The sequence below is a fragment of the Gymnodraco acuticeps genome, unplaced genomic scaffold (assembly GCF_902827175.1).
Source record: "Gymnodraco acuticeps unplaced genomic scaffold, fGymAcu1.1, whole genome shotgun sequence".
Taxonomy (NCBI): Eukaryota; Metazoa; Chordata; class Actinopteri; order Perciformes; family Bathydraconidae; genus Gymnodraco; species Gymnodraco acuticeps.
The window spans coordinates 74,051-144,699 of NW_022990889.1; the positions used below are offsets into that span (position 1 = coordinate 74,051).

Genomic DNA, 70,649 nt, shown 5'->3' on the forward strand with positions numbered 1-70,649 from the left:
CTTCACAACCCCAGCCGGCACTGCGCATGCGCATGACGGTGGTGCCTTTAAAGCCCCAGCCGGCACTGCGCATGCGCGTGACGGTGGTGCCTTCACAGACCCGCCTGTAATCCGCCTTTTGAGAGATGCCGTAGCTGCTCTCAGAAGGGGAACAGTTGACGGGCTGTTTATTGGTTTTATTGTTTTTCTTATCATTTTTTTGAGCTGCGCCCTCGGCCTGAAACCTGGATGCGTCAGCGGCAAATGTTTTATGACAGAAAAATCAACAAATGTGTGACATGTGTTTGTGCGGACTTGAGGATGGTGTTGAGGCATCTCTCGAGGCGTCGGGAACACATTTAGAGCTGGGGAACCGTGGACTTCCAGCTCTGTCACGGAGGGGAGAAGGAGGGGCTGTCACGCCGCTCGCTTCTTCTTCCTCGACTGCTGGCCGAAATTCTGGGTTGGCTGCGCCTGAGCTGCAGCCGGAACCGGAGATTTTCTAGGCCAGCTCGCCCTCGTCTCCAGCCTGGGCTGGGGACTTGGGGCGGGCTGTGACCTCTGCGTTTTCGGTGTTTTAAACCGAGCAGGGTTCGAGGCAGCTTGGGCGAAGGACTGCTGCTGCGAAGGCAGCGGCTGGACCCTTCGAGGGAGGCAGAGGTGGAGTGCCTCGTCCTCCTTCTTTTTCGACTCACACCTCCTTTGCATGGAAGCAAGAGCGGAGCCGAAAATTCCCTCGGGAACGATGGGCATATCCAGCACATCCTCCTTTTCCCAGTCTGGGAGGTTGGTGAGGTTGAGCCATCTCGCTCTTTCCTGCACCACCATGAACCCCATTGCCTTGCCCGTGGCCTGGACGGCGCAGCGTTGGACACGAAGACAAATGTCCGTGACCGCTGCCATCTCGTCCAGAGTGGCTGCCCCCGGGTTACCCGACAGGTCCTCGCAGAGCTCCGCTTGGTAAGCGGTTAGCAGCGAGGACACATTCAGGGCCCTGGCGGACAACGCTGCGGCTTTGTAGGACCGTTCAGTCATTGTCAACTGAAATCGGTCCGACTTTGCCGGCAGCGTGGGGTTCCTGCTTGGTGACGGGCCCATCCTCGGTAGGAGGTGGGCCGCTACCAGTGGTTCCATGGGCGGTATGCGGAGCAGGCCGAGCTTCTCCATTCTGTCACAGTCTAGGGAGGAGGCACCCTGGATTGGGACCTTGTTGCTGAAGGGCCGGTCTCTCCACGAAACCGACACCTCATCCAACATCTCCGGGAAGACCGGAAGGAGTTGCCTCTTTGTCCGCGCTGCTTGGGGAAAATGTTTCCCTTCGTAGCGGGACCCGGAGGTCTCCTTGGCCATTTCAGGCCACGGGATGTTGAGTCTGGCCGCGGCGCGTTTACACACGGCCTGCAGGTCCATGCTCAGACAGGGCGAAGCTGGTGTGCTATCGCCCGGGAGAGCAGCCCTCGCTCCAGGCTTTGCAGCCTGAGCCGATGACATGAAGATGTCCTCTTCATGTTCATCCGACTCGGACAGGAGGAACACCGAGGCGTCCTCTTCGTCCTCATCGTAGTCCAGCTCGAGGACATCCTCCGCGGGTGAGACCATGGTGAGGTCTAACCGGGAGCCCCAGCTCGGTAAAGCGTGGGGTCCCGTTCCTGCGTGTCTTGCCGTCACCGGGTCCCGGACTGCCAGGGCGCGGGATTCCGGTTCTGCAGCCATCGCAGATAATGAGCCCCAGACCGACACGGAGAGGGGTTCACTCTCTGCGGCGGACGCCCCCGCGTCTTGACTGCCGGCCGGCAGGTCAGTGGACATGGGGGGGTCCTGCTCCGATAGGCTAGCTTGGCGTGCTAGCCGTCGGCGGAGGCTCTTCACAGTGAAGCGGACACAATGTCCGCACGAGCCGTGTTCCAGCCCGAGCAGACCTGGTGTGTGTCTGTGCCCGAGATCTTCAACCCGCAGCCACAGAGTCGAGCCACCGAGTCCCTGACTCCTCTGGTGTGAGGGAGAGAGGCGTCCATCTTGTTCGCCTTGTGGCGTGGAGAGGACCCGCTCTCAACAGGTAGGTTGGGAGAAAAAAAGGTGTTACCACCCTGTCCTTAATCCGGAGAAAAGGACGGTGTGGGTCTTTTATTCCCGGAGAATACTGACTGGTGTGACAGTATGCTCCTTTAATCCTTTCCTCCTCCATGGGGAAGAGAAAAGAAAGAGCTTCCTCGCTACCGTGTCGATAGTGAGGGAGCGAGCTAACGCTAGCTTGAAAAAAATCAGACCTACCTTACTTTCCGGGGAAAGAGAACGGCGAGGTCGATTTCAATACTAACTAGCGTTAGTATTACCGTCTTCCTGCGAAGCAGAAGGAGTAGCCGGCGAGCGCCCGTCGACCGAAATGGTTATTTGGGTTCAGTCTGTGGACTGTTAAGCTTGTCCGGCTACTATAGAGATGTGCTCTGAAGCGAGAAGAGGTGTTTGAATGACGCATGCGTCGTGGTGCAAGCTACTTATAGGGGGTGAATTCCCTGACGCTGACGTCAAGATCAATTACCAATCAGGATTGGCATAATGAGATTGATGCTTCTGTTTGCTCCGCGATGAGGCGCATCCCATAGTGAGACATCGAACGGAGTGTTATGAATGAGAACTGGTTTCTCCACAGTGCCAGAACTGAATTATAATAACAACTCATTTCACAGTGTGCCTGGAAAAATACTGGAGCGAAGCCTGTTTCTGTTTACTAATAGGCTTCCTGCTTGTATCCACCCTTTACTCACTGAGTTCAACACATTTCATTTAGGAGGCCAAGGTCAGAACAGTTTCCTCCGTGGCTGCTGTTAATGTTACAGCATGCAAAACTTACTGTATGGTTCTCCCAGTCACCATGATTGGTGAGTTTGAGCCACTTGGTATCAGCAGACTGATCCATCTCCTGACACTGGTCATTCTGGATCTAAACACACACAAATCATCAGTGTCCATCAGCTGATCCTCTCAACTACAATATTCATTATGGAGATTCATGCACTCATTACAACATAGGGAAGTACTGACGTGACTTTTTGTCTCCTGGCAGGATTGAGTGTTGTTGTGGAAGCATTTTTATTGAACAATAAAATGTGCAAAATAAATAAAACTCCTCAGTTCAATACAGATAACCAAAATGTGTTTGTTGTTACTGCTATGACTTATCCCGCCAAGAAAAGGCATATTAACACATTGCTGAGAACAGAGATGTAGGTCTCATATAATACTGTATGTTGTCTGATTGATAGCTCAAATTAGAGTGATGACAATCTAGGCTATATTTTACCAATATAAATCATTTTTCCCATTAAAATTATAACTGTGCCCATTACATCTCTAGGGCAATCATGATGAGTGACTTAAAAAATAAGAAATTGTACTACTCTACAGGGCATACAGGGAGAGAATATGACTGGCAAGTATACCAAAAAAAACACACAGACTTCACAGTTATAATTTTCCAGAAGCAAAAAGATAATTAAAATCTTTAAAACTCACAAAGAACTCAAACAGCAGGTTGCTGTCTGGATACTGGTAATCAAAGCTGATAGAGCCCTGTTTCTTCAGATGAACAGCATAGATGAGAGAGACTGTGCATTCATCCCTGTTGGACTCCAGGTAGTTTCCTTGAGGCACCCATGAAGAACTGCAAGGCAAAAAAGGTGAATAATTTACTATACAAATACAATTAGATATTCAGTTTTTCTTGTGTCCTAATCACACACCTGTTGCAGGTGAGCTTCTCATCTCCGGGGGGACTGTTTTCCAGTGAGGTTGCCAGGCTACTGAAACCAGCAGGCATGGCATCCCATTGGTCGAAGCGGATGCCGCTGCCGAGGGAGTAGCTTCCTGCTGCACACTGCGTACACTCCTGAGACAACATCTCAAGAAACTCCCCAGCCTTGCATGAGAAGGCTGGAGGACACAGAGAGAGATGGAAACAAGTGTTTTTTCCAACCATCTTTGCATTATGCAATAAACAGACCATTTAGACTAACAAAGAAACTCAACATGATAAAAGCATTATCTTGCAAATCACTGCAGCATTCAGTACAATGTAGCCCCTGTGATAAGGGGACATAAACCATACTTGACCTTTAACTTTTCCCTGTTGAGTCATCAAGCCTGTTTTCACCCTGAGTTGTTCCTCATACCTGAGCTGGTGGAGTGCCAATGTGAGGCTTCTTTATGCTTCAAATAAACCAATGCAACATGTGTGCGGTTAGAGAATTTGTTTAGCACACTGTGAGGGTAAGTAGTTTGTTTTAATGAGTGCAGCAGGTAGTGCTTCTGGTGTGATTTGATTTATAGATAGATTAATTAATTGGGGACATTAGCTGTGCACCGTGCAATGTAATATGGGGCAATCACAATATCCTGTGCAGGATAGTTTTTCAAATGACTACAAGGAAACGAGTGTCTGGGGTTATTACAGTGAAATCTAAACAGGAAAAAGGCACAAGGAAACATGTCAAAATAACAAAAGGTGTTAAGAGTTTTACCTTTACAAAGATATGCCACATGAAGATGACAATGGCTTCATGCATGTGGAATGAACCAAGTCAGGACAATGATCCATTGTTATCATGAGAATAGTGTACATTTCATACAGTTAGACATGCAATATATCCATGTAAAAAAAACATGAACTGTCCATTATAATAATAATAATAATAGATTTAATTTGTTAGCGCTTTTACAGGTGCTCAAAGATGCTTTACAGATATAGTGAAGAGAAAAGAAAAGAAAGGAACAACAAATACATATATTATTAAAGTTAAAGTCAAATAATACAAAAACAATCACACATTAAAAGCCAGATTGAAGAGGTGAGTTTTTGTAAGTCTTTTGAAGGTGGTGAGGTCAGTGCAGTCTCTGATGGGTTGTGGGAGTGAGTTCCAGAGGGAGGGGGGCAGCGACGGAGAAGGCTCTGTCCCCCCCAGGTCCGGTGATTGATGTGGGTGGGGATGGATAGGAGGTTGGCTTCTGATGAGCGGAGGCAGCGGGAAGGGGTGTGGTGGTGCAGCAGGTCTGTGACCATTGACATACTGTGAGTGACTTATCTTAACATCGTACACACAGAATTCCCTTATTATTATTATCTGAACCTAGCCATAAGTGAACTGGTGGTATGACATCGCAGGGAAAACCTGTTTGAGGGAGATCTGACAAAGAACACACTTGTATGACCACCTTGTTGATCAATGATCATTAGTGTGCTTTAACACAACTTCCTGCCTTCCTTGATCTATCATATGGCACCTTTCCCCACTATTAAAATGTCTGTTAGCACCCCTCTCTCAACAAAGACACACTCCCTGTGACTCACGTTTTACTTGGTTATCTGTTTCCATGGCAAACAAATTAGCTACGACAAATACTCTAATAATTACATGGGCCTCTGAACAACTATGCCCATGCAATGGTGTTGAAGGAACACCAACATCTGTCATAAGTTTCTGTGTCTTATATTAGACGCATAATATGATTGTGTGTGACACCATGGCTCATTACCAATTGTGTGAAAGGCAGTTATGTGACAGAGTTTACCGGAAGGTAGGTGGTTCGATCCACAGCCCCTGCAATCAAAATGTCGATGTGTTCTAGGGCAAGATAATTAACCCGAAATTGCTCCCAATTGCATGGCCAGCGGTGTGTGAATGTTACTTTTGGCATCGTATGGCAGCCTGTGTCTCTGTATGAATGTGAATGAATGTGTGTGAGAGTTCGCAAAGACTGGAAAAAGTGCAGTCCGTTGGCCTATGTCTTTTCTCTGCGCTTTGTTGTGGGATAACAGGGTCAGTCATGATGTAGTGACAGAAATACCAGGCTACTGATAAGAAGCTAAGATGCACACATCAACTTTTAGTACCACACACACAAACCAAACAAATACTTACTGCACTCTGTGCCGCGTACAGGCTCTGGTAGTCCTGTGCAGGCCCCGGGGCTCTGAGGGATGGCCACTCTCCAGCGAGATCCTGTGCTGTCACACTCTGTGTACTCATAGTAGTAATCATTCTGCCAATCATACACAAAACGCCTGCATAAGAAATCAGTCGCCACAACAGTCTAGGAACCAAACAATAGGCAAATGTAGGCCAGTCAGGTCAGTAAACATCACACCGCATGAGGCCTCCACCCACCAGAGCCCTGAGTCATCTCACTCTGGGTGAGAATGCATCAGTGCTGAATAACTAGCTGGTGTTGTTGCATTAGAAATGAACGTCCGTATCCAGCTGCTCAAAGCTTTTAAAACATGACTGCCCGCTATGTGGTATCTCTCAAGCCACAACTCTTCTGTCCTGGATACACAACATACCATCTCCTTGGTGATGGGAGCAGTGGGGATGGCAGCTGGTGGAGGAGATTTATCAACAGCTTTTCACATTTTAAGGAAGCACACTTAAGACATTTGATAATAAAATGTTTAATCTGTGGTCAAGAGTAAAAACCATTAGCTTGATGTTCTGGCCTCAACATGGGATGTGTCGTCCACAGGGGACGGTGGCCTAATTTCCTACAGTTTACATAATGTTGCATCTTGAGACAAACCAGATGTTGACACTGAAGCACATGCAGGCTGTTGTGTGTGAAAATATGTTCACTGGTGTCTGTGGGTCTGGAGAAAGAGCTCAGTCACACTGATGATGAAGAGAAAGAGGCCAAATCGAGCAGAGTTGTCAACAAAACTCAACATTTTGATAACTTAGCGATTAGAGACACAAGAACATATTCTAAAAACGATATATGCTCATCTCTGTTGCAGTATTATCTCCTGTTATTCATACGAGAGCTGTGGTCAATCACTGATATGGCAGACTTTCAAGATTTCCTCTAACACCACATTTCATGAGCTTTATACCAAGATATAGGCTGACAGTGTCATCCAATAACTTTTAGCACCAGGTAGCCCTTCACTGGAGAGCTGCAGAAATCTCTAAATCAGTGTGAAAAGAGAGAATGAGATAATAATTTAAAGGAATGTTGCTCCTCTATCTGGGGACTGTTGGCTGTGTGACTAAGGAGGTGTTGAGCTGAGCCAGACCAGAGGGAAGGAAAGGCCACCCCATGCAGGAAACTGATAACAGGCTGAACAGGACTGAGTAGTGAAGTTCAACATACACCAGACCTCATGAGATTCATGCTCACTATGTTGTACGGACTTACTGTATTTACAAAGAGACCAATGACTAAGGTGCATTTGTCTTCCAACCTGCTGTACAATGATGATTTTAAAAACATCATACCATAAATCTTCCCGGAAACGTGTCATCAATTTCTAATCGTATTTGATGTGGTTACTGGATTACCAACTCACTGTCAGTGTTCAACCAAAGCAGCCTGATCTGTGCGTTTTTGTAATGTCTAGATTTAACAATAAGCAGTGAAACCGGATGTAAGCCTTATTGATCGATCGGAGCATCTCTCACCTCACTACACTGCCGCTGTCCTTTGGCCCCGTCAATCAACCGGAGCGTGCAGATGATGAGAGCGCATTTGGCGACAAACCAAGCCGAGGAACGCATTCTGGATCATCGAGGGGGAGAAAAACAAAGCAGCGTCGATCCAGGACAGATGACTATAGCAGAAACCTGAGCCAGATTAAATCGCTGGGTAAAATACTAGTCAACACCTGCTTCTCTAGCTTCTAGTCGGCAGATTCTAACCATTACCACCTACGATTATCCTCAGACTGTGCGCTCCAGGGCTGCCTCACCACATGAAGCTGGGCAGAATACAACTCTACTTCCGGTTGATGTTTTCAAAGTAACAGTCGTGACGCATGTTTTGGGGAATACTTGCTCACTTGTTCATTTTGTCATGCTTGGTTTCTTTTCGATACATTTTATATATTTGTATCTGTATGCACTAAGTGTGTGTTGACTCAGTTTTCCCTTCACATGAACCATATTGTCACTTTATTTTGAAGGCAAAATTGTAATAGGCCTATGTCTGGTACATTTCTGGCTACAAATGCTCACTTGATGAAGCTGTATGTGTGTGCGACAACCACCGGCTATGACGCTACAATGACGTAGCTTGGGGGGGGAATTCATATTGTGTCTTGTATATGGGACATACAAATAAAGAAGTGATGCTCAATAGAATTGGTAGCCACAATAAGATGAATCTGGGTTATGGGAAATATTATAAAAAGATCAGCGAACAGTCTCTTTTCGATGTCTTTTTTTTTTAGCTCTAGGTTAATGTCTATAGGCTATAAGGTTATTATGGAAGATGTTTTAAAAGGGGTGAGCTGCATTTGTCCTTATCTTGAAAACAGCTCTGGTTGGGATGCAGTATATTGTTCTAAAACCCGAATTACTGCAGTCCATATCACTGACCACCAGAAGGAAGCAGAGCTCTTTAACCCTTCATCATTACTTCAAGATGTAAATAGACTGTTTCTTTTTTATCTGCCTATAATCTAGGCCCAGATAGATACAAAGTCCTGGACCGGGTGATGTGGGAAAACTAGAAACTTTGCCTAAGAAGAGACATTTTTGTTTAAATCAGGTGAGGGTGAAAACAGCATGGGTCTAAAACTTGGTATTACTATTTATTTTTCTACCCAGATTTCCTGTAAAAAAGGAGCTAATCAAACACCCTGTTTTTTGGTGGGATACAGCTAAGGAATCACTTTCTTTCTTTAAAGAAATGTTATTAGATCCTGTTCAGGACGGAAATATGTCTGTCTTTAAGATTCACTGGTATACGATAAGTAGCTGATCTTTGATTCGTTAATGGTGCTGTCTGTCACAAATGGAAAATATTATCCAGCTTTCTCTCTCAACAATGTTCTACCCTTTTCCACACTGCAAATTCCCTCAAAGTATTCTATCCATCAAATGTAAACGGTTGCAAAAATGTATTCAAAACATTTTTGAAAGTTATCACATGCTTTTTATGAAAAACACTTGCTACTATATCCCTTCTAAGTTCCTAAATGGTTGCTGACACTATATCTCTGTTTACGTCCTCAGACAATAGAGCTCATGCATGTTTCATCATTGCACCCTGTTTCAATTTGTAAGGGGGACATTCTTCAAATGTGTCTTCCCTGTAAGACACCCGTTCCAGATCGATGTCTTTCGCCTTTCCTTTGTTCCCTAAACGTGACCAAATCGTTTTGCTGCTTGTAGGTGATTTATTGCCCATACTTAACCAAGTCAATGTGTTGCCTAAACCTAAACAAGACATAATACTGAATATAGATTAGAATCTGCACTTTGAACACAAACATGTAGGGCATATTACTACAAAGTTCCAGGTCAAGATGTCAAATACAACAGCCCTAAAGTAAACTTACTTCATGATAGCTTTATTGTTTAAATTATTTTTAAATAAATATAATGTATAATTAAACAGTGAGGGGTTTCTAACCGCTGTCCAAGGTGCTGATCCTGGGACGGCCAGGTTTGCAGAAACATTCAATGTGTCTTTCTTTTGTTGATACGTCAACATGCAGGATTCTTCAAAAATCAGGTGGCACTATTTTAACTGACCTGACATGAGTTTTCCCTTTTACAAACTGATTTTCAGCGCCAATAGTACTTTGCTTAAATCTCAATCATATCTGGACCATGGTCACAATGCAGCATCATTATTTGAACTATCAGTTGGACCAAAACTGCACCTGTAATTCAAACCAATTGCATGTGTAATTACATTTCATTATAAGTATAGATTTTACCCTTTTATTTAGTTATAATGCAGGTTGCAAGTCTTTTCCAAAATGTGTTGCCCACTTATATTCTATATGGCCAAGGCCTACTGTGTAACTTCATATTGGTCATCCTGGGCAAGTTTAATGGTAGAATATCTAACCCCTGATGAAGCTTCGAAGATGGATCTGTCTTTGAAACTGATAATACCACACATACTCTCAGTTGTATTGGCATATATAATTGTGTTTTCAAAACATTTTTACCTAAAAAGTTGAGCCTGCATTCAAACAGTGGTTGTTGTACTGGTTAGATAACCAATCCAGATGCCTGAAACCAATCACAAACTGCATAGATTACTTGCATGTTTGTCATAATGCTACGCTTCATGTTTTTACCTGCAGACCAGCCTGGATCAACTATTGATGAAAGTTTGCTTTATGCGATTGTATGAATATTTAAGAAGCCGGGACCCAGCACCCAAGGGCAGCTCTCTCTCTCTGTCTCCCTGCCTCTCTCTCTCTTTCTCTCTCTCTCTCTCCCCTCCTTTCTCTTTCTCATCTGAGGCCTATCGCTTATGGTGTTTGCCTGTAACTTGACCTCTTATATTCAACCATCTGTAACACCCCAGTAACCTTTACACTTTAGGCCACTGCTCTGTGATCAGATGAGTTCATTAATTAATAGCAAGGATGTTTAGTGCATGTTTGTGTAACTGACCCTGAATCAGATGGTAACCAGAGTCCCTATTGCCCATCCCCTGCCTCCAAACTCACAACAGACGAGGGACTACCTGGTCAAGTAATGAGACACCACGCACTTACATACTGCTGCTCGCGCACACACAAACCCTCAGACTATCACACACACACATCAGGAAGGCAGACATGGGACTATGAAGGGCTATCAAGAGAGTTACAGTGAGCTGTAAAGAGTGGCTGAAGCCATTGAGAAGCATCCTGTAGGCTGGGAATCTCTTTTCTGTGAGAGAAAGAAAGAATAATGTGATGGCAGATTGACCTACTGACCGAGAGAAGCTGCCACAGTCTGGACTTTTAAGGTTAAGTCTGGGATAAACGGATGATCCAGTGGGATAGCCGCTGCTGGATAATGCTGCTATGACAAGAAAAGAAGACATGCTGAAACACCACTGAGGATATTTGTTGGCATGGATTGAACAGAAGGATTTCCCTGGATAAAGAAATATTTATTTCATATGTCGCTTCAAAAGTGTGGACCTGAAGATTAGCCTTTTTTTCCCCTCAAAGGAAAGGATGTACATTCCTTATTGGTTATTTCATAACTTGCTCAAGTATTTAATAATGTACAAGAAGCGACTTCTGACTAACTATCTAATGTTGCCCCACACACTGGGAAGCACCGGGTCCACCTGATGTCAGTGAACTTAGGTTTTATTTTACTGTCTGTTTTGGTGATTTCTGAATTCCCCAGCATGCATGGACTACCTTGTTCCTCCCTAGGTCACTGTTTTGGTAATCCGTCTGATGCTAACAATGATCCAGCACCTGCTCAGGAGCCAAATAACTCTAGACGAAGCAGAAATAACAACGGACTTCCAGCAGCAGACCCAGTTCTGTGCCAGCCAGAAGCCCTGCCATGCAGCCTACAAGAGCAGCAGCACAGACAGCCTCACAGGACTGTCAGCTGCATCTCAGACCACTCCAGCCGGACCATCACAGTAAATGGTACCAACTCAAACTCAATCTCAATCTGCCACCTGCAAGGCGCAGATGAAGAACTTTACTTTGAGTCCCCTCCGGCCTGCCGTAGCCTCTCCCAGAGCTCAGAGGATGATGAGCTGGAGGGAGAGTTTAGTCCGGAGCTGGAGTTGAAATATCCTCAAATTCCCAGACCCTCCATTATTATTAGACAAGCTGAGGTAAGGCTGCTGTTGTCATCATGTTTTTAAAGGATATATCAATATAGTAATTCAATATGACAGCAATGATTTAGTCAGGAATCAAAACTATCATAGATTAAAATCTACCCATCTGAAGTTGATTGTATATCAGATGTAATGCATTATATCACCACAAGGTGGGTACAGAACCCAAATCAAGTTATTATGCAAAGTATGATGTGTAGACCCTGATCTCCCTCTGTCAGGAATGTATTAATTAGCTTCTCATCAGAATGCTACAAAGTCTTCTTATCAATTAGTTGAAAAGCTCCGAAACACACATGCACACTCACAAACCCACTTTGCGGTCAGAGTGCTCAGAGACTGTAGATTGGATGTCATGTTCAACATGATCTGTGCCTCCTGATCTCTCTAAACGTGTGTGTGTGTGTGTGTGTGTGTGTGTGTGTGTGTGTGTGTGTGTGTGCTTGCAGTCTTTCAGCTCAAGATTGTCCACCCTGTTCCAAGAAAAGGGTGACACATTCTGTAGGCCATGGCTCTAATCAATAATGCTGATCAGCAGTGGAAACTGCAGCATAATGAGAGGGCAGGATGGGTGGGTTTTATCCAGGAATTTACACTGTTGATTACTTCATTCAAGGGGAGAATTCTCATCAGCCGAGGTTTAGAAATCTGTGGTGTTGATTGTTTTTCTAGGCCAGAGGATTGTCACTTTGGATAAGGTATGGGTTAGGGAATGTGCCGTGAAAGTATAGAAACATGGTTTATTTATTGTGACAATTGGATTCAAGCTTCATATGATAATTCCTTGTCGAACAAAAAAAAACATTGAGCCAACTGTAACCATTACGTGTTAAAGACACCCTTTCGTGTACCAGCCTGCAAATAAAACTGCAGCCAAGCTGCTCATAAGCCAACAGCACAATACATGTTTGTAGTGGACACCTCCCAGGATAATGAGACTGAGAATGTCTACAGCTGAAGCCCTCCCCCAACATAGCTACTGTATTATATTTATGTATCAGTGATGCAAAACAGTGTTATTAGCATAGGGTTATTATTAGGCATATCATTGTAACTTCCTGTGAAAACAGGAAAGAGGTTTCACAATGTTTGCTTGAAAATGCAATTATTAAACAAGTGTAACACCAAGGATTGCTTCCTCTTTGAATCAATCTATTGATCCAGTGGAGCACAGGCATGATCTGAGCATGTGCATTATCCCTTGTTGCGCTCCACCTCCTTGACAGCTGACCTCTCACAAATCACAGCCAAAAGTAATTCCTGCCCTGGAGGCGCTCATTTATGCCCCTCTGTTAAAGAGCTCAAGGGACTGAATGTAGAAATACTGTCAATTAACAGCAGGCATATTGTGAAACGTCTGTACATATGTCCAGAAAGAGAAATGAACAGAAGTGTGAGAATGACTAACATGACTTTCGGTGCAGCATGCCAAACAAGGGTGTGCCATTCCTGTGCCTTAATCATTACTTTGTTAAGATATCTAGCACAGCAACAGATGTTGCTTTCATCTCCTGTGTGTGTGTGTGTGTGTGTGTGTGTGTGTGTGTGTGTGTGTGTGTGTGTGTGTGTGTGTGTGTGTGTGTGTGTGTGTGTGTGTGTGTGTGTGTGTGTGTGTGTGTGTGTGTGTGTGTGTGTGTGTGTGTGTGTGTGTGTGTGTGTGTGTGTGTGTGTGTGTGTGTGTGTGTGTGTGTGTGTGTGTGTGTGTGTGTGTGTGTGAGTGTGTCCATATCAGTGTGAGACAATACTGGTGTTGCATTTATCTCTGACTCCTCCCTTAAAGCTGGACGTGTTTATGGGACACTTTCAATATCTATATCAGAAACAGCTGTCCTATCTAAGTTTTCACTACAGTACACAGACACATGGGAACAATGATTTTATGATTCATGAATGAATGTTCAATAAACAATCATACAAATACTTTAGCCACACACAGAAGTTAAAGATTACTGTTATTATGAAAATGAGTGAGTGGTTTGAACAGGACCAAAGAACTTGAACACTGGCTTCTCACTGACTAATCTACCACTGGCCTCTGACTGTATCTGTAATTTTGTTTTGTGTTGCATACGACATTTAGTGAGAGATAAAAGGGTGACAATCCCCGAGATGTCCCTGGGTTGGTGGTTTCCTTGACCATCTATGGCTTTATTAAGACACCATTTGCATGTTAAAAAAACACCCCATGTGGACAATATGCGTGACGAATGTAGTTTAAAATGAGTCATTGTGTTTAGATCCTTGGTTTTAGCCTTTTTAGCTCCATAATTACACCTCTCTTTTGTCAGGCTCATACAGGCCTGTTTGTGTGCCTGGTCATGTGCAATACATTTAATGTGTTTCTTATTCAGCAATGGCCTTACAGTGACTGACAGTATCCCTTTGTGTTTCCTTTGCACACACTCCCCTCAGGAATCAGAATTCCAGGAAACGGTGTCTGACAGGTCGGACGGTAGGGAGACAGAGGATGGAGGGTTATCAGGTACGGAAAACAAAACGAGCTTCCTCTTCTCTGTCCGCTCCCTTCTCCTCCTCCAGCTCTTGCAAGCGGGAGTTGTTGGGGACAGATTTAACAATGGAAAAAAGTTCTGGCTGGAGGTGTCCTGTGCTGATGGAAAAACAACTTAGATACATGTGCAGAGAAACATATTTCAGAAAATAATTGCTCTGCATGTGAAGAAATTATTGGGTTGACAGAGCTCTGCCCCAAATGTGTCACATGTCTTTGTTCCATAACTTGTCTGTTCTTGAGTGATTAGGGAGAGTACATTATCTGTCTGTCGCAAATAGTGATCCAGAGGACAGGACAGGACGGACGTGTGTGTGTGTGTGTGTGTGTGTGTGTGTGTGTGTGTGTGTGTGTGTGTGTGTGTGTGTGTGTGTGTGTGTGTGTGTGTGTCTGTCTGTCTGTCTGTCTGTCTGTCTGTCTGTCTGTCTGTCTGTCTGTCTGTCTGTCTGTCTGTCTGTCTGTCTGTCTGTCTGTCTGTCTGTCTGTCTGTCTGTCTGTCTGTCTCTCTGTCTGTCTCTCTGTCTGTCTGTCTGTCTGTCTGTCTGCCTGCCTGTCTGTCTGTCTGTCTGTCTGTCTGTCTGTCTGTCTGTCTGTCTGTCTGTCTGTCTGCCTGTCTGTCTGTCTGTCTGTCTGTCTGTCTGTCTGTCTGTGTGTCTTGGGGCAAAGCACTGGGAGGGGTGGAGGGCTACAAATGGGTAACAGGATGGAGTTGAGTGGCTGATTAATAATGGGATTGAGCGTGTACTTTGGGTTTCTACAAATGTGGCTAAAGTGTGCATTTGAGTGTAGCAGTGTATGTGTCAGTAGACTGCAGGAGAGGGAATGTAACAAAGCCTTGGCATGCCTCAACCAAGGCTGCCGCATCTGCAGTCAAACTCTCTGTCTTTTTGTTTTAGGAGACAATCGGGCACAACACAAAAGTATATTGGAAGTTTTAAAAACACTCTATGCTTTTCATCACCTAAAGGTCCCCTACACATTTATGGTTAAAAACAAGGAAGGAGCTCCTCTCCTGAATGCAGGGTGGAACAGCAGGAATAATAAGTTAAACAAACTGCACAGCCATTAATGCTTTACTAACCCTGTCCAGTGTTTCAGTGCTTTTAAAGGATTAACATCTTCAACTATAAGCATCACAAACACATGCACTGACACTAAAAATGAAAACAAGAGAAAATCTGCTAGATGAGGCTCTCTCGGTTTGGTGGATAAGGGGCATTAAGAGTTATAATATTTAAACAAAGAGCACAGTAAGCCTACAACTCGGGTCTCTTTATTCCAATATAAGATATTTAAACAATACAAGCACACTGTTGTCCCCCCTTGCACCGAGGACAAAATGGGAGAGATTATGATGCACCAGGGGGTAATGTAAGTACAGGACCTCCTCTGTCTCTCTCTCTCTGACACACACACACATGCACACAATTGTTACACTGACCTTGATTTCCTGCAGTGTGTGTGCATGTTGTTGGAAGGGCCTTCCTGCTCTCTGTGTTTGAAATCCTGCTTATTCAGCTTATTCTCACAAACACCCGGAAAGACAGACACTCATCCACACAGACAGAACCACAGACACACAGAGACACAGAGGCGACATGAAGACAGACATAAAGACACACAGACAGACAGATAGACAGACACGCAGTTGGGCACAGAGTGTCTTGTTTTGACACAGTTTATCATTAACTTGTATGAATGGCATACAAAGATCTTTAAACCTGTGAGCTTAAGTCAGTGCTTTGAGGGACTACTTGAGTTTGTTTGTACTGTATGTGTGCACATTCCCAGGAATAAAAGGCTTTCTATGCCTGTATTTTTGAAATTGCACAAAGAGTAATGAATACAAAGTTATTGTTCCTATTAGTTTGAACATAGAGACCCAGAACACACTGTGTCTGCGGTCTGAGTGATAAAATAGACATGGCAACTATTGGGCACTTTTGTTCAGGTCCGTGAATATTTCACCCTCACTGCACCCGAGCCATCTGCTCTCATTCCTGGTGGCAGCCAGTCATTAGGCTAAGTGGAAAGGCTCTGTACAGTAAAGCTCAATAAATCTGGGTGGCTTGTCCGATTAATAACAGTCTCTGTGACAACATAGGACTGCAGTTAAATGTCCGTATCTTGATCTTTTTTAATGTGCTCACATGCATGACATTCAAACACATGCAAACACAGACACACGCAGGCATGCAAATGCAGGTCCTTTCCTCTGCTGCTATGCTTAAGTGAAACATTTTGTATTTGAATAAATGGTGTTTGTTTTCAAATTCAACATATAGGCTATGGCTGGTAGAAATTAGATAACAACATAAGATAAGAGCATACTCTCTGTAAATAATGAGTTAGAATAGATATTAGCTACAAAAACACGTTTAATGCAATGTTTAATCAAGTTAAAACACAATAAACAACAGAGAGGTAGCCCTGAAAAAGTGTTAATGTTTGATAACAATTACCTTTATTTAATTATTATTGCTTGAATCTGCATTATATGTCTGCCTTTCTATATATTTATAACTAGAGACATTTCTGGGTTGGTATCAAAAAGAGAAATCAAGAAACAGAGAATGCAGTAAAAAAAAAAGAAAAGGTGAATGACAAAGAACATCAATAATAAAAATAAAGAATAAATATGACGGTGCATTAGCTGATGTAAACAGAGACAGGGAGAGTGGGTAATGAAGCTAGGGAACAAGAGATTGTCTCATAAGTGTGCTGAGAGGCTGACGCAGCACAAACCTCACAAACCTCATCTAGCCAGGCATGGTGTGTGTGAGTGTGTGTGTGTGTGTGTGTGTGTGTGTGTGTGTGTGTGTGTGTGGTGTGTGTGTGTGTGTGTGTGTGTGTGTGTGTGTGTGTGTGTGTGTGTGTGTGTGGGTGTGTGTGTGTGTGTGTGTGTGTGTGTGTGTGTGTGTGTGTGTGTGTGTGTGTGTGTGTGTTCATCTGTGCAGAAAGGGACACTGTGGTGTGAGTCATCCAGCTGCGATTGAATTAGCTGAACTTTGGCTAAACACTAACAGGGAAGAGAGGGACAGGCAGGGAAAACAGAGCGCTTTACGTAAACACATCTCAGAGAAAGACAGGCTGACAGCGAGAGTATTATCCAGATTTTATTAATTATTAGCCAGCTTTATTAAAGCTGCACAAACAGCCTGCACACACCCTCTTTGTGGGCACATATATACTGTACACAACACATAAAGTCTCTTACAGTGACCTACTTGGCAAATTCTTCTAAAAGCAAGCCAATGTTGTAAATCTGGAATATGACTTCAGAGTTTTATCTTGTGGTTTCTTCCCCAGTGCACTGGGATTATATGCACAACTGTCAGTGGGTCAGACATGAGGGAGAAAAAAGAGTGGAAAGAATGCATTATGTCTGTATGAGACGAGGTAGTGAAAAGAGAGACGATTGTGGTTTCATGACAAAAAAGAAAAAAACAAAGAAGGATTTAAGAATGCATCTTAAATGTCACCTAAGGGCTCTTAAACAAGCACTGCTTGAGCATATGGTGGGCGTACTGATAGTACACCCCCAGTACCCATGGAGAAGTAGGTCACACACACGTGCTGTTTATGTGCACTATAATTACATGCAATTATTTACCATCTACTCCTTTCCTGTCCTAGTGTGATGATAAGTCAGGCTTCTTCACAAAAGCAATGAATACAATATGTCTTTCTTCAGTTTACCCTACCATTGTCCATCTTTATCTCAGGTTAACATCTTGCATGAAACAGAAAAAAAAAATCTAACCTCTGCCAAAAGAAAATCACTATTATCAGTTTAAAGACATCCCCTCTCCTACAGGAAACTCTCTGTCACCATGGTTTTCAGATAACAGCAATATCCTGTTTAAAGTGGAGGCCCTTGGAAGCCTGACAAAGAGAAAACAAGGGGCCTCACATGCAAACTAACATACACATGTGCACACTCAAGAACTGTGGGAAACCCTATGACGATAACAGAAACATCTGTCCCAGAAATCAGACTGCAGATACCTGCAGTGTGAGATAGCGAGGAGGCGGCAGTGAGGCTGTCCATTTCTACACAGCAACTGTGATCAAGGAAACCCCCCCCCCCCCATTACTGTACACACAGGAAGAGGGAACAACATGACCTTCAGTGTCCAAACCTGTGCAGTTAACCCAATCATCCTTTATTTACGGGAAAAGGATGCATTCAGCACTTTGGACTTTGTCTATTTGTTGACATGTGTCCACACAGGTAAGTAAAGGTGCACATTGACTTTTTAAACCGGTATCTCATTGTGTTAATGCATAACAGAAAATGTATGTATTGAGGGTAAAGAGCACAGTGTTTTTAAGGGGAATTTTGTATATTTTCTAGAGCAGAGGAACAGGGTTTTCAAACCACTATTTGGGCGTGTCTCAGCAATGTAACTCTCCCGCTCAATCTGTTCACCTCAGTTGTGGTTTATCGGAAGTCGAAATATGAAACTTCAACAGAAACCACTGACGGATGCAACATTTCTGCTTATCACTGGAGCGGTTACTCGATTAAAACAGGCCTGTTGCCATAGCAGTGAGGAAGTCGTTTCTTCCTATAGTGGTAAAGGTTTTACATTTACAATGACTCAACTTTAAACAGTGGTGAAAGTGTGTGTTTTAGTCAGATACAAAATCTATCTTAAACAAATCACAACGTTTTGGTCAGTGTCAAAAAGAAAACCATATGTAAATATGGCCCCTTAAAGTATACTTGCAAATATATTTTGAATACAACGGACAAAATACAAGTGTCTTATCAGACTTTTTCTTTTTTTCGTGCAGTGAATAGGGGTTTTCAAATGAATATTTAGGCGTGTCTCAGCAACGGAACTGTCCTGCTTTATCTCTTCACATCTGATGTGTTTTATAGTAAGACAGTGAGCGTCAACGGAAACCACCAACACTGATCACTGGAGGGGTTACTTCACTTAGGCTACATAAACCTCGGCCACTCATGCATGAAACTTTTGTGCAGGTGCCCTACTTGTGCAAGTAACATTTATAAACAGATGTTTTGACATATTGTTAAAGTAAACACAGCTCCAACTTTCTTCAATTTAACAAAAGGGTTGTCTACACACATTAAAGGTGGTTGACTTATTGGTATTTAAATGATCATTTTGTAAGTGAAGTATTATTTTAAGGTAAATGTTTAAGTTTAAAGAATAGTTAAGTACTACACAATGAATTGCCAGGTGTTTGACGAGAAAGTTTTGATATCAAATGATCTCATCGCTCGGCAAGAAAGCACAAGTATAGGCCTAGTTAAAAAATATTGAACTACAACATGATGATAGTTATTGCTCTGACTTTGGGTTTCTCAGCTTTTACTATCCTACACACACTGACTCATAAACTGCATACACATCTGTTTCCTGCATGGCGGGAGCTGTGAGTGTTGGGGTCTCAGGAGGGAGTGTCCTCTCTGTCACAGGCGACCCTCTTATGACTCATCCTATTGTTCAGCTCAACACTCTCAGTCACCCCTCTCTTAAGTTATGAGAAGTTCCTTAGGAATGTTATACTTCTCTGACGCCCCCACCTCCCACATGTTTGGATTTCAAACCCAACCCTTGGGTCGTTTTCTTTTCTTTTTCTCCTTTCTAGTCAGCCTGCACTTGTAATTGTACAGAAACTTAGATCTTTATACAACAGAGATTGAACCCAATGAGATTATTATCGCATAGGATGTATAGCCCCGTAGAATAACCAGGGCAATGTAAATGACACCGTGAAACTAGGGGTTTCAGTGAGCCAACTTAACAGAAGGGTGGTGGATAAGCAGATCCCCTAACCCTTCATCGGTAAGCAGATTACTCTTCATCACAAAGAATGCTAGAGATACTCAGTCTGTGAAAATAACAGACAGCAGACTGATCTGTTGTGAAGAATTCACTTCATACGGGCCTACTTCATACTTCACACTTGACTAGTGGAGATAAAACATTTACCAACAGTGCAAGGCTGAATTCCAAAGAAATGTGCATAAAATAGTGCACTATCCATCTGCACTATTTCACTTATTGGAAAGCATGATTACCCTTCATAAAGGTTCAATTTATAGTCGAAAAAATATGACACATTTAATATAATCGTCACTTTTATTGTTAGACCAATGGCTTGTGGTTTATTATCTTCATAATTTTCATAATTTAGGCTATTAGATGAATACAGAAGAAATAAAAGTGTTTTCACCGAAAGAAAATGACTAATGACAGGTTTTTAACTCTAATTTAATGGATCCCTGGGACAAAATAGTTCAGTGGTGTGCGCGTGTTTGAGGGTGCGCGAGCCCCTCTATCAAAGCCCCGCCCTGCGCGCGAGGAGTCCCCCTTATCCACTTCAAATGAAGACAGAGGAGGAGGAGCCCTTGCCTGACGTCACTCCATCCCTCCCACCCAGTTTACATTTACATTTTCTATGGGTCCTCCTGCCTGAGTGAATGTGTGTGTGTGTGCTACAGCTACTGAGCAGTTTACAAAATCAGAGTCTCGCGGACACACCTCGAGCTTAAGGAGTGACCCCGAGACGCACTGATGCGGCCTGGACCACTTTGTCATCTTTAAATATTAAACAACTCGAGTTGGAGAAGTCGCGTCGGGGTCGACTTTGAGGTAGGTGTGTACGTGTGTGTCTGGAGCTCGTGTGTCTGTTTTTTTTTTTAAGGTTGTTTCACGAGCGCACTAACAAAAGCAGCACGTTTGAACTGGTCTGTCTGCTCCACTCGGCAGAAGCTGCAGGTTTAGGGTTTAAAAAAACTGGAAAGTAACGAAGAACAGAAAGTACCGACGAGAGAGGGAATGAGATTGCAAAATGCAAACTCTTGTTTCATTGTCTCCTTTTGTTGAGGCGCATGGATGTAGCAACGGGACAGTGAGGAACAAACACGTTGGGGTTGTTGGACAGCCTGTACAGACCATACCACCTACGTTTACTTTGGAGCCGCACATTGACACTATTAATGGCACTTTGATACTTTGTACTTTTGAGGGAAGAATAGTTGAAGAAAAACAATCACTGTTCATTATTTCTGGTGTGTCTTAGTTGTTCAAATTAGATGTTATGGGTGCTTATGTGACTTAGCAGTACAATATATGTACACAGTTGTTCTAAAATATAGCATTACTCTTGGTTAAAGCCATGGCAAGATTGCTTATATACCATAAAATCACATGAATGCCTCAGAGGGTTTTACAATGTGAACAACACAAGACTTGCTTTGTTTTGTTGCTCTTAATTGTCACAATAGTCTATAGATACTAATGTGCTCTTGAAAATAAGCCCACTTGTGAAACAAACTACTAGCATCACAAGAGATCGTCTATATATATGGATGACCTGTATATGATTCCATCCTGTGTGAGTAAGAGTGTGTGTGTAATAGCACAGCAATGACTGCTGCCTTCTGTTTAAAGCACATGGCTTCAGAGCTGACACACTGGCCTGTGCTGTCAGCAGTCATAGACCAACTGTCATGTGAATAGGTGGTGTTTGAATGGGTCATTTGTTTAGATGTGGCATGTCTCAAGCTTATGTCCTTTTATTTTTGAGTGCCTTTATAGTTTGTTTAAAAGCTTTAGAGTTGCTGTCAAACTTTTACAATATGTTAAACAAACAGGGCTGAGTCCAATTCGAGTGTGTTTGCTGGGTGGACGCAGAATAGCAGCCTGGCAAATATGTCTGAGCAACTCCTCGATGTGAAGTAGTTTAACTCTCTTCAGATGTGTGCCAGTGAGAGGAGAAGTGACACAAGTAGATGGTATGATTGAGTATGCCATGCTGTCTAGGTGCAGAACTTTCAAGCGTGTGGGTGTGTATGTGCAGGGAGGGGAAAGTTGCTTGCACATGTGTTAGTCATTTAGAGGCAAGTTTGCTAAACGATTTACATCTGTTTCCTGATCTTTGAACCCCCTCCTTTCCTCTTCTCTCTCCTGTTTCTCTCACTCTGTTGCCTCTTGCTGTCTTCTTTCTGTTTCCTGTTGTTGTGTGGTGTGTGTGTGTGTGTGTGTGTGTGTGGTGTGTGTGTGTGTGTGTGGGTGTGTGTGTGTGTGTGTGTGTGTGTGTGTGTGTGTGTGTGTGTGTGTGTGTGTGTGTGTGTGTGTGTGGTGTGTTGTGTGTGTGTGTGTGTGGTGTGTGTGTGTGGTGTGTGTGTGTGTGTTGTGTGTGTGTGTGTGTGTTGTGTGTGTGTGTGTGTGTGTTGTGTGTGTGTGGTGTGTGTGTGTGTGTGTGTGTGTGTGTGTGTTGTGTAGTGTGTTGTGTGTGTGTGTGTGTGTGTGTGTGTGTGTGTGTGTGTGTGTGTGTGTGTGTGTGTGTGTGTGTGTGTGTGTGTGTGTGTGTGTGGTGTGTGTGTGTGTGGTGTGTGTGTGTGGTGTGTGTGTGTGTGTGTGTGTGGTGTGTGAAAACGCTCACTCCTCCATTATTATACTCAAAGGAATTTAAACATATGAATGAAATGTCTACGTTTCCATTCTATAATAGCACGTGTCCATTAGTGGTTCTGGTTTCTTTCTCGGAAGTATCATTATAGAATCTGAGTCCATGTCGAGGACTCAACCTGACCTCAAGAAAAGCAAGGTATTTGGGTCAGGAAAGGGTGTGTGTGTGTGTGTCCAGGAGGGATAACTTGTAACCACATGTGTGTTGACAGTATTATCTCCCACAGTACTGCTGGTCTGTCTGTGGGCACGCAATCTTCCTTCCTCAGCAAAACACACTGATCCTTTAGGTCCACACTGCATAAGACCGTGTTTCTGTGTGTCTGTGTTTCATGATCATGCTCTGTTAGACATGTTGCTCACTAGTGGTGAAAGACTGCCCTGTAGCAAATGTTTTTAAGTCCGTTCCCCTGTAATGAGCCATGTAAACATAGAGTAAGGTTTCAGAGGGTCTCTGTACTAAAAGTGGAGTCCTCATGGTTTGAACAAACACGTCCCTACTCTGTCCAGTTCCAGGGATTCTCTGTGCTGTGTTTTGTTCCATTTTCCATGATTTAAAAAATGTACGGCTAACGTTTTATTTTTTTATTTTACAAATCCATCTGGGTAATAATACTTGTTTTGATACTAATGCCAAAACAATACTGTTGAGCAGCGCCTAGCGACTCCATAGCTCGCTCTGTCTGTTGTTTAATCCGGTAGCTCCACAAAGACACATTTCAATGTGTGTATTCATTGGGAATTTGCACTTGTTTAAATATCTTCCTTATTATTATTATTATTATTATTATTATTATGACCTAACTTATACAGTAGTGCTCAGTGCTGTCAAGACAGCGATACAAGTCGAGCCAGGATTTTTACAAAATAAAGCTGTGAACAATCTAAAAAGTGACCTAAATAAGATCTTGTAAAAATAGGGCTGGGCGATATGTTCTCCATACTGTCTCCTGAGATAGGTCATATCTCCATCAATGATATCATATATTCCATCATACAGCATGATCTCGGCAAGTCAATAATATAACAACATATTTTTAAAAGAATGACATGGTAAACGCCTATTTTTATAAACTAAATTGATAAAGTAAATTGAATACTTGAATGTAAATATTTTCTTATTTCAAGAAACTTGAATGCAAAATGAATAGAAAAGTTTCAAGTTATAGAGGAAATACAAATAAATAAAGGCTTAGCTTTCATCGCAATAGAAACAATAAAGGAACAAATATACAATAAACATTTGGTATTGTTACCGTTACTAACATCATCGTTTTTAAAAATAAAATATTAACCCTTGTGTTGCTATTTCACATAGCAAGTGTCTTATACTTAAGTGTTTCTTAAGGCGGTCATCTACTCACTTAACTGTGTACAAAACAACATGTGTAGAGTCTCGGTGGCACCAATCACCTCTGCTCAACATTTCATATGGAATCTGTGGTTAGCCACTCTGACTACACATTTCCTGAGTGAAGACCTGAATATCTGAAAGTGCATTTGATGTTTACTATGGCATTGGGCAAATTCATACTTGATGCTATTAACACATTTTAGTCAGCCCTATACGAGAATGGCCTTTTGTATTATCTGCCTTTTGGGGGGCATTTAATAATAAACATTATCAAGTGAATTCATTGAAATCTCTGCTTTTTGTTGAACTGTTGTGAACAGCGCTGTTTTGTAAGTTTTTAAAAGACACCATATGCGTTACACCCCTTTCTGTTGCAGGCAGTATGACATATTATGATGCAATGAGAACCCAAGTGAAGCAATAATATCAGGACCAAATATCTGTTTACTCTGCGGTTTTGTTGCCATGGTTTTAGATTATGATGTCACGATTTGGGTATTGAATGACCTGATAGAGCGTGTGTTCAGGTGTCAGATCAAATTCATGCACGACATGCACTGGCTTGACTTTAATTTGAGCAGGCACGGGACTTGATTGATTGAACTGGTTTTGAGACAAGATATACCAAAGACTAAAGACACTCCTTCTGAGAATCATCTCCTCAAAGAATCCCATTGATTTCCTTGCTGTTATGCGGGAGCTTCAATCACAATAAAGCACCATTACTGTGCTGAGCACTTTGCGTAGTCTTGTAGAATGGATAGCACAAACACACAGACTCTAAATGCCTTCTCCTCGCAGCTTGTTAGGTTGAAGTGTAGAGAAATTGGGAGTCTGAGCAGCATGAATTGAATCAAGCTCTTTGTAAGTTGGTATCAAGATATATGATCCTGTCTTAAAACAAACGGGAACATGCGCCCAGAAGAGAACAGAGCTACTTCTTTCGGTTACAGCCTGAAGCCAACATGACTTCTAGAATGTATATACAGCTTTGGAAAGTTGCAGGAGACAATGAAACCACAAGATTGCCTACTATCCCAACTAAAAATATGCATGTACATATATTCTGAGCCATTAAAGCACAGGGTCAGAGAGAACAAAGCCTGCTTTTGGACACCTGGTTCCCTCATTAAACGTGTGTGTGCGTGCACGATCAGCTCACACCCCCATGTGCCTGTCTGTCTGGATAACTGTAGATTGTCTGGTTGCCCAAGGTAACAGTTGTTATTGGGGTTTTCTCTACTAGCATGTAAACAAAGGAGAAGCTCCCCAATCCTCCCCGGTATGCCCCCTAGCCAATGAGAATTGAGCTCCCAGCTGGGCTCAGCCAGTAGACGGGGAGGAGGGGTGTGACTCTGCTCCATGAGGGAAAGCAGCAGTAAAGCACAAAGCTTTGAATCTGGAAGTGGAACAGACAGCAGAGCCATAACAAAGACTCCTCCTTTATGACTGAACGGCTTCACACTGCTGAGCCGGACCAAACGGCTGTGGCTTCTTAACTATAGCCTTTACACCACTAAAGATGGATATTGGAACTACATTCAAAAGGGTTGATCATGTGTGTGAGGAATGTACAGTACAAGGGCACATGTTTACATCTCAGCGATTAGGAGTCACATGATACATGTTCTTATCTTATAAGGATGTGTCTATGTAAAAAGTGCATCTGTTTCTGTCCACCTGTTTTTATCAAGCCTATACATATACATACAGGACCTTGTGTTAGTGTCAGCTGTGTGAGAGCATAGACCAGCCTTTTGTATGTGACTGACAGGTGTGACCCCGAACTGTACCCCCTAAGCAGTTATACAGGACATGTGTTCAGAATCTGGTGGTTGTAAAAGGCTTTGATTTGAACCTTTTTAAAGAAAAGTGCACATGTCCAGTGTATGCGTATAGGTCTGTATGTGCCCCTGTGCTGTTGTGTCCAAAGCAATAATCACTTTGCAGCTTCATCACATTCCCACAGCATGACTAAAAGTGGTGTCTGTGCCTTTTCAATCCTACCCATTCATCCTGTAATCTGCCTCAGCCCAGGGCTCAACGTGTGGCAACAGGACGGTGTATGAGCCTCTTCATGAAATAACTTCATTTATGCAAAACACTAACTGTCATGTTTTAATTTCAAATGAGAGGAACACAGATTGGCACGGTCCGTTAGGACTTATCTGAGTAACATTAACATTAAAACAGATGTCAGGTACTCTTCATCCAAAAACATTTCGGGGTATATCAATGTATAGATCTGGATACTTGCTCGTATTCAATCAACTGTTAAAATATATGGAAAGAGGCGAACTTGTGTCAGAAGCAGACAAGACCAAATAAAACCGTGGTGGTCATCCCGCTGATGCAACACACAAAGAGGAACACACACATATTTGAAGCCACAAGAGTGAAGTATTTCAACAACAACACCGTGATTCTGATCAAAAGTCAAACAAATGAACAGGAGAACTTACTAGTGCAGAACATGAGAAGTAGAGTTGTAGAAGTTCCTCTATTTCAGCCTATTATCCAAAAAGGATAATGTCAGGTGTTCAACAAAGACCTTCGCCAAACAAAGGATTCAAACCTCCATTGCACCGCCTTAACATCATGAGAAAATACAGCTCAAGCAAATAAATAACAACATGTTAACTGTCAGTAAATATTTATGAGAAGGCTTCTTTCCATTTGTTCTTAGAGAAAAATATAACCTGGTAACATCATTTTCAAAAAGAATTTCCGTAACTTAAAATATTGAGTCTATAATAGCGCCAACACAAATCTATCTGTAATATCATTTGATATTGTTGTCAGGTGTTTATCCGTCAAGGTCTAATTTTTACTGCAAGTGAATACCAAAACGTCTTTTACAGGAAACATTAGTTAGCTAGAGAGAGGAAAAGTAAGGAGAGAGACGCAGTATCAGAAATGTTTTTGTGTAAATATTACTCCTGGCTGTTAGGCTTGGTAATAAGTTTGGGTATTAACTTTTCATCATGACGGTACAGCGGCCTAGTACTCCCTTAATGACATCAGAGTTTGAAACATATAGCACTGTGTAGCTAATGCTCTCACTCCTCCCTCTCATGATGCGCTGTGTGTTATATTATCCTGTCGCTGTGGGTGTGTCTGAATGGATGTGCGTCTGGGTTTTATGAACCCTAAAACCCTGATTGTAAATTCCCATACCCTACGTCTCCCTAGTGACATCATGATATTGTGGGATTGGGGCGTTTGCTTTTGGAGGTCAGTACATGATGAGGCCCCAGAGTTCCCTATAGCTCCTCTTCCCCCCCCCCCCCCCCCACTCCAAGGCAGGAAATACAAAACAGATCTCAAAACTCCCAAGCCTACTTTGAGGAACTATTTCCCCTACAGTTCTCCCTCAAATCCCTCATGATTTGCCCAAAGCTGTGAATGTTAGAAGTAGTTGTAGTCTAATACTCGAATTAAGATCACACTACATCTCCATTTGCTGCATAACCTGTCATCTTCTGTCGGCTTGAAGCTACTGTGATTTTGAGGAATTTGCTCGCACTATTGACCGAATATCAAGAGTTGAACTTTGCACTTGGACTGTTCTTTTTATGTTTGAGACCAGAACCTGTTCGAGCTCCTGACTGGTTTGTGGTGTTCCTGTTTTGTTTCAATGATTGGTTCCTTCTTTCTTTTGCATGCACTGGCCGGTCAGTTTTCCCGGGAACTGTGAATATTTGCTTACACCTGCTACAATAGACTGATCACAAATGATGTGGGTTGTTTTTATTTATAGTTGTGACAGACATTGAATGTATTTGTAGGTAGGAATGAAGAAAAGTGTATGTTTCTATTGTTTGTGTGCTCTGGAAGTACGTGCACATGTACGTCACTGCGCTCACGTGGCTGCCATCCGTGATTTATCCGTCACTGGGAGGCTTGTAAATGGCCACGTTCAAGGGGCCTGTCCGGGAAATGAGCTCATCGTCACTACTAGGCCCCCCAACTCTCTGCTTCTCCTTCACTTTCTCTGTCACTTTCTCTCTCACCCCCCCCCCCCCCCCCCCCCCCCCTGCCTTTCCTCCCCCATCCCCTTACAGCTGTCAGTTAAAAGACCATCTATTTGTGTGTTTTAATTAGGGCCTCTCCTATTTATGGCTGAATGGCCGCTTCATTAACAGAAAGACTCAGAGACCCACACTCAGATCCATCCAGCTTGCAACACACTGTGAGGGGGGGGGAAAGGGTGTGTGTAAGACGGAGAGAAAAACAGGGTGTGGGGGTTGCTTTAGGGGTATTGATGACGCAATTTCCCCTGAGGGGAGGACCTCCCATCTGTGAGTGGAATAGACAGGATCTGGCCAAAAAGATACAGAGAGTGAACAAGAAAAGCTATGTGGGACACGAGGGGGAGAAAGAACAAGAGAGCTGATGCTATATCCAAAATAAATGGACGATTTGTCTTCAATACTTCATTAATTTATACTGAGTCTGGATCAAAGCCAGCAGATCTTGTTTTGTTTTTTATTATGTATGCATCTGTGATTGGAATATAAGCAGTGTATACCTTTTGAGTTTCTTTTGGGGTGTCAGCTCTCAAGAAATGCACTTAATTTAAAGGCCAAAATTGTGGGTGAGCCTAGATTAGTATTCATTTCCTTGTAATTGATCTTTAAGCTTCCTGTCAACCAATATGAACCACGTCAAGTCACTTTTTTACGTTGGTGTCAATGATCAGCTTATATAAAACCAGTTGTTGAAATGCTGATCAATCCTTTTTCATAAGCCAGACCCCTTAGCACAGGATACTGTGGAAAACAAATCCTGGCTGCTCCTGGTGGAGTGGGTGTGGTCAGCCATGTGGTCTCAGCCAATGAGGGCTAACGGCCCAGCCCCACTCTGTGCAGAGCTCCGATGCATCCTGCAGGAGGACGAGGGGGTCAGATGGAGAAGCAGGACACCAGCTGCTCTCCTCGCCTTCGAGGCTGCAGCAGGAGGAAGGCCACTGCTGAATAATGACAGATAAACCATGGTGTTATTCAGTTGTTAAACCAGTCTGCCCATCTAGGCACTGATTCCCAACATATAGTTATCAACCTCTCTATTCTTCACATGTCAGGAACAATCCACTGTTGTGATGTGTTCCTTTCTCCTTTTCACTGTATTAGTGTATGTCTGTTTCCTAGCAAAAGACAAAAGTGCTTCTAATGGCCAATTTAGGTTCTCCAACCCGATCCCCCATCATTAGTGTTTCTGCCCATCTGTGCTCTGGGTTAGAAGAGGGAGAATGCTTTTCATGCATAGATATCCGGCTCTTTAACAGTGCTCCTCTATGTTCCGAGGCTTGTCTTGTCTGTCCTGAGCATGTAACATAACAAGGGTTTATCAGAGCGTTTCCATGAACACCGATATGATGACGCTGAGAGGAACTTAATCACTAATGTTGTGCGCTGGAAAACAGAAACCGTGAGCTGAAAGACGCTAAAAAGCTCAATCGAGCTTAGGTAAACTGCAGAATTCGGTGATACACCTTTCACATTTCACATGATCATTTTAATCATGTTATTAAATAACATATATTATAGCAGCTACAGTATAAGAGCTATTTAATGGGTGTGTGTCTGTTGATGAAAGTCTCTTCAGTGTTGGCTGGAGCAAAGCTTCAAGTGTCAGCAGCTCCTTCCTGTCCCTGAATGCTGTGTCACTAAATGCAGTCAGAGTGATGGCAGGTCTCCATGGCGACTTGGAGAAGATGACAGTTGAGGGGGAAATTGAGAAATGAGTCTGTATTATGAATGCACGTCTTTGTGGTGTCATATAGCAGAGCAGGCCGCGGTGATGCAATCACTTAGCACACGGCTATCAGCTCTAATGCAACCTGCCACTGTGAGTTACACTTTCAGACACTGCCACTACTGCACACATGTAGATCAAACACTTTCATCCAATGACCTTTTTTTTAAATCTCAAAAAATAAACGGCAAAATATACTTTTATTCAGAAGCAAAGGCCTGTGTGTGAGTATGAGTGATATTTTATTCAAAACATATGTGTATACTTCCAGCCTCTACATTTAACTGTATTGGTATTTTCTTTTATGATTGATTGGATATCTCATGCACATTTCACAGTGCATGAGACTACAGTCACACACATGTCATGAGGATGACTGGCCAAGAGGGAAGTAAGCAGAGGAGAGCTGCCTTCAACTCTCTCCTACTATCCTAGACTCTCCTCTGACCCACTTTTTTCTCCTTCTGTTTCCATTGTTTTTACCACTTTCCTCTCATTTGACCCCTTAGAGCTTGTACGTTTTGAATCCTCTGGATGCTGCGCAGTTTCCCTTAGATATCTGGATTCAGGTCTCCTTTAAAGGCTAATTGTCTCCGTGTGTGTCTGGGCTGTCGTGGTGTTTTTCCAAAACCAATAAACAAACAGTTTTAATGGGATTCCTGTAACAGCAGGAAGGGTTGTCCCTAAATCTGTGTACTATAATCCACACACTGGCATGTTTGGACGGTTGTAGTATACATTTGTATGTACTAGCAGTTATCAAAAAGTGCAATTCACTCTATGTGTTGAAGTGGCTCTCGTTGTGTCCCAAAGCGGATGGATAAGCAACATACACTATTAGGAAAACGGGAAGGGACATTGATTACAACATGCAGAACTAGCAATGATAAAGCAGAGTTTAAGGGGCTACAGGGCTCCAATTTGAGGTTGCAGGTTCCTTTTGAACTCCCTATGTCACTTCCCCTCTCCCTGGGGCACAGAGGAAGTAGGAGCAGATGTGTTAAGCTAACGGACGCTTTGACAACACTGCCAGTCTGTAAGTTCCTCGACCCCCTACCAGCGGCATTAACACAAACCGCCTTTGATGTACACAGCACGTGAATGCTCACACGCAGCCCCTGATTACAGACACTGTCCTGCCCACCTCTGCCATCGCACACGCTAAAACACTGTCGCCATGCTCCTGCTGTGTCACTAAATGCACCTGGTATGGCATTTAACAACATTACCGACAGTGATACTGCATGAAGATAGACTTGTTAAATTAGCTGGTAAACCTTTATTTTTTATAAACAGATTTGTGAATTATTTTCATTTCCAAACTTGACTCGTTAAGGGGATAAATTCACGATATTGATGTTTATCTTTGAATAGTTCAGGCCACATCAGTTAGTAAACAGAATTTCTAATAGGTTACTCACCTCAGATAAGAAGGGATTACCCATCACTACTACTGTAGTAGTATTTTCTTTTGTCAACATATTCCACTACATCCACCAAGCATGTTTGTTATGTGGTATGTCTCCTTCTTTGTTCCACAGACCATGTTTATCTTGGCTCCTTTGTTATGTAACTGGTTTTGTCTCTGGAATGCATGAATATCGGCCTCTAGTGGTATCTTCAAACCATTACAGCCATCCTCTGCGTTTGTTTTGATTCTGAGGACACACTCCCCCACCTTTGTGTCCAGCACGTGCAGGAAAATGCATCTTTGGTAACCCCGATGAATGTGATTGGCCCACTCATGTTCCAAAACATCACTCCATGTTTTCAGTGTCTGATAGGAGAGACTCGCTCACAGGCACTTGAGAACACGATGTTTATAAATCTGAGTCATTGCTCAGACTGTGGGAAAAGAAATGCATGTGACTTCATTATCTAATCTGGGCTCATTCTTTTCCCAACACGTTCCTATAAAGGAGTAGGATAGTCAAAAGTGAGCATATTCATTATATCAGTGAAATACATTAATAGAAAATGATATTATAATATGTTATCGGCTTAGAGGTGTACGTATGTGTGTGGGTGGGAGGGAGATGGTGGGGGGAAAGACCGTTTGAGCGCAGCTATAAAACAGACTTGGAACTCCAACCAGCTCAGTAACAGACAGCGGCAGGAGGAAGCATCTCTGCTGAGTGAGGCTCCGCAACAGGACAGAGAGTCCTATTAGCTTCTTCTGGAAAATACTGCGCTGACCATAATAGCAGGGATGACGACCATGTTCAGATATTCCGTCTTTTTGCAGGGTGAGTCCAGCCAGAAATGAATTCCATGCCTTTTTAGATAAAAGTGCTACGCTGTTTTAGCTGCTTAACTATGTTTTTAAACATTGTTTTAGTTCAGTATTTTGTTCTTAAATCAGTTGGTAGATCAAAACTTTTATTTGGAGGTGTGTTCATTTAAAATACCCTGATGATTTATTATTCTAAGTGAAGCCTGGGGGAAGCATTAAGCGGCCATAACTGCTATTCCTGTTGTTATTGTATGTGAATTACATTATGGCTTTTGTCAAAATCAGGTGGATTATGACATAATAGATCAATTATAGATTTCCACATACGAGTTGATTTACATTCTATAACTTAAAGAAATACTGTGTACGCATTATCTGATAAAATACTAAATAGTTTTTAACATACTATTTCAATCACTTAGATTTTTGAGGTCATGTTATTGTATTGTTATTATTGATCCTTTTGTTTACTAACAGCAACCCCTGCAATACTTACATAACAATGTGCCTGAAAGATATTGACTGTACTTTTGTGATTAAGTTCTTCATTATATTGTGTATGGCTTCTGCCAGGGGGATACAATGTTCCTCTTCCCTCAGTGAACAATTATGTAATTCCAGCTTTGAATCCTTTTTTATCACTCTAGAGACGACATCAATTTCTGAGCTCATGCCAGAGGATCAGGCAGATGCTCACATCACTGTTTGAAAGGAGAAAAAATAGATCCCTTTTAGAAACAAAAATGCTTTGAAGATTTCGGTTTTCGCTGCATTGTTACATCCCAAAATGTTAGTGGTTAAATTAAAGTCTTTATGAATTGTTTCTGTCCCTTCAGATCCGTGTGACCCTGGTTTATCGCTGTCACCGGGGAGGAGTGTCATGGCGGAGCCCGACTACCTGGAGGGAGACTGTGATGAGCTCATCAAACCCAAGAAGCTGATCAACCCGGTGAAGAACTCTCGTAACCACCAGGACCTGCACCGAGAGCTGCTCATGAACCAGAAGAGGTCCGAAAGACACACTCTCTCCCTTGGTTTCTTCTTTATTTGATTTGGTTCATCCATGTGGTCATCCCCAGGTTACTCTTACTTTACATTCAGCAACCCAACATGTGATCATGTTTTATCGCACATCAACAAATCAGTTTCATTTTATTTTCCAAGCCTATGAATGGAGATAATGGTTTATTCATTTATTGGATTGTAAAACTGTGTTTATGTCCAGCACCTTCCGGATCATCATCATTTCCTTGTTTATTTTTGGCAACAAGACATTTGCTTACCTACCATCCAGTAGGTTAAATTGTGGAACTAAAACAAGATTCAAGGCTGTATTGTCATGCGCACAGTAGCTACAGTGTTGATATGGCAATGAAAAACTTAGGTCACAGGCTCCTCCAACAATGCAACATGAATATATATATATATATAGGCCATAGAACAAATATAACACAGTCCAGATCTGGGCTAATTTACTGATGGAGGAGTTAAAACAGTTAGCATGCTACTTTCTTGTAATTGGTCTGATAGTATCCATGCAGACTGTATTGATGCGTCTGCAGTGTGTCACTGTAGTTGACTTCATTGGCCCAACCTCCAGCAGCAGTATAATGTAAAGCACAGGATATCAAACTTTCATAGCGAGCTATTATATATAACCCCAAGTGCATTAGTGTATCAAAAACGGGTTATGCAAAGGTCACAGATGTACTGCACGGGATGAATGTGGTCGAGCTGCAGATTCCGGATCATACAACACAGGTTTTAATGCTGTGTGTGTGTGTGTGTGTGTGTGTGTGTGTGTGTGTGTGTGTGTGTGTGTGTGTGTGTGTGTGTGTGTGTGTGTGTGTGTGTGTGTGTGTGTGTGTGTGTGTGTGTGTGTGTGTGTGTGTGTGTGTGTGTGTGTGTGTGTGTGTGTGTTGTGTTGTGTGTGTGTGTGTGTGTGTGTGGTGTGTGTGTGTGTGTGTGTGTGTGTGTGTGTGTGTGTGTGTGTGTGTGTGTGTGTGTGTGTGTGTGTGTGTGGTGTGTGTGTGTGTGTGTTGTGTGTGGTGTGTGTGTGTGTGTGTATATATCAGTGAAAACATACTGCGGCCTGAGCTCACCCTTTTGACACTAAATGTTTGCATTTTCTCTCACCACAGTGGCAGCAGCCTTGTGCCTGAGCTATAAAGCTATGTAAACACACATGCTGTTGACAGCTGTTGCATCACATGAGCGATGCTCAGTCCTCAACAGATCAAATAGTGAGGTGCTTTTGTAATGATGGAGGCAGGGCATTAATTAATGATGGAAAACGGGCAGGGTGGGAAGGATTAAGAAGGGCCATGCAAGGAATGTAATAAAATAATATTAGAAAGAGGCTGCTGGATGTTGTTTCTATTGGTCTAGACGGAGAATGTCCCAGAGTGAGATAAATCTATGGGGCTTTTTGGGGGGATATGCTTGTTATGACGGGGCTTTCAGTCGTGTACTGGAAGTAGAGAAAGCTTGCCTGCGGAGTGGATTAGTCACGCTGGCGAGAGTGCTGAGGGTGGGGTGGGTGGATGCATGGATTGGCTGCATGAACAGAGGAAAATACGTTATGTAATGAAGATTGCAAAGCAGTCTCCAGCTGAGAGCCTTTCTCTGCCTTTGCTACCTAGCTGTGGTAACTCTTCCTACACACAATCGTATATATAAACAGGAGAGTTTCAGAACTTCATCCACCCAAACTGGTGACTCATTGGAGCAGATGAAGGTAATGGATGCGTAGGATTTAGAACATACATTCTTCGCAGTTTGCTCCATGAAGGGGGTCATGGATGTGGGGGTTAGTTATGATGTAAATGATGCCAACATAAAAAGGAGAGTGGAGTGAGCATCTTTACAGCCTGTCTTATTGCTTTCAGTGACCTTGACCCTCCTCCCTTCCTGTGCGTGGTGTTTGCAAACAGCCCGACCTGACCTTGTCTTTGACCCTCTGCTCTGATTCAGCCCGTTAAGTGCCGTCACAAGACCCTCACCGTCAGGAAAAGCAGGGCATTTAACTAGTGCCCTCTTGTAAATGAACTCCCACTCGGAACACCGGGGGCTCGGTTATGCAACCTTCAGGATTTAATAAAACATTTAATTAAGACATTGTTGTTGCTGAGCAGCAGTCAGCTACGCACACTGTTTTTTTTCTTTCAACAACAGAGGCAGCCTGTGCAGAGTCAGGCTTTCATCGCTAAAGGAAATATTATGAGGAGAGTAAAGTCATCTGAATAATATGTTTTTTAAATTAAATGAACACCTGAATCAAGGGCATGGATAATATATTTTTGAAAAATGTATAGCCTCTGTCCTTTTACTGCATTTTTGTTCCTGTTTGGCTTCTGCCTTATAGCTTACTCCAACGCATCTCTGTTCCCTCTGTTTAGCCCCCCTCTTCTCTCTGGTCATTTGGTGGAGTTTATGTTGCATAACATTTGACATTTTTCTCTTTATTGCAAGTCACGCTCAGACTTTACAAGAAGGCCAATTTTGCAGTGTTGTTGCTCAAACCCATGCAGCTGTGTAAGATTGTAATCACAGTTATGTATCACCCAAAGACAGCTACCTTGTGAGGAATATTTGAGATAGAAAGACATGTTTTTTGTATGTTTGGAAGAGAAGAAAAAGAGCAACGGTTAATATTTAAATAGTCTTTTCAAAAGTCAGTTGCAATGTTGGCCACCACCACCTACATAGACTGGTAAATATGGAACAATCTGTGATTGGGCTCCAAATCAAAACTTCCTGAAACACGAATGACATGATTAATACAGAAAATCTAATTCAGATCTGCATGTCAAATTAGGATGAGGTCACGGACATCATCTGTTACGCTTGGATGTGAATGCTAATCTCCCTCTGAGTGGGGCTGTGTAGTGACATCATAAAGCTTTGCCTTAGTAACATCCTGTCTCTCTGATTCTGCACAGGGGTCTGGCTGCTCAAAACAAACCTGAGCTCCAGAAAGTTCTGGAGAAGAGAAAGAGGGAACAAGTTCTCAAGGCTCAGAAAGAGGAGCAGGAAGCCCACAAGAAGAGGAGCGACCTGGAGATAGAGCTCATGAAAAGACAACAGAAACTAGAGCAGGTGAATAATCAAAACATAAACATTTAGCATTTACATGGATGAAGATACTTACCGTATCTAATCACAAGAGAAGATGCATTTATGTATAGATATTGCTATTAACAGATTATAACGTCTATAATTAGTTTAATCAGAATGTCTTTGTTCTTGCAGCTGGAGCTGGAGCAACAGAAAAATGAAGATGAACAGGAGAACACCCCGGAGTTTGTGAAGATGAAGAGCAACCTGCGCAGGACCAAGCAGGAGACCGACGGGGAGGAACGGACCACCTAAAAACCAGCAGGGGTGTCTGGGTCTGGCTGATTGTGCGCGTGTTTGTGGGCACGGAGACGTCAGGAGAGTGTGTGTACAAAAAAGAGAGAGAGTGTGGTCCAGGTGCACGCTGATGACCTGGCCATGGTCCGAGATGAACTTCCTGGCTTACCCCACCTAGCAGATCCTTCCCGCAGTGAGGAGAGAGACTTTACTGACTAAAGACCCCCCTCTGCCTGCCTGCCATGGACCGCCAGTACTCACCTCTGCTCCTCGCACCCATCCGGCAGCACACAGCACCCCCTGCAGGAGGGACCTTACACAGACATGTTACATGTAAAACGCCTTTCAGCAAGGGCTTCCAATGAGCTCTGATGGAGAAAACAACCAAACACACACACACACACACAGGAGTTTTCATCCCCTCTGTTTTCACTCCTTACTCCACAGAAAGCTGTTGATCTCTTTACTGTTATCAATGTTGTTTTTTTGTTCTCACCTTCAGAATCAAATAAGGAAAAGTGGACACTGGATGGACTCTTGAAGCTGTGTAATGTAAAAGCCAAACATTTGTGCTTTTCTTATTTATGTTTGTAGCTTTTAGCCCAGGTATAGGGGTGGACACTTTTTGTAGTTGTTCTGTATTTTTAGTTTGTTTAACAGCATAGTTTATGAAGCCAGAACGGGACAAAGGGAGTGCACAGTTGTGAGAAACGCTCATCATGTTTGCTTTTATTTTTATTATTTTTCAATTCCAAACATGCCATTTCCTCAGCTAATGCAATTGTGAGCAATAGTAGAACTCCCAGGCATGAGTGACCTTTTCTTTATATACTCTGTTGTTTTGTATGAAAAAAGTGTTACTTAATAAATAATTTAAGTTTTTGTTAGGGTGGTCAATATGAATGAGCCTTTAGCTTCCTGTCCGATCAGTCTTTGTGTGCTTTTATGAACAAATGAAGTGTACTCATCTAGACCATGCCACAAAATATTTAATTGATTTGTAGGAAATCTACTCGGCTCCTGAAACAACTCTGATAAGTGTTTTGGAACTTTATCACTGCAGTATTTTGTCCATAACAATTGAGCCATAGATTTGTAAAGATAATTGAAATCAGTGAATCTGAATAAAAGTGGCTGTTTAATTACAATGCCCTAAATGGCATACGTAGTGGTTATTTAAATATTTCACACAATGATATCATGGGTCTACAATTCTGGTGTGTAGGTCTCGAAGAGATGATAGCTATTATTCTAATGGGAAGAATCAGATTTATAATGACATAACCCTGTGTTCTCCAGAATTCTCTTTTTAATAAACATAATTTTAACACGTTCCACTTATTTTCTTTATTTTGTGTGCCGCTGAAGTCTGTGGATTGTGATTTTTTTTTTTTTTTATTGAAAGTGATCTTTAAACACAGAGAAGCAGTACGACCGTAAATAACATGAGCTAAACTTATTATTCTGAAATGTACTTAGAAGAGAAACGGGGTAAGGTTAAATAGACAGGCAAAGTAGTGTGACAAAGCTGATGAGAGGGGTCAGGAAATATATTTATTAGATAAGTGTTCCTTTCTTTAAATGATTGTAGTAAATCAAGGATTTTAAAATAACATTATAAGTATGAAATTGCTGGATGATGTATTGATATATAGCATTGTGTTAATGTTGCAGCTGGTAAGGTTTTAGATGTCAATTGGGTAGCATGTGAATTATGTCCCGGTAATCAATATACTATAGTATTTTCTTAAGATTGGATCATATATAGTATATATATATGATCCCAATCTTAAGAAAATACTATCCAGGTAGAAAATAATCAACTCAAAATGAGTTATAAATAATTTACTAATCTCAACTAAAATACATGTTTTTTTTTCAATTGGATTAAAAAAGATCATTATTTTTATTTTAGTTAATTAAGTTGAAAGGTGAGAAAAAAAAGTGTAGGCCTGTTGGTTTTCAGTTTTCAAAAAAGAGGCAGGATTAGAGTAAAAACAATAATTTCATCATGGGAATAAAATAGGACACAGTCATCCAAACAGCATGCACACAGGTAAATACTTGCAGTAGTGGACGAGGCAGAATTAAATGAAAATGAAAATGAAATGTTGGTCAGCTCCCTAAAGAGGTATTTTTAAGACCGCAAAGAAAAGGATCTCCACCGCAGTGCATAACTGGACGCCAGCTGCCCTTAACCCCAGTGGAGGGCAGTGAAGAGCTACTGATGCCGCTAAAGTCCACGAAGAATAATTCACCCCATGCTGCTCATCAGTAAGCGACAAACATGGCCGCCTGTGGGCTACTCCGTTCCCTGTCTTCCAACTTTTTCACAGTTTTGCCATTACTCAACCGCTCAGTAACACTTTCACCGTTGCGGCTGGCATCTACACCTTACTTTGGAAGAACCATAACCACTTCTAGTCGAGTAACAGCAGGTATTGCCTTTTGCACGTATTTTATTGTAGCACATTTAGCTAACATTTTCGGTAGCTAGAGGGTAACATTAGCTATATAAGAGGACACGACACTGCTGTTTGCCTCTGTTGTTTTTCTTGTTGTCAAACTTAACAACTACTAACTACATCAACTACAAAATACTCCAAAGTCTTCTACCAGGGTGCTGTTTGTGTTCTGAAGTTGTGTTTTTTTGCAGATCTTAAATTCACAGACAAGCACGAATGGATCCGGGTAGAAGACGACGGGAATGGGACTATCGGTATCAGCAAGTTTGCGCAAGTAAGTTCCCTGGTCACACAGACATTAGTGCATGCACACGTTCACAATTTTTTTTGCAACATCGTTTGACCTTGCTCTCTGCCACTTGCAGGAGGCTCTGGGGGATGTAGTTTACTGTGGACTGCCAGAGGTGGGGACACAGCTGGCTCAGCAAGGTATGGAGTTCAGGGCAGCTCAGGCTAAAATCACTTTCCGTTTTTTGAAAAGTCATACACTACACGATTAGTTTATCAGATTTGAAAACGAATTCACCAGATATTGATAACGAAAAATCAGCAACCCTAATCTCATGCATTTTATCTCACACTTACCTTTTTAATAATAATATGAATACATTTTATTTCGAGGCGCCTTTCATTACACCCAAGGACACTTAACAATTCCTAAAATACAATATATCTAATCACTTGGTGGTGAAAATAAAATAACTTTCTGCTCAATAGTTGTTAATGCAAATATGTCAGTTTAAGGATTGAGATATTTTAGATTACTAGTATTGTGTGTTACGTTTTATTTATTTTTGTACTTTTATTGTCATTACATAGTACAGGTACTATGTAACAAAATAGTTTCTCTGCATTTGACCCATCCTAGGGTTAGGAGCAGTGGGCTGCCATTATGAACGGCACCTGGGGAGGAGTGTAGGGAACGGTGCCTTGCTCAGGGACACCTCGGTAGCACTTGGTCTTGCCGGGACTTGAACTGGTGACCTTCCAGTTGCCAAGCCCCTAAGGACTTTGCCACCACCACATGCTATTTGGTGTTAACATTCACGAAATATTTTAGTGAAATGTTGGTTTTGTTCCTGTTGGATGAAGGGAACAAGTGTAAAAACAGTCTCAATTTATTTTGTGTTTAGTTGAGATTTTTTAAAGTTTTTAAAACCTTAAAGCCTGCATATTTATAATATATATAATATCATAAAGCAAAAGTATCATATTGTTGTGTTAATGAGCAATTTCTTTTCTACTTTCCACCAATAATTAAAACAAAAAATGTGGTTGTAAACGATTTAAACTTGCAGCACCTGTGTTTGGATAAACATATTAATTGTTGTCATGCCACAAAAAAAAAACCTACCTGAATTAAGTTCACCATAACTAAGCAATATTTGGCTGAACCCTCTGTGAGGTTGCGATTGTGAAATTAACTTACTTTGATGTCAATCTGCCACAGATGAGTTTGGGGCTCTGGAAAGTGTGAAGGCTGCCAGTGAGCTCTACTCCCCCCTGACTGGAGAAGTTGTAGAGGTCAATACTCTCCTGGCAGACAACCCAGGTCTGGTCAACAAATCCTGCTACACAGATGGTGAGTCACTCAGAAAAATGTGTAGTCCAGTTATTTAAAGAGGGCATTTGAAGTTGAAAGCAGCATACTTTAAGCTAGTGTTAGAGCTTATACAGGTGATATTTGACTATGAAGAGTCTAAGGCCCCAGCCACACGGAGACGAAAACGAACCGAGGTCGATATAAAAAAAAGTCTTCCGTCCACACGGAATCGGCACAAGAAACGTGTCCGTCCACACGAGACCGCTCGACCCGCTGGAGACGCTGTAGTACATACGCCGGGCCTGTAAGTGGCGGAAGTACTGTACTTCCGCCACAAAATACACCAAAAGCAGCGAAGAAGACCCCCGAGCATGGTTGCCTGGTTGCCCTTCTGGTTATTCTCCGCGGTGGATTTTGCAACATGTAGTTCTCCATGTCCACTTGTTGCTGATCGTTGTGGTAGAGGAGCTGTAGATTTTGCACTAACATCTGTATCATGGTCAGTAGTCGTTGCACGAACGAACGCAACCCTGTGATCCGCCATTGTTGTTGTTGTTGGTGAAACGCATCAACAATGACGCAGGGTGAGCAGGAGAGGTGGGGAGATGCGATCGTTTAGGGCGTACACACGGTGCCGCAAGCGTTGCGTTACCAAACCTTCCCACTTTGGGAAGCGTTATTGTTTGAGGGCTCCGTTTCCACGGTTCCGTTGCGGCCTAATAAAGAACTATAGCGGATAACACCTGTTTAGTTTCCGTGTGGACAGGGCCTAAGATTGTATGTACAGGTTGAACACTGACACCAGTCATTGTCTAGGCCAGTGCTTCTCAAATGGCGCGTTTCCACTGCAGCGGGTAGCTCGCTTTAAGCGTGCCGAGCCGTGCGGGGCCCGTTTTTGGTTGCGTTTCCACTTGTCCTAGTTTTGGCCCGGGGCTACTTTTTCACCTTTTTTCTGGCCCGACTAAATCGTGGTTCTAGGGCCAGGAACAACCAGGCTGAGTCGGGCTGAGTATGCTAAACTAGAGAGAGAATCGCTGGCAAGGGGGCTACAACTACAACAAGATGAACATATTTGACCGTGATTTAATTGTAATACAAGTTTCAAAATGATGCCGAAGTAACAACATACTAATACCGGTTAGTAAAAACCATGAATTAATGCTTTGACAAGTCTGCAGACAGACGGCAGGCGAAAAACCCTTTTTAAAATGCGTGTTTTCTAAATGTAGCTTGGCTCAGCTAACGTTATATATGCTCCGACCGTCCACACTCGCAACAACGGCCGATACAGACATAAATAAACCAGCGACTGTATTCGCCATGACACAGGCAGTCTGTGGTTTGTACTTGTTTAACTTTTGTCTAGTTTCTGAACAGATATGAGGAGCTGTGAGCTCTGAGTGCTAAGAGCTAACGGCTGTGTTGTTTTTCTGGGGCTCTCATTGAAGATGACGTCACGGCTCCGCCTACACTGCGTTACTATAGTAACTGCCCCAGTTCCTAAACTGTAATGGAAGCGCAGCATTAAAGTGAGCCGGTCCTAATAAGGCCTAACCAAACCGAGCGAGGCCTGCAGTGGAAACGCACCACTGGTGGTCCGTGAGCGCCCCCTAGTGGTCCGTGAGTATATTAGTAGAATTTCACATTTGAAATAAATTAATTAATTTAAGTTTTCCGCACTCTCGCGGGAATATCTCTGTAAAATTTCACATTTGAAATAAATAAATGAAATTAAGTTTTCTGCACTCTTGCGGGAATATCTCCGCAAGTTTCACTTTCGATTGCATGATATAGCCCAGCACTTGTTTGTACCATTTTCAGGCGATTTGTAATATGTTCTAGAATAACGATGTGATTTTGGATATTTGTGGAGTTAGGTGGTCCGCGACTGTTTTTTTTATTGGTTATGAAAAAGTTTGAGAAACACTGGTCTAGGCCTACCCTCTTGCAACACAAACTTGTCTAAAATCAATGTACTGGGGAGTTTGTCAAACATCAAGAAAGTAATTGTTTTACAGATTTTTACAGTTACCATCCATAATAATTCACAGTAATTGGCTTTGAGATGTACTGCTGACTAGCTTCTTTATTTTATTTGGACAGTAGGTGGCAGTAATGCAACATAATATAGAAGAAATTGACTTCAGGATCTTTCAATTGTAAAACATATACCTTATATAGCATATTTTGTATCATAAATGCCAATCAAAAACGTTTGTTCTCCCAGTGGCAGAACTGTCTTTGAAAAGTGTTAAAGACAAACACACCTGATCCATACCAATGATGTTGCCTATGTAGCTCTCTATGTTGCAAATACTTTGAATTAGTGTTTAGCATTTTCCATGCCATTCCAGTGTTTTACATTAATTCCTTTTAGCCTTAACTCCTAAACAGCAAATACGTTTCCTTTCATTTACAACTATACAACGAGACTACACATAGACATGTATGTTAGTGATCCATCACACTAACCATGGTCTACTTTCTGTTGTCAGAATAACATCACTGCATGACAATGCACTGCAGAATTGTTAATTTCACTCATTGCTGCTCTACTGTGCATTGATCATGTAGCTTCAAAAGGCAAACACACAACCACTGTGATGGTTTGCTCAAGCAACCACAAAGTACTATCAAGTGCATTTTCATTATGTAATGAACAAAATTAGCCGATAGCCCCTTTGAAAAAGAGTGCTCTGGGAAACAGTGGCAGTGTTGTCAAAAATGTTTCTTGTGCTTAGCAGACTTAAGAATGATGAAACACTGACGTTGTCCTTAACTCATGGCTTAATCTGATTGTCAACGATTCAATACAGGCTGGCTGATGAAGATGACCATTGGCAACCCTGCAGAGCTGGATGCTCTAATGGATGAAGCAGCCTATGACAGATACATCCGTTCCATTGAGGACTAACCCAACACCTTCTTAAAAGTGTTACGCTTCCTCTCCTTTTTAAACACCACTGGCAGGGAGATCTACAAGGTGTGCCCATGTCAGCTACATGCTTAACATCCACCAGTGGAGCTCCAGAGCTCCACATATCTGACCTGCCAGTGTTGTAGAGCTGTGAACATTAGGAATAATTTATCTACTGTTAAAGACTGACTTTAGGGGACCGGTCAGTCTGGACTGAATATACATACAGTGTTGAGTTGCTGCAGCCTCAAATCCCCAAACAGAAGAGACTGAGACTCAGTCAATTAAACACTTACAGTCAAAGCAAAGCTGATTTGTCGTAGGACTGTGTAAGACTTAAAAAACGCACTTTGGTCTTTATGGTATTAATAATAATAATGTTGGTCTACACCGCATGTGTGACAGTTATACTGTAAATTAGAAAATAAACATTTCCTTAGACATTGTTTTCTTTGTCGTTTTTTATTTCCGAAAAAAGTTTAGTTTTAAAAAAATGTCCACTGATGTGTTACAGTATGTCAGTGTCACATAATACAAAATCTATTTGCATATGTACTCATTTACATATCTCCTGAACTATTTCAGTCAACCTGTTATGTACACACACAGTTTGTAAACACTGTAAAATAAGGCCTCTTTAAAAAAATCTTTAACTGCTGAGAAACAGTATACCTTTGTTTCCCGACAAACAACTGAATCTATGCAATGTATGTGTACAATTATGTGTAACAGAATTCATAATTGTGTGTTCAAAAATAAGGACACAAACTTTAAGAAAGGAAGCAGCATTGTATTGGTGGACCCAGATCCATGTGTTTCACTTAGACTGGTGTCATTCCTTTGGCCAATACCTCATATTCTACTTATTCTTAACAAAATGTTCGAATGAGCTCTTTGCAAACACTGCAACCTTTCTAGTGAAAAGGACAATGCATGTTCGTTGTTCTTTACACATTTGTTTGCACTTAAAAAATATTGCTCTGTAGAATTTGATACTTTTCCATTTAACAGCTAGTTACTGGTCACTTAAAGCTGTGAACTTTCGATCTTGGGGTCACCTGAGTGACGAGACTGCTCCACCAGGTACTACAGAAAACCGGTCCTTGGCTGTTGGAGTTCGTCTGGCCCCGCCTCGAGGCGCAGGAAGCCCAGGGAGTCCCTCAATTCTACGGTAGTCGCTCTCCAGCCTCTCCTTTCTCTGAACTCCCTCGTACATCACACTGGCAGTAAAGTCTCTCTCATTGAGGAAGGCGATGGTCTCATCCCTCTTGCGGCTCACGTATCCTTTCAGAACAGCATTGTAAGGATTCGAGACGGCATCTGCGTCTGGATCTTCTAGCTGGTGTTTGAATTCCATGCGGGTGATAACAGGCAACAGGAACTGCTGTCCCTCTGTCACCACGCCGTCATCCCTGTGTGACAAGCCCAGAGCCTCAGAGACCAGGCGTTGGGGCAGAGGCACCAAGTCGCAGCCTGAGCGCTTGTCCACATATTGTCCAAACTCTTTCCGCACCAGAGCCACATCTTGCAGCGAACGACTCCTCCGCTCCTCCAGATCTGTAACTATTCGCTCAGGATACGTTTGGCCAAAGACCAGACCTAGGCAGTGACGGTAGCAAGAAGAGGATATTTGTATGTTAAGGTGTGGGACTAAAAACTTAAGGTAGCATGTTCCATACAAAATAACCTAATGTTTAATGATCATAATAACATTCTCACCAGCACGTCGTAGCATGGGTGCAGGACATTTCCAAGGTTTGTGAACAAGCTCATCAGGTAGCTCGGCAAGTTCTGAACACCATTTTCGAACATAGCTGCCGTAGGGGTCGCAGGTCATGGCTGCATCGACAGGGTGCATGACAAAGTTCCAGTGATCCAGACCACACATGCCTCCATTCTGCCACATCATAGCATCTATGGCAACATCTGCATCCACCAGGGTGTCCTAAACAGATGAGGTTGGTAAGGAGTGCTTATTATTCTGTGTGTTGCTGCTATGACATATATGTGAGAGCTTTGTGTGCCTGTGTGTATGCATGGACTCAGATCTACCTCGGCACCAAATCCCTCCATAACCCACCCCTTACCCACATCGACTCCTGTCTGACAGCTATTACAACTTGGATGCAACATAACCTCCTCAAACTGAACAGCAACAAAACAGAACTCCTCCTAATCGGCTCCAAATCCACTCTCAGCAAGGTCACTAACATAACGCTCACCATCGATGGCACGCAACCTTGGCGTAATCTTTGACCTCTCCCTCGAACCTCACATCCGCCAAACAGTCAAAACCTCTTCCCCCTTTTCCACCTCCGCAATATTGCAAAAGTCCTACCCTCTCTCACCTGCCCCGCAGCCGAACGACTAATCCATGCCTTCATTTCCTCCCGCCTTGACTACAGCAACTCACTTCTTTACGGCATTAGCACTACATCCCTCAACAGACTCCAACGGGTTCAAAATGCAGCTGCACGTCTCCTTACGCATACCAAATCATGGCATCACGTCACCCCAGTCCTCAAAGACCTCCACTGGCTTCCTGTCTCCCATCGCATCAACTACAAAATTCTGGTCCTCACCTACAAAGCACTCCACCATCTGCCCCCCCCCTTATCTCACAAACCTTCTCACTCCTTATCAACCCCCACGGTTCCTCAGATCCACCGCAGCCGGACTCCTATCCATTCCCACATCCACACTCTGCAGCCTTGGGGACAGAGCCTTCTCAGTGGCAGCTCCTAGGCTCTGGAATTCCCTCCCCCAAGATCTTCGTGACTCTGAGTCCCTCAGTCCTTCAGTCCCCCCTCAAAACACATCTTTTCAACTCTGTCTACCAATAAGCCCCCCCCCCTCTCAATCAACTTCCTCTTGACTGCCTTTTTTTGTTTATTTTACTATATTTACTTGTTTGCCTGTCTACCCTCCCTCATACTGTAAAGCGTCTTTGAGTTGTGAAAAGCGCTATATAAATAAAATGTATTATTATTATTATGTCTCACCTGGAACCAACGATAGCCTTCTTGCCATGGGAGATAGAGATATGCTATTAGAAAAGACGCCACCACATGTCTCATGTAGTTATTCATCCAACCTGTCAGCCACAGCTGCCTCATGGCTGCATCCACCAGAGGGTAGCCTGTCCGCCCCCGCTGCCAGGCCTTCAGGTGGTCTCTATCACTGCTCCACCGCAGAGCCTGCAAATACGAATATTGCTTTGTAATAAACATAGTTCTTAGCGGTGTCCTTTAGGCTTTGAATTGTTCAACTTTACATTTATTTTTGCTTTTACGAGTATTACTTACACTACATTTTAATATGGGTGTTTTAAGCTAATCATATACCTTGTATGGAGGTCTGAGGGATTCCCAGGGGAGATCAGGAAACAATGTCAGCTGCCAGTAAGCCAAATCTCTCCAGGCCAATTTGCGTTGGAACTTCGGGGGTCGACAGCGCGCCCCTTTGGCATCCCATAACAGCCAGCGAGGGCTTAACTGACCGAAGTGAAGGTAGGGAGACAGACAGCTGGTATTTGGGGCATCTGCCCTGCCTGACTCTTTTTCATATCTATACACACCTAGGAAACATGGAGGAATCATAAGGTACTGTTACATCAATGAGACAATTCACAACTTTTCTCCAAAATAATCCATATTGTGCATCACTGTTTACAATGTGCATGCAAGATGTCTCACCATCATTCAGAAAGGCCTCTAGCCGGGCACATGCTCCACCCTCGCTGAAATCCCAGGATTTGCGGATGTTAGCTGCCCAGTCAATCTGAATGCCAAAATATAAATAAGGATATGTTAATGATTTCATGATCTAATCTTGACTGTGTTTTGGATTATAACTCTGCTTTACAGCGCTGCTCTGCTGTGGTTACTGACCGTTGTGCCATCCTTCCTGCGGGGCATACGACCCAGGCCTAGCACGTTCAAAGAGACACCCTGAGGCCAATACGCGGGTGTGGGTAGAGATACAGGAGGGTCCAGAGGGGCCCCTAATGCAGACCCTGGGTTCTGTCTACAGCAGTTCATGAAGTGAGACACTGAACCTATTCCTAAATCCAGAGAAGATAACACAGTTCACAATTGAATAAACTTACCAATTAACTTGTATTGCTAGCAGATTTAAAGCAGATATTTACCACAAATAATTGAAGTTCTGTTCACCAAATTAAACTTGTTGCAACTTACCTCTGAGTCCCACACCCTCAGTGCTGACAGAGTAGGGGTCTCTGAGACAGTATGAGTGGTACATCTTGCATTCAACACCATCTTTCTGAAGGTCTGACTCTACATCATCATCCCTTTCCTTCAGCCAGGGCTCATAGAGGGCGTTAGCCAAGACCGTTCTAGCTCCCGTCTCTCTTACTAGCTCCTTAAGGGTACACAGAGATGATCCATTTGCCTTAAGAAAGACAAGATGGCTGCCAATGCGCTCCAGAGATGAAGAGAAACAAGACAAAGCTTGATGAAGCCAGTATGTACCTGTTAAAAAGAACATTTGTAAGAGGACAACCATCTGGAGACATGAAACTCAATAAAAAAAATCAATATGAGACAACGATTGACCATTATTATTATTTCCTCCGTTAACTTACAGGCTCCCCCCATAGCCACTGTTATCCCAGGTCCCTCCTCCTCTTCAGGGCTCCAGATGAAGACAGGGATGATGGGTGAACCAACCTCCAGAGAGCCGATGAGAGCAGGATTGTCCCCAAGTCGCAAGTCCCTCCTGAACCACAGCAGAACGGGTGGTTGTGCTGATGGAGAACAGGGCAAACCTACAACCTTCTGGCCAGCGCCTTTACGCCTCTGCCGCCTGTTCTTAGAGCGTTTTGGTGTCTCTGGTTGATTAAAATCTCCCTCGTTCCTCATTTGGTTACCTTTTTCAATCGTGTTTTGCTTTAAAAACAAGCCGGACGGACTGGAGACACACCTAGCCAGACTTGTCCCCGGTGTCCCCATTTTATATTTGTCAACATTGTTTTTCTGAAGCTCAGTTTCTCTGAATGTCTGTAATGGGCTCGCCTTGACCCTGGCTTCAGTTTGTGTTGTGATGGTGTGTTCTCTCCTACCAACTCCATCTGCTGGCTTGGTGTTGCTGTTTCCCTGAGGCTGACATACTGTTGACTTTTGAGCAGGGCTTCTCTGATTTGGTCTGTCTCTAGGTGGCTGAAGTGGGGAGTCTTGGCTGGGGGTTGACAGCTGGTCATTTTTCACTTCCAGTAGAGAGAGAGCCAATGCGAGTTGCAGTTCATCATCTTCAGTCTCCAATTCAAATAGGAAAATGAAATGTTAGTAGGCCTACTGTTAAAACAGCTGCTCATCGTCATTGGGGTAGAGATTAAAACATGCAAATACAATATTTGCATGTTTTCATCGGTCAGATGTTTGTACTGTAGGCTACCTTATAAGATCAACCACCAGGGTAGGATTTTTACAGAAACTATGCAAAAAAGTTTCTACAAACCTATTCAGGTATGTGTTCTTTTACATGTATTAACTTGTGTGTGCGACAAATGCAGGTGATGTCTTAACATTTGAATTACGGACATCTCTCTGACACCCCTATTGGCTATGTTCCACAGCACCGTGCCATTTGTATTTAAACTGATTGTATTGCTAATAAATAACATATGGTTATTAAATATATTTACTATTTATTTTTAATACACTAGGAGAAGAGGAAGTTGCACTGGGCCTTCAGGTGATATGTGGCTAAATGATCTTGGGCAAACTTATTTATTGGACTTACATATTCATTTTTAACTCATCGCATGTGGTATTTGGTCCAAGAAAGCCAAAACACTATGCTCCCAGTACAGGAGCTAACACAAGTTAGCCTCACCTGACATGCTAATAAGAGCATGCAGGGGAAAATAAGTTGCAGAAAGGAAGTGAGGGGAGAAGACATCAGTTTATTTGGAAAGCCAAGAGTCAGGCATTTATCTCGGGAGCAGGTAGATCAAAAAGTGAATACATGTAAATGAAAGTGCCACTTATATGGGTCCATGTTGCTATATTAGGGCTAATGTCAATTTTGGGGACTAACACTAACTAGTATCATGGCTAATTGTTTGCTAACACGTTAGCCATGACAACTTTTCTTACAAGTTTGGCGACTTGAATTTTGTAGTTTTTCATTAAAATGCATTCTTGTTGTTTCTTCTCTTTTAAAAACTGTGGCCTACATTGTAAGCAACTTTTAACAACTTTGTAACCCAGGTATTTAAAAGTGCAACAACATAAAATGCTATTTGTATTAAATAAATAACTTTACCCACTAACCTTGGAGAAATATTGCTCGTAGATGGAGGTGAGGCCGGAGTGCAGGGAGCTGTTGGCCGTGGACAGGGGCTGGATGAGGGCCAGGAACTGAGAGCGGGTCTCCTGGGGCCCCATAGCGGACACACACATCGCAAAGAACCCCTCTGGATCTTCTCGACCCATCAAAACGTCTATTAACATCCTCCTCACCAAGGCTTTCCTGTCTTCACTAGCAGCCGCTGAAGGAGCCATTTCAAACTAAAAGGTGACTGATTGTTAATAACTATACATTAAACATTTAGCACATGATGCGCTCCACGCCCTCACCATAGCCCAAGTGCCGGTTATCAAACAGCTGATTTTAGGTTACACAATCCATGTGTTTATGTTTTGTAACCTGCACAGTTTAACATTTGTAATGTGTTTATATCACCAGTAGAGGGGGTACAAGTCTAATACATACACGCTATGTAGGGAAGATAGGGAAACCAATGGCTGTTTTTCAAAGCATCTGAGTAACAGTTGGGATTCCCTGTTTACATTTCGTTTATTAGATATTATGGCAGAAGGATATGATAGATGCAAGAAGAACGCCTGTTTTTGTGTCATAGGTCTGTCTCTGTGTTTCATCTTGTCATCAACAGTGTAATCATTCCTTTTCCAAATGTTACGTCTCAACTAAAACGTGACAAGGCCCCACACACACTGAAACCAATCAAGTAGTGATCTTTGGTTCAATTTGGATTGATGTAGGGGTGCCATCTCCCTTAAGATAATCTTTCTATAATTTTTGCGTAGCCTTCATCTTGACAGGAATATGGTCCTTTTCAAGTGCACCCTGTGATGTCAGGCTGAAAAACAAAGCCGGGAGACAGTGTACCCAGCAGTGAATTTGTAATCATTGTCTGTGTTGAAGCTGTGTAGGGGTTGCTACGTAATTGATTTTTTTAATGAGACTATGCATACGCTTTTGAGTGAACACAGCATGGAACAATATGTGACAGTTGTGGAATAAACTCTTAAATGATTTGTATAGTTGATAAGCTCTATTACACTATTACTGAATTGATTTAGTCTTGTTTTGTTCATGCTAAAATGTTCTCAAGAATTCATTACAAATGTGAATCGGGGCTTTAGGAAATACAGTCTCAAATATTCAACTTCTGTCCAAGCAGAAGTCAGTGTATGAAGTGAAGATGTGTTGAGAGCTGTGGTATGTGGCGAGAGCAAGACAGAAAGAGAGAAAGAAAGAGAGATTGAGAGAGAGAGAGAATCAATAGTGTTTAGACAGAGAAGTGGAGTCTAAGTGTGTGATCAATAGAGAGCAGAGAGGAGAGATTAGCTGCTTTTCTCTCTCAAACTAACACTGACAAATTGGTGAATTGGTGTATCGGCCCTTGGGCTAAACGGATTGACCTGCTGTTTCCATGTTCTACCGTGTACTGTCAATAAAGATCTGTGTTCATTGTGGCTCTCAATGAAGAGAGTGAATGAAGCAATGGAAAAAAGGAGGGAAAGGAAGGAAGGCAAATGGAGTTCTCTAAGGAGGGAAAAGCAAAGTACAGCTCAGGTGCCCAACTAGCCTATATCCTCACAAAATGTCCACACCTTTGTCTCATTAACAAATACGTGCACTCACATATGTATCCTCGTGCACACCGTTATAAAACCATAATAACGTCTCCAGGAAAATTAATGGAAAGACAGATTAAAAACTAAGTGAGGAGAAACGGGCCACTGGTGTAGCTATTTGCAACTCATAAATCATTCTGACACACCCACGCGTATGTAGACACACACACACCCGTACACACACACACACCTGTACACACACACACCCGTACACACACACACACACACACACACACACACACACACACACACACACACACACACACACACACACGTACTGTAATTAACCACAGGCTATTTACTCTCTCCTGCTGTAAATTAGACATGCAGACACAGTTATTACATTAGGGGGATCTGCCATGCAGAATACTAACAGGAGGAGGAGGGGACACGGGTGTACACAACAAACTGCTCATACAAACATAAACACACACGCATACACACAAGAAAGAGGGTATGGAAGAATCATAGACTAACGGGACTGAAAATGAAGCTGCAGCACAGAGAATAGGGGCCCCCAGCTCTTTGTTCCCTGCTGCATTTCATTATCTGAAACGCCAGCCAACACACACAACGCACCTCCCCCTTCCCTAAAGCTGTCTGCCTCCACTCCATGCACACAGCACAAAAAGAAGAAAATAGAGATACTGCACCAGTGCCATTCCCGGGCATCTGGACCCGGTCACGACAAACGAGTCTGCATGGTCATCCTGAGCAGATCAGCCCGTCCAGAAGCTACTCTGGGTTCAAAACCTCCCTTCAACCTGCGCTGGCAGACAGCCCTTCCCCATATATTCTATTTTAAGCAGAACAATAGGAGATAAGGACTTGATTAAAGCAAGTATTGATACCCTGTCTTGGGTAGCTTGTCTCCATTTAGCTCATTTGAAGTTTTTTTCTTTTCTGGCAGTCCACCTCCTTCTGTCTGTGTGTGTGTCCTCTGGTTCCCCCTACCTCCCTCACCCTCTCTGTCCCTTGGTTTTCCCACGGTGATCGATAGCTCATTACAATCATTGACTGTGGCTCATCAGCACCTGTTAAGGTCTGGAGAGACAGAGAGAAGGTGCATGAGCATCTAATAAAGGCTGTGTGTTGTGTGGTGTGATGTGAGCCTATTGATAAATAGAAAGGATTGGTCTGGAATGAGTCGGAGGTGACATTTTACATTTGAACTGTTGTTTTCTGATTCACATCCATTACTGCAGGTGTCTAGTTTGTCGCCGCTTTATGGTCTGTGGTCTTGGAGAACATCTTATTATGCAACTCACGTGGGTACCATGGTTTGTTGCTATGGTGATTGCCAAGGGAGCCAGCGTATTATAGGTGTTTATCCTAGACAGGAGCAAGGCTACTCACCGTCTATCAGGACATTCTTCAATTTACCACATGGTTTGGACCACACATTAAGATCAACATATTCAGGGACAGACAAAGAGAAAACACAGAATACGACACAGTGCAGTGTGGATGTTATTTAGTGGATAGATTATTCAGTATTCATATTCCTGGAAGAAAGACCTTGTTCAAACACTCAGTTGTTGGTTTAATGCGTCACTGCAGGGTTTGTTTTAGGAGAGGACAGGCTGTGAGCAGAGAGAGGCAAGCAGGGAAAACAGAGACTCAGAGATACTATTAGAAACTATAAACCATGGTTAAAGGCAGGGAGAAATGTGTACAAAAAAAGAGACAATAGGAAAGACCTCAAGACATCCCCCACGGATTCATTCACAGTATGTGGTCTAAGAAAAGAGGAACATTGGCGTAAGAGTGTGAAGTTTTAAGTAAAGGGGATATAAATAGAGGGAATACAATGGAGAATTGAAAAGAGAACAAGTCTGTCAGACCATGCATAAATTACACACATCATTTACATATTAATTATGTTTTGTGTTCTAATGAGAGTATTTGCTTAATAGCTCCACCACCACTGGCAGCTTTTGTTTGACACAAGAGATTTAAAAAAGGAGAAGAAGAAAACAAGGGAGTAAGGGTCATCTTAGAAATAGTGGGGAAGGTCAATTGTACACAATTGATTTTAGTGATAATCGGATAAGTCGTATGTCTGTTTGTATAGTGTGTGTGCTAAAACAAAAACCTGCACAAGAGATGTTAAAGATGCACACATGTTGGGGGTTGGTAAAGTTAATTAAAACAACACAAGCTTTATCCAAACTCAGGGCTCTCTTCCTTTTCCTCCTCTTGTCTCGGTGGAATAAGTAACTGCAGCGGTAATTATCTACATTGCAGTCACTCAGAGCATTCCTTCAGGTGCCAAAAAAGTCTCCCAAATGACCACAAAGACCGCCAATATTCTGCACGCATTAAGAAATGAAAAGTTGTGTTAATCGGCTAATGTTGTGTAAACATACAAATGCAGTATTTCATACACACAGAGGGTAAATGATTCAATAAGTGGATGAATGAAATGAGGGAAGGAGAGAGGGATGGAAATATAGAGTCAGGGGGAAGGGCAACGGAGGGATGAGCTACAAATGAGAGCGATGGCGGTGGCAGGTTGGCACAGTGCCATCCAGTCAGGACTTGAGCGGGGCGGGCATGGGCACGGGCGAAGGGGCGAGGAGAATAAGAATGGAAGAGGAAGAGGAACAGGAACAGACCTCCATACTGCTACCATGGTGCCACCTTGGCACGGGCACAACTGGGCGAAACGAACGGCAGAGCGGGCGAAGAAATGCAGATTTAGAAATTCTGAGATTACAGCAGAGCATAGAAGTGAGCAAGATGCCAGCAGACACAGGATGACTAAGATGGAAATGGATGACGGGAAGCAAAGAAGGATGTTAAATGGCGAAGTGGATGATACTACAAAACAGTAAGGTGATACTCAGTGATGACCGATTATCAAACGAAAAAATCGGCGGCGAAAAATCCGGAATTCCGTTAATTTATCATCGTTTCTTTCTCTCAATGCCAGCGAAAGCGTGCCAGCCAGCGGGCACCATGCCAGCCAGCGGGCACCATGCCAGCCTTCAGGCATGGCATATCCAAAACGATCAAAGCTTTCGGTGAAGAACAGTCTTAGTCAAAGACAAGGGGACTCACCTCAGGATTTGCTGCTAATCGCCGCTTGTTTGCTTGGACAAAGCCAAGAAGAAGTGCCCAGGCAACGGTTGCCAGCGATTCTGTGATGGCATCTTTTCAGGAGCGGCAAGGGCACCGGGAGAAAGATGGCACAATGCCAAGCCAACGTAACACACATTTGCAAAGACAAACCTCCATACGGTGAGCATAATATTTCGGTTGCCTTAAATGTTTTGGCGATGGGATCGCCTCAAGGGAAAGACCAGAAACAGGGATGGCACCATGCCAAACGCAAAAAGGGAGGCATTCCCGGCGCCACCAGAAGCCGTTAGAAAGCAAAGTAAATGCGGACCCAAAATAGTTGCAGAATGTCTGAACCAGAGCCACATGCAACTAATGGTATGGGAGTAAAGGGCGAAATAACATTTTCTCGATGCCAACCCTGCTCAGTGCCAACTACAGCACCGGAAGGAAGCGGCTGCCCATTACAGAAAACTACAAGGGATTGTACCATTCCATTACGAAGAGGACGAGTTTCTGAAAGAAGAGGAATAATTGGCATAAAGGATACAGAAGAAGAAAAAAATTGAATTTTGTGCTTAACGAAGAACAGTGAGAGTGGGTGGACAAGGATGATGAAGAGGCTCTTTCCTGCACATGCACACCTGGGACACTCTTAAAGGGATATCCCCTCAGCTTGCTGTGTGTGTTAAAGGGAGGGATGTGTTGGCATCATCTCCAGGGTGTCAAGCTGTGTTTCTCTATTGCCAGTCAGGGAGGGTGCTGCAGTCGTCAGGGGCGGGCAACTGTCTGGGCATCTCATCTGCAGCTAATTAACAGCCACACACTAATTCTAACAGCCGATCATAATTAGCGATTTAATCGCTCGTCAACGCTTTGCTCCCCCCTTAAATTGTGCCTCCTATTTGGACACGTGCGGATAAGCTAAGGAACGCCGGATCCCCCCTCCCCTCCTCCTCCTCCTCCTCCTCCTTTCCTTCATCCATGGCTCCAGACTCCAGTGGGATCTTAATTAAGCCTTGGCTTCATTATGCAAATGGAGTACAATAAACGACAGCAGAGGTGGAGCTGGATCCAGACTGAAATGGAACGGTGGGAGGGGAGCACTGGAATTGGAAAACCAAGAGATGTGGAAGGTTACCAAATCGATTATATGATGTGGCTGCATTACAATAATTGTATATTGTTGTAACATGTTTGTCTTTGGGTAACCACTACCAAACCGTTGTGAGAACCAACATCCCGCTCTGATGCTCCATCTCTGTTGCCATTGGACAAACTTTTCTGAAATAACACTGGATCTGCAGAATGTCATCTCTCACAGAGCAAATTCATAAGGGAATAGTGACAATGAACCCCTAATATTGCCAGTTGGCCGTTGTCGTGGATACGAAGAAAGATGGTAGAGATAGGAAGAGAGAAAAGAGGCAGACAGAAACACTGACAGTGGCAGCAGCATGGCAGCTAATGTCATCTCAGTTTAATCATCGCATGGGATCATGGGGTTCATGAAAATTCATTTGCATATCATTAAATGGAGAGAGGTTATTTGGTGCAGGCAGCCAAAATGGGATTGGATGAAGCTAGAAAAAAGGCAAATGGAGAGGCTCGTTATTAAACGGCAATGTTTTATAGTCCGCCAGCCGATTCATTTAATTTGGGCGTAATTAAAATGTGTCGGACTCAATCAATCATTCCAACGGGGATACTATCAATGTTTCAGTCTGAAAGAAGACTAATCAGTGGATATGTGGTTGGAGATTTTTCCAATAACAGTTTAAGTGCTTTAGTTTACTGTGAGCTTGACCCATCCACTTCTTTACACTAATTTATCTGAAGGAGTGTATCAAAACATCCATTGTGACTTATCTGTATTATGTCAAGACATGTCTCTCTGACAGGTGGTGATGCCACCTTGTGTTAGTCAATAAGAGGATAGCTCACACTGTCTTTTTGACCTTAGTAGTAAGCTGTCAGTGGTGTGTATGTAGGTGCGTGCATATGTGCATTTCTCATTTGCATAAGTGATGTAATTAGACCGCCCTTTCACATGCAGATCAGTTTGACAACATGGCAATCACTCCAACACACACATACAGCCATACACACTTACACACACAAACACACGCGACAGCACACGCTTACTGCCGTGACCACCCCCATATCATGGGGAGTCTGTTGTCTGTGAGCAGAGAGTGTAAAGATTAACATAATCCAGCTAATAAGTGTGAGTAATATTCACACAGTGACGCGTGGCGTAGACACTGTCCTGCTGATGCGTATTTGTATCTCATTATAGATGTAAAGTACTAAAGGGGGGCCGACGGGGGGTGCCAGTTAGGATGGGGGATGGTGTGGGGTCCCCAAAAAAGTGTGTGCTTGAATGGAGAGACGCCAAAGAATGACAATAAACAGCAGTATTTTGTATAGAGCTATACTATCAAATCTTTCTGCAGCGGTCGAGAGAGTGTGGATATGATATAAAGACAGATTACGCATGGCTCAGATCAGAATAGGATGTATTTCTAATGTTTCCAGAAAATCAGAAAGACTATTTCATTCAAATGTATGCTCATTTACAGTACTAAGAAAGCACAGATTGTCAGTTTTTGGTAGAAGAATGGAGGAATAATAAATGGAGAGTATTTGCACTTGCAGACCAGCTCTGCCACATGATTGATTAGGACGGTGTGACGACCATTAAAAAGTCATTTAAAAGATGGATAGGGACCACATTTCCAAATAAAAACCACTTTATACCTGATGAAGTGCTGAACAAACTCTACTTCAAAGACATTTACTGATTACTTTTGGTGTGTGAGTGAGTGTAATGTGGGAAGCACCCATGTACTGAGTATAGCTCTGCATCAGCTGTAGAAGATACCAAAGCAATCTTCAGGAAACAGTCGGTCAGTGGATTGCTGTGGGTGGTTTGCATTTTAAAACAAAAATTAGATCTCATTTTGTTTAGATTAAAGAGGCATCATAATGTTCATTTGGACATTGATGTAATCTGTCTGCATATACACAATGTCACAAACAGGCTGACACACACACTGATGGAAATGCATCAGATAGCACAGCGTCGCTTTCGACTGAAGCCTTATCCAAAGAAGCAGAGCTGTATCTAAATGTGCGAATGTATTTCAGCTCTGTCTCTTTAACTCGTGGCTCCACCACAGCAGCATGCTTTGGGATTCATGCATAAACATGAGCTGGCCTTTCAGCTCTCTCCTCACATAACCAATCTAAATCTAAATGAGCCCCCACTACAGATACACCAGCAGGCAATGACATTACACCCCCCCAACCCCAGCCCAATCCCCTACTCTGCCCTTCTACCCCCAGCGACACATATACACCAGCAGGCAATAATTTCACGCCATCCCTCAAAGCCCCCCCCCCCTTCCACCTCCTCTGCACACACACTCGTACCCCTTTTTGCCGCAACCCCACCAGCTGCACAGTACTCATTTGATTAAGAGGGGGAGGACAGGGAGAAGGAGAAATGGTGGGGGATCACTTTATCAGGGTGACTTTCTAAGATGGCTATCATCAGCTACGAAGCTATCTAAAGCCCTCTTCTGTGTTTACTTTGCTATTGTTCTACCTATGTATCCGTTTGTCTGGTCCCTGAAACCACATTCAGAACCGTTTCACAGATTTGTTTTCTCTGTCGCATTCATGTGTAATGGTTAAATTAACAGTATGCTGCTAGAGGGTAGAGGAAAGGACCAGATACCAGTTTGTTTGTTTGTTTCCAGACTCTGAGAATTAAAAACCCATTCTTGATTTTGGTTTTTCTCTCTGGCAAGCTGTCACATCAACCACTGGAAAGTTTTACCCAAAAATAACCAAATAATAAAACCTGCTCTAATACTCTACCTTGTGCTCTCTGGAATGTTACATGTGAAAATCTGCTTGTACTAAATGTGCTGTAGTGTGCAATTTTACTCCCCTCTCTCCTAGAGTCGTAAAACACATTATCATCAGCAGCAGAAGAAGCAGTGTAATTCATCTGAGGTCGTTAATATTCATCATATCATTTAGTCACAAAGGAAACTCATCTGGCTGAATGTCACAGATGTAATTAATGAAGTGACCCCAGAGGTCATGGCTCCATTCACCAAACGCCTTCCACACACTGCTGTGTTATACACACACACACGGTTTGCACATCAAAAGCCTTCCAGCCAGACACACCGACGTGGAATATACAACCTGGAGTACGATACACTTATAACGTCCTTGCATACCACAACGTTCACAAAATGGCTTCTCTCGGTTAAAACACAGGGATGAGACAAGAGCATGCACCAAAGCAGACTTTATTTAGCTCAGTGGAGTATGGGAAGGGAAAGGAAGAGAAACACACACCAGTAGGGGAGAACTTGGGAAAGGAGAGTATAGAGACATACTAAACCACTGGAGCAGGACATAAGGACAGGTGCACATCACAGGTATCTTTTTGGTCATCACTATGGCAACAACATATCCAGAAAAAAAATGAAAAGAATAGTTTTACCTACAGTAAGGTTAACAGAGTCCCTTCACCATAGAGGACCCCAATATGTACATCTTACAGTCACTAAGATCAAGAGAATACAACAGAAATTAAATTGAAATAATCAGTATACAAAAAACTGCCTTTGTGGTATTTGGAATGCACATTTCTGTACAGAAGAAAGCTCATTGGTATTGTCGTAAACATTGGTTAGTTTAAGAACAAAACATGACAGAGTTAGTAAGTGTACATCCTTTGGAAAATTGGCTGCGATGTCAGTCTAAGTTCAGCAAAGCTGTTTTAGCTGGACAAATGGACTAGAGACATTACAACACAGAAAGACTGACACCTTACCAGTGGAAGGTCTGGGGCTGAACTCCTTCAAATAGCTTACAGTATCTCCATAAGTATTGAGAAGCTAATGCCCTAAGCAGGTTTCTTTAAAACTGGAAGCTTGAAAAAATATTTCTGGTATTAGGAAAGCCATTTTTATCCTTTGAGTAGGAGTAATTAATATGATACTGAAAACACAAACCTGATGGAATTGAGCCCCACATATCTCTTTGTTTTAAAACAGAATAACAGAGGAGCAGTTTATCAACAGCATCACAGGTATCATTACAGTTTGTAGTCATTAAAGCCTAGTGGTAAAGCGATCAGAGCATGCATCTTTCTACAGTATCATTAGAAACTACAGTACATTAGCAGCAAACTGGACATCCTTAAGGGCTGAAGTTCAACACTATGTTAAAAAAAGAAAGAAAAATAAACTGCAACATTTCTCAAGAGAAGTCAAACTCTTTAACCGCTATATTACAGACTGCCATGGCTCTAGTTTGGGGTTTTGGTTACAGTCTCCAGTGTGCTTATGAGAGGCAGAAAACAGTAGCTTAGATATAGGGACTCCTTCCATCTTTAAAAACAGCAATACATCGTCAAGTAAACAGTAGCGCTTATTTTTGTAGGTCATATGGTTAAAGTATTATCACGTCTTTGGATTTTTGTCTTAAAGCATTAATTATTGTTTAGCTATTATTGTTATATTATCATTATTACAGTTAGAATAAGGACTGGTTGCAAATGAACACAGGAATAAAGGTAGAGCAAAATAGGAAAGTAGGTAGGGAGAAAGAGGGAAAATAAATTAAGTGTACAAAAATAACATCAATAACATCCAAAGTTTTCTCAGCTTTGCGCATTAGCTCCCTATCTGTAAGTGGAAAGGGGAGCTATGTCTCAATCATCCAATGAAGTCTTGAGTCAACCATACAAAAGCTAAATACTGTACATTTACCCCTCACACCATTAAACACTTTAGTTTCAATAAGGTTTTTGTAACAATCTATTACTCAGAGGTGAAAAGCTCAGATCTTTGAAATACAGATGTTTTGTAGATATTTTTTTAATACTTAGTCCAAGGTTAAACCATGCCTTTCCTGTTTCAAAAACTGAAAAGTACAGTATTAAGATCATAGTTGAAGGAGAACCATGTTGAGCTGTTGACCTGAGCATAGAAAGCTTTACATTAATCACATAACATTGGTCAGCCATTGGTATATTCAAATACGGAAAGGCAGTAAGTCACCTTGCCTGAACATATCAAAGCTGTCATAATCTTTTCATAATCATGACACTATTATATCGATGCAAGACAGTTTATCTCAATCAATAAGATTTATATTAAGAAACTATTACTAAACACACACAATGTAAATTTGAGTTTGGTTAAAGTTTTCATATACAGTATAATGGTTGAGTGCTATAAAAAATAGTTTGCCCCGTTCAGGACAAACTGGCCTTTAAGTTCTGTGCTATTTGGGCTGTTATCCACTAAAGGAACATACAAGGTATACATGTACAACAGAAGACTTATCATTGGCTTGTGGTGGGTGAAGCTGCATTTTGGCACCGTATCAGTCTATTGGTTATCGGCTCACTTTTGCCAGCTGGAGATCTCACCCATTCACCGTACAGACGTCAGCTCTGCAGTTTGCTATTGAAAACAAACGTGTTGAAACTAAATCCACAGACATGTAAAATTTTGGTTACGAGCTTTGGAATCTGAGTCAGTCTTTACAAAAGCTCTTTGCGAATACCTCCGTCTACTTCAAGGATATTTTTCCGTTGTTTTTTTTGTTATCATCTTCATCATCTTCCACTGTTAACTGCTTTGTTTTCCTTCAAGTTTATCTTTTGGAGCGCTCTATTTACACTAAAATCTCTTTGACAATTTCTTATCCAGCCTCTTACAGACTGGCACTACATGCTACACAGCTAGTCATCTAGCACTGTCTGGTGGAGGGCCCACTGTGAGTCTGTCATGCAGACTGAGAGGTAGACTGCAGGTCTAGCTGGGCAGTGAGGTCACATACTTGGAGAATGCTCTTTGGCCTCTGTGGCATCTGGTTGGTTTTTATCAAGGTGGTTGTTTGGTTGTAGTAAGGTGTTTGACGGAATAGGGAGAGGAATTCTTTTCAACAAGAAAGGACAGACCAGGAAAGAGTTTAGGAATAATATGAAAAGGGGAAAGCTGTGGTACAGAAGACTTGGTTTGGGCTCTCTCCTGCTTTCAGTTGAGAGTTTCTCTTTGGGCCACTGTGGCTCGGCATCTTTGGGGTGTTTAGGATACAGGTTTGGCAGCAACGTGGACAGGGTATGTTTAGAGGTTGACTTGCAGAAGGGGTTTTGAGGAGGATGTAGTAGATCGAAGCAAAGGGGCCGTAGTCAGCCTCTCTAAGCTCTGTCTCTCTCCCCCACGCCTGCGGACAGCTCGGCCTGCTCCCTCTCTGCAGAGTCAGAGCTCAGACTTCTGGCCCTTTTCTCCTTAGCTCTGGCGTTCTGGAACCACACCTGCAGAAAAGATATGTATAAATAAATTAGCTATTTCCCATTAAATTAATTGTTATTAAACTGCATTTTATCATTAATAATTATTTGAATCATTTACCTGCACCACTCTGTGAGGCAGTCCCAACTCCTGGCCCAGTCTTTCACACTCATGTCGGTTGGGGGTTCGGTGGCTCCTATAGAAGTCTCGGAGCTGGAGTACTTGGAAGTGGCTCATCTGTGTCCTCTGTCGCTGCTGCTGGTGTTGGTGCTGTTGCAGACTTTGCATTTCACCCCAATCTGAGCTGGGACCCCCAGATCCCTCCGGACTAGGAGACCCTTGATCAGCCGTACTGGAACCTTCATCACATGGGTACTCATCGTCGTCCTCTTCATATTCATCCTCCTCCTCAGGGTTGTTCAGATCAGTGGTTGAAGACAAAGAAGTCATCGGAAGCTTCATAGACAACTCTTTGTTCATGATGCCATAGCCCTGGTTTGGGATAAGGTTGGACCTAATAGATGGACCTGGTCTATCCATGATAGATGACAAGGCCATCCCAGTCTGCCCATTGGATCCATTACTCATTGATAAGTTGTATCCGGCTCTTTCAGCCTCGGCCCAGTGGCGTGACCTCATATGGGCATCCAGAGCACTCTTTACCTTGAACAGAGCCCTGCAGAATGGACAGCGCAGGTGGTTCAAGCCCAAGCTGAAGCTGGATCCTGGCCCCATTGATCGGAACTGTCCTTTTCTTTCCCTGGCTCGTGTATTCTGAAACCACACCTGTAAAGAAGAGTTAAGCATGTTTTAAAATTCAATATAGACTCAAACATTAAAGGTGGGGTAGGTAAGAATGGAGAAACCAGCTCGAGTGCGCTAGAATTTGAAAATACACAGCCGGAAAAAATCTGCCACTTCCTTACAGAGCCCCTCCTCCAACACACACGAACGTGCACACGACCAATGAGGGCACGAGATAAGTCTGTGCACAGATGGAAGGCTGACAGGCAGGTAGGCCATCCAGTTACTTTAGCCGGGCCGGCTAAAATGATTGGTCGTGCTTTTTACAGCGCTACGGCTTCCACAGATTAAACATTTGTATGTATTTATTGTCAAAGCATTTCATATATTCATTGCTATCGGGATGTTAACAGCATTCCATGGAATATAACAAAAAGTGTTTCTGAAATAAATGACACACCCCACCTTTAAGTAATTGTTTATGCCTTGCATTTCCCTAATACAAATGTGCACATGTTTAAACTAATGCTGTCAAAATTATCGCGTTAACGGCGGTAATTAATTTTTTTAATTAATTGCGTTAAAATATTTAACGCATTTAACGCATGGCCCGCCCCATACGTGCCACCAGTGGCAGCGCCAGGGTATGGCTGGGGTAGGCTACACCCATACCAAGAAATTGCTTAGCCCCACCATGAAAAATGATGTTAAAGTAAGCAAAATAAAGTCTGCCAACTCGCGCGGAGTAAATTGCACAGACAGCAGTTAGTAAGATTGATTTCAGTAGCCACTTGTCTGGAAATATCGAAGACCAGAAACGGTTTTGAAAACTTTTGTCACGTAGTGATCGTCTTCTCAATAGAACATCTTTGATAATGTCTTCTGGACAATCAGAATCAAGATAACGGCGTGGTGTTGTTGCAGGAAGTCCCGACGGAGAATACTTTTGCTGTAGTACAGGTAACACATAACTGGTACGCAGGTTATGTGCGTAATCTGAAATGCGTACCGTCACTTGTGTCACAAAGCGCATTTGCGTACCGACGTACTTGTGAAGCTTTTCCAGAAGGCGGTTAGATCACCGGACGACAGAGTCGGTCTCCGTGTGCACAGACAGGGCTGCTGTTAACGTCGGTCTGTACAACGGAATTGTACCAAAACTACGCCAAGCGGCTGCGGAGGGAGACTCCTCCCCCCCCCCCCCCCCTTCACTGGAGAACTGCGCTAAAACAGCTGATCACAACGTTCACACTCTGTGGTCACGAAGTACTCCACTAGCCGCCGCCGCCGCCCCCCTGTCGACTTTCCTGAAGTACTCCCCCGTTGATACGTGTAATGAATTAAGACCCCACGGTTTGATGATTGATAGGTGGGTGGGCTGTCTTTAATTTTGACACGCAGAAAAATGTTATAATAAACATTTATCTTTCCATTCCCACAACAATATACATAAATAAATGGCATATTTTGGACATAGTTCGAATGGTGATTAATCATGATTAATTCATTTTTAAACTGTGATTAATCTGATTAAAATTTGTAATCGTTTGACAGCCCTAGTTTAAACAAAAAGAAAATCCATAAAATACCTGAACCACACGTCTTGCAAGGCCTACTTCTCGTGCAATGCCTTCCAGGACTCCTCTTGTTGGGTTTGAGTCCATGCTGTAGCGCTGATACAACACTTCAAGCTGTTCAGGGGTGATGGTGGTCCTCTGGCGCTTATCCCTTCGGTGATCCTCCTCAATCTCTCTACTACTCCTTTGGCTTTCAAAACTAGTCTCTGACAAAAGCTTTGAACTTTGTTTCATGGGTGACAGGGAACTCTGAGAAAGGCTGGTAAGGGGGTTACTGGAGTGATCAGAGAGTGTGTTTTGAATTTGTAAGCTGTTTAGGTGGGAAATCATGGGATGTGTGGGATTAGGATGCATCTGGGACATAGCACCAGAAAGCATTTGGCTGGCCATCAGGGTAGAGTTAGGGTGTAGCATCATGTAAGGCATGGTTCGTTCTGAAAATCCAGAGTGGAGAAATTGGACCTGGGACTGAGCTGCCAGGAGGTGCCTGGTCTGATGCTCCTGCCAAAGTTGGATGGAGGGCAAGGTCACTGGGCAGAGGCTGCACTGGAACTGGGGTTGTGGTTGGATCTGGTTGTTTAGCTGAGTTTCAGTGGATGGAGCAGAGGAGGCATCTTCAGATTCTGGAGAAGCAGGAAAACTAGGTGGTGTATCAGCTGGCTTTTCAACAGCTTGATCAGAAGAAGGGCTGTGTGTCTGCATCTGGCTGGAACGAGCTGTGGATTCAATGGAGGAAACCATTGTTTGTGAAGAGGAGGAAGAGCAAGGCTGGGGGGCTTCTGAAATAGTTGCTGGTTGCAGTTTGAGCTCAGGTTGTGGAGAGGACCCTGTTTTCATCATTTGGACCGTTTCTTTACGTTGGATGTCTGCATCTGAAATTTCATTTTGAGTTTGCGAAAGAGGTGAGCTCTTGCTAGCCTGGAAATATATTGTTTTATCTTCTTGTTTCCTATTAACAGGCATTGGTTCACCTTTGGCTGTTAAATTGTCACTTTCTGTGCAGTGAGAGGATGAATCAAGGGCAGGTGAGTCAGGGTTGGTATAATACTCATAGGTCAGATCCATGGAATTGTCATTGTGAGATTCACTTTGTCCTTCACAGCTGTTTTCATCATCATCATTCTTGGAGCTGCCATTTCTCTGTCTGTGAAGGTTGTCAAGCTGGTTGTTCCCCTCTAAACGATCTTCTGTCCCCCTGTCTTGATGTTTGCGGGCTCTCTGCCTTGCATTTTGGAACCATACAACAATGATTCTGTTAGGGAGGGACAACAAAGTAGATAACCTGTCATATTCTTCCTCTCTGGGGTAGGGGGTTGCCTCAAACACCCCCTGCAGGGTCTCCAGCTGTTGCTCCGTAAAGCGGGTTCTTGAAGAGCGTCGGCCCCTATGAAACTCTACTCTCTCTTGGTCTGTGGTCTGGGGCTCTTGGGAGGTATTGGTTGGAAGGGCTGGGGACAGTGAACATGGGGAAAGTGACAGAGCCTTGTCTTGTGCTACCTCTCTCGTCTCCTCCAGTGCTGTGGTTGGTGGGTTGTTAAAATTGTACGGGGAATCCTTGTCTCGCTGGCGCTCTTTAAATAAGGTGTTACGAAACCAATGTTTTATGACTTTATTCGCCAATCCTGACAGAGCAGACATTTTGTTGATCTCTTCATCACTAGGGAGGGTGTTAATATCAAAGTGTTTCCTCAGAACAATCAGTTGATCCTCAGAGATACGGGTTCGTGTTCGCTTACCCTGTTGTTCGAGTGTTGATGGGCTGACTTGGGGTTGCTGTCCTGTTTGGAGGGGGCTTGGTTGAGATGGTTGACCCAGCAGTGCAGAGTTGAATTGTGTTAGCTGACCTTGCAAAGAAGGGCTGAGCTGTTGCTGCTGCCCTAGCAGTGCTTGGTTGAGCTGAGATTGGAAGAGTTTCGCAAACTCAGGGTTCACACTTGAGTCTAACCACTGCTGGGACTGGAAACCTGCAGACTGCATCATAACTGAAGGCAGGAGATCCATGGGAAAAGGAATGTGGGGTAGGGAAAGCATTGGAAGCTGAGGCAAGGAAAGAGGAAGCATTTGCATTGTAGGTAAGGTAAGAGGCATTGAATTTGCTGTGGATGTGGTTTCAGAAGTAGCTGTCGCAGATGTTATGGATGCATCTTGTTTTGGAAATGGTTGAGGTTGAGAAGGAAATAGAGGAGGGGAAGGTGTTGGGCCTTTAGGTGTTAGGTCTGTAGCTTGAGGAAATGTTTTGGTTATGGGATCTGAAAATGAAGGTACAGGGGAGGGTGACATGCTTTTAACTCGAGGCATAACTGGTTCTGCTGCGGTATCTGGTTCTGGTTCTGAGGATGTTACTGTGTCTGTAGCTAAATTAGTTGAATTCTCCCCAAATGTAGGCTGTGTAAGAGGGTACATCTGGTCATACTGAAGCCTGTATTCTCTAGAAAACCTCTCCAGTGCAGGTGTTGGAATCAGCATCCTATGAATGTACTCCCTGTGGCTTTTTAAAATCAAGGCATCTGAAAAAAACTTGCCACAGTCTGTACACTTTTCCCCTTTTCCACAACAGGCTTTCTCTTTTTTGGGGGCTTCTTCATATTTCACATTTTTCTCTTGTGGCAAACTTTCTGTCTCTTTATTGCCCTCTGCTTCTTTGTGACTCTTGTTAGAGCTTTCAATCTTTTCATTCTGTAGTCCACATAACTTAACTCTTTGTTCATCTGAATATGCCTCCATCTTGTTGATATCAAAGCAGTCCTGTTCTGGGATCACATGAGTTGATATCTGCGGCTGGTGTCTGTGTCTGCTTTGTATATATTGCAGGGCCAACTCATGTCCATAACTCTGCAGCAGGGCTCGAAGAGGCTCCCCATTCACAGCAGCGTAGGGGACTCTGGGAGGAGGACACTGCAATCCATGATCATTAAACGCAGAAGAATCTGTTTCATCCTTCTGACTTTCATTTTTGACAGTAGGACCAGGCCTTTCTTCTTTTTCTCCCTCAAAACTAAAATTGCTCTGTTCTCTTCCTGAATGGTTGTTGGCTTCACACTGCACATGATCCATAAGTTGGCTTACAACTGAGTTTGAACTTTGTGTCTGGGTTGGTTTTTCTTCTATTTGATGTTGGAACTCCCTTTTTATTTCTGCCTTTATCTGTTCTTTTGGTATGGAGTTGGCACATACTAGCTGACTAAGTTCTAGGCTTTTAGCATTTAACTCTGCATTAAGATGCATGTCTCCAGATAAGTAAAAGGGCAAAATAAGTTGCTGCTGCAGAGAGAGCAAGCTGTCTGGTGCCAGAGAAAAGTGTTGTTTAAGAAGATTCTCTGTCCCAAATGGAAGTTGCTGCATCAGTTGAGACTGGAGCAGAGCTGTGTGTTGTTGTAACTGAACTTGAGCCTGTGCCTGAGCCTGGGCTAACTGTTGCTGTTGTATTAGCATTAGCTGGTTTCTTGATGCTATAAGTTCAGCTACTCTCTTTTTAGCCTGCCGGCTGTCAGGTGTTTTTAAACGGGTTTGATTGGCATCGGCTGCTAAGCCAGGGCCTAATAGTAAGGAGGTTGAAGAGCCCACAACGTCTGCCCGTTTGGTAAAAGGCTTGGATGTTTCTTCTCTGGTGGTAGCAGCTTGGGTTACAGTAGTAGACACTGACACTGAAGAAGCTACAGTAGATGCTGGGGTCTGTGGAGCTGAGTTCTTGGCAGCACGAGCCCTAGTTTGATGAAGGACAGAGCGAAGATGTATGTCCAGTGTAGAGCTCTGGCTATAGCCAACTCCACACAGTCTGCAGCGGTGGGGCCTAGGATCTGGGCCACGGGGCGCCTCAGGGGCAGCAACACCTGTGCCAGAGTCCTGCAGGGCTCGTCTGGCTCGGTGGAGATGGGACACAGAGTTATAGTGGACCAAAAGAATGGTTTTCTGGGTAAAAGATTCAGAGCATATTGTGCATTTATAGGGTCTGGTTGGATCCAGATAGCGGTCCATTGTGGGGTTAGAGCTCCTTTTGAAAAGAGAGCTGGAATTAGGTTCTGAAATGATCTCCTCATGTGGCCCTTTCTCTGGCTCAGTTACATCCTCCTCATCTCCATCAACTTCACCAATTATTGCCTTCTCTTTAAATTGTACTTCTTCTTTTTGTTCCTCCTTTACTTCCATGCCTAGTGCCTCTTCCTCTATCTCTTCATCCTCAGCCTCTCCTGCTTCTTCACCCACTTGAGGGGATAAACTTAAATGTTGTAGGACTGAACTCTTATTGTGCTCCATGTATTGAGCAGTGTGAGTTGGTAAGAGTGTATTCGGCCCTTGTGACCCAAGCTGTGAGTGTGTGTTCTGCATGTGTCTCTGCAGGGCCTCCTGACTTCGGCATTGTCTAGAACAGAGGGGGCACTCTGTCGCCGCCCTCATGGCATGGTACTGCCAGTGCAGCTGGAGCTTCTCCTGAGTGGGGAACGCCAGGCTGCACCTGCTGCAACGGAACCGGTAACCATGGCGATCAGAAAGAGGAGGGGTGTCGCCAGGCGGGGACATGGGCGGGGAGGAGGGGGGGGTCTGAGTTGGGGACTGAGAAGCCAGTCTGCTATTGGAAGGGTGAGTGGTGTTATCTTCTAAGGGTGGGGTGAGTAGAGCTGTGACATCTTTGGGTGCGGCTACATCTCCCTCAGTGTTTTCCACTGAAATGCCTGAAAAATGCATATAAAATGGTAAATGGTAATAGTACAAATACAATTTTAAAAAATGCCAAGAAAACATGTTTTCCACAAATTAACATGAAATAATTTGGAATTCACGACTCCTTAAGTAATATCTAACTTATGGTCAGATTTATAATGCAATTTATACCAACCTTTGTTTTTCTGTAAATCATCTGAGATAAAGGAATCAGCAGTTTGGGAACAATTTGCATTGTTATTCTTGGTGTTTTTAATTTTCTGACTATCATCTTTCTCTGGTTCCATCTGCACCTGAGCCTGTGGTTGTTCCGTAGACTGTGTGACCTGCAAGGGGAAAAAAGCCTGTCAATTTTGATTTTAACTTTTTTTTGGGGGGGGTATTTCTAGTAACACTAAGTGTTATTTTAACTTTCAGACTGAAAGAAAAATTGGGTATTAGCATATTTTCTTAATCCAACATTATGAATAAAACATTTAATTGTAGAGCATAATAGCAAGCAAATATCAAGATGTATAAACATGAGTGCCTCCACACCCTGTCCTAATATCATAAAACATTAAAGTGTGAATCTGTAAGTGTATTGTTACATCTTGCACCTGCCTGCACAGCAGTAGAGACAGAAAGTCCCATCAATTTGGTAATAAGTGTATATGGCTGAGATATGTGGGTCTGCCCTTCAGCTCCTATGAAACCCTCCAACATGCCCCAAGGGTTTAATAAAACTTTACTGAGCTGAATAATGAATTTATTTTAAATCATTCTTCATATAGAAAACCTCCATCTCCACAGCTTCGAGCACTGAGAGAAAAATACTATATCTATGCGAACAGCTAGCTACCCTTAGGAAAGGATGGACAGCAAAAGATGAGATTTACATGACAAGAGTTTTCTCTGCTTAACAGCTTCATATGATAGAAAGAGAAGAACAACCACACACACACACACACACACACACTGCAGAGAGAACTGAAGGTCAGGCTTAATCTAGAGAGCGTAATTGGAAAGCAAGGTACATAATGGCCATCATCACCTCAGTCTGAATTAATGAACCTCAATTACTATCAGAGAGAGTGAGGGAGGGGAAGGAGGGAGGACGATGGTGGGGGGGTAGAATATGAAAAAGAGAGAGAGCACGGAGAGGGGAGGGAGAAAGTATGGGGCAATGAACAAAAAAAACTGCTTCAGAGAGAGAGTGAGCAAGGGAGGGGTAACGCATAAGAAATTGAGAGCGAGCTTGGGAGAGACAGAAAGGGAGGGGCAGGGACAGAGATTGCTGAATAGGAATGATAGGAGTAGCTGGAGGGGGGAGGTAGGGACAGCAGAGGGGAGAAAGGGTGAAAAGCAGTCAGTCAAGTGGAGGCGAAGAGCGCAAGAGACAAAGGCCACTTAGCATACGGGCCAGGGAGATGGAGGATGGTGATGTGGATAGATGACCAGTCTTTGTTAGTTGGAGAGACACAGTAAAAAGCATGGGGGCCCCTTTTTAGCTTGACTGCACTTCTGGTAATAGAGGGCTACTTAAACATGCATTATAGAAAGACTGGCTTTCCCCTCACTCACTCAGTCAGACCCTCTCTCTTCCACTTTAAAAGTCGCACATACACATACACACAAAATGCACGGCTGCATCAAAGATGATAGCGGGGAGCTACTTAAACATGCATTAAAAAAAGCGCTGCCTTGCTCTCTGGTGCCTTCTTAATGGAATTGTCTCCCTACATTTCACTCTCCCCCATCCCCCAACGCTTCTCGTTTTCTTTTGCTTCCTGACAAACGCAAATACAACAAATACACACTTGCATACACTTACTGCGCTGATGAGCTTGTCTACACAGTCCTGCGCCACACTGTGCACATGTGAGAGATGCTGTCGGATGTGAGTGTGGGGGATTTTCACCTGGCACAAAGGGCACTGGACAGTCTAAAAGAGTTGGGAGACGAGAAGAAAGAGAAGTGAGAAAAATGGTTTAAATATCGTTGAACTGGACAACTGAAAGAGTGCATGGGTTCTTGGAATTACACAAAAACAGCATGTTTTTTTTGGTTGTTACATTTGTGGACACGTAGACATGCTTACATTATTAAAATGTGTGTCAGCTGCTCACCTGCTGGTTCGGATTTTGCTGGTGTATTCTTGGGCGTTTGGTTAATATTGAGTTTTCCATTTCCTCGCATCCAGAGGCTGGACGCTTGACTGAGAGCAGTGACTCCCG

At 43.0% G+C, this 70,649-nt stretch overlaps 5 protein-coding genes across 8 annotated transcripts in view; 2 read left to right on the forward strand and 3 right to left on the reverse strand.

Annotated features, from left to right (window-relative positions):
- Positions 1 to 7,709, reverse strand: part of LOC117557722 (UPF0577 protein KIAA1324-like) — an 18,599-nt gene extending 10,890 nt beyond the window's left edge. The window contains exons 1-5 of the mRNA XM_034233683.1: positions 7,428 to 7,709; positions 5,895 to 6,015; positions 3,720 to 3,909; positions 3,493 to 3,640; positions 2,831 to 2,920 (exon numbers count right to left, since the gene is read on the reverse strand). Coding sequence (XP_034089574.1) covers positions 2,831 to 2,920; positions 3,493 to 3,640; positions 3,720 to 3,909; positions 5,895 to 6,015; positions 7,428 to 7,523 — 645 coding nt within the window. The 5' untranslated portion in view covers positions 7,524 to 7,709. The remainder of the gene's footprint in view (positions 1 to 2,830; positions 2,921 to 3,492; positions 3,641 to 3,719; positions 3,910 to 5,894; positions 6,016 to 7,427) is intronic.
- Positions 7,710 to 20,507: 12,798 nt separating this feature from the next.
- On the forward strand, positions 20,508 to 37,562 carry fam107b (family with sequence similarity 107 member B). 3 transcript variants are annotated; one of them, XM_034233657.1, is made up of 4 exons: positions 20,508 to 20,713; positions 32,711 to 32,882; positions 35,816 to 35,972; positions 36,126 to 37,562. In XM_034233657.1, exons 2-4 carry the CDS (start codon positions 32,755 to 32,757, stop codon positions 36,243 to 36,245), a joined length of 405 nt encoding a protein of 134 aa, XP_034089548.1. In that variant the 5' UTR covers positions 20,508 to 20,713; positions 32,711 to 32,754; the 3' UTR covers positions 36,246 to 37,562. The 3 variants fall into 3 exon arrangements, with proteins under 3 accessions (XP_034089548.1, XP_034089547.1, XP_034089546.1); XM_034233656.1 differs by having other exon boundaries at positions 20,509 to 20,709; XM_034233655.1 differs by lacking the exon at positions 20,508 to 20,713 and adding an exon at positions 31,711 to 31,887.
- Positions 37,563 to 38,451: 889 nt separating this feature from the next.
- LOC117557706 (glycine cleavage system H protein, mitochondrial-like) lies at positions 38,452 to 43,598 on the forward strand. The gene is made up of 5 exons (XM_034233661.1): positions 38,452 to 38,665; positions 38,884 to 38,966; positions 39,058 to 39,121; positions 40,143 to 40,274; positions 43,052 to 43,598. Exons 1-5 carry the CDS (start codon positions 38,515 to 38,517, stop codon positions 43,147 to 43,149), a joined length of 528 nt encoding a protein of 175 aa, XP_034089552.1. The 5' UTR covers positions 38,452 to 38,514; the 3' UTR covers positions 43,150 to 43,598.
- Positions 43,599 to 54,507, reverse strand: si:ch1073-390k14.1 (deoxyribodipyrimidine photo-lyase). Its single transcript, XM_034233660.1, has 9 exons — positions 49,449 to 54,507; positions 47,759 to 48,428; positions 47,352 to 47,645; positions 47,043 to 47,215; positions 46,848 to 46,932; positions 46,497 to 46,729; positions 46,155 to 46,349; positions 44,872 to 45,097; positions 43,599 to 44,751 (listed from the first exon to the last, which is right to left on the reverse strand). Exons 1-9 carry the CDS (start codon positions 49,677 to 49,679, stop codon positions 44,207 to 44,209), a joined length of 2,652 nt encoding a protein of 883 aa, XP_034089551.1. The 5' UTR covers positions 49,680 to 54,507; the 3' UTR covers positions 43,599 to 44,206.
- Positions 54,508 to 58,431: 3,924 nt separating this feature from the next.
- The window catches only part of LOC117557704 (zinc finger homeobox protein 3-like), an 18,645-nt gene continuing 6,427 nt past the window's right edge, over positions 58,432 to 70,649 (reverse strand). For both annotated transcript variants that reach the window (XM_034233659.1, XM_034233658.1), the window contains exons 6-11: positions 70,542 to 70,649; positions 70,247 to 70,357; positions 68,609 to 68,759; positions 63,787 to 68,444; positions 61,574 to 62,239; positions 58,432 to 61,476 (exon numbers count right to left, since the gene is read on the reverse strand). The exon at positions 70,542 to 70,649 is cut by the window's right edge. In XM_034233659.1, the coding sequence (XP_034089550.1) occupies positions 61,360 to 61,476; positions 61,574 to 62,239; positions 63,787 to 68,444; positions 68,609 to 68,759; positions 70,247 to 70,357; positions 70,542 to 70,649 (5,811 nt within the window). In that variant the 3' untranslated portion in view covers positions 58,432 to 61,359. The remainder of the gene's footprint in view (positions 61,477 to 61,573; positions 62,240 to 63,786; positions 68,445 to 68,608; positions 68,760 to 70,246; positions 70,358 to 70,541) is intronic.

Coding starts and splice junctions, on each gene's coding strand:
- LOC117557706 (XM_034233661.1), top strand. CDS start 38,515: ATGGCCGCCTGTGGGCTACTCCGTTCCCTGTCTTCCAACTTTTTCACA. Junction 38,666..38,883: donor TTCTAGTCGAGTAACAGCAG/GTATTGCCTTTT, acceptor GTTTTTTTGCAG/ATCTTAAATTCACAGACAAG. Junction 38,967..39,057: donor GTATCAGCAAGTTTGCGCAA/GTAAGTTCCCTG, acceptor TGCCACTTGCAG/GAGGCTCTGGGGGATGTAGT.
- si:ch1073-390k14.1 (XM_034233660.1), bottom strand. CDS start 49,679: ATGGCTCCTTCAGCGGCTGCTAGTGAAGACAGGAAAGCCTTGGTGAGG. Junction 47,216..47,351: donor TGAGGGTGTGGGACTCAGAG/GTAAGTTGCAAC, acceptor CTCTGGATTTAG/GAATAGGTTCAGTGTCTCAC. Junction 46,933..47,042: donor GCAGGAAGGATGGCACAACG/GTCAGTAACCAC, acceptor TTTGGCATTCAG/ATTGACTGGGCAGCTAACAT.
- fam107b (XM_034233655.1), top strand. CDS start 31,851: ATGACGACCATGTTCAGATATTCCGTCTTTTTGCAGG. Junction 32,883..35,815: donor CTGCTCATGAACCAGAAGAG/GTCCGAAAGACA, acceptor GATTCTGCACAG/GGGTCTGGCTGCTCAAAACA. Junction 35,973..36,125: donor GACAACAGAAACTAGAGCAG/GTGAATAATCAA, acceptor TTGTTCTTGCAG/CTGGAGCTGGAGCAACAGAA.